General features: G+C 41.6%; 4 protein-coding genes across 12 annotated transcripts; all 4 read left to right on the top strand.

Annotated features, from left to right (window-relative positions):
• Window positions 1–12,259: 12,259 nt before the first annotated feature.
• Window positions 12,260–32,177, top strand: LOC106580007 (uncharacterized). 2 transcript variants are annotated; one of them, XR_014381817.1, is made up of 13 exons: window positions 12,260–12,492; window positions 21,359–21,554; window positions 22,164–22,208; window positions 22,428–22,538; window positions 23,310–23,377; window positions 25,568–25,606; window positions 25,710–25,763; window positions 25,897–25,950; window positions 26,138–26,246; window positions 27,968–28,021; window positions 31,773–31,817; window positions 31,943–31,996; window positions 32,132–32,177. XR_014381817.1 is itself a non-coding variant. In XM_082966248.1 (12 exons), exons 5-9 carry the CDS (start codon window positions 25,544–25,546, stop codon window positions 27,973–27,975), a joined length of 288 nt encoding a protein of 95 aa, XP_082822374.1. In that variant the 5' UTR covers window positions 12,260–12,492; window positions 21,359–21,554; window positions 22,164–22,208; window positions 22,428–22,538; window positions 23,310–25,543; the 3' UTR covers window positions 27,976–28,021; window positions 31,773–31,817; window positions 31,943–31,996; window positions 32,132–32,177. The 2 variants fall into 2 exon arrangements, 1 of the variants encoding a protein (XP_082822374.1); XM_082966248.1 differs by having other exon boundaries at window positions 23,310–25,606.
• A 1,630-nt stretch (window positions 32,178–33,807) lies between these two features.
• On the top strand, window positions 33,808–45,931 carry LOC106580003 (uncharacterized). 6 transcript variants are annotated; one of them, XM_082966244.1, is made up of 28 exons: window positions 33,808–33,862; window positions 35,263–35,307; window positions 35,419–35,472; window positions 35,626–35,889; window positions 36,221–36,274; window positions 38,428–38,472; window positions 38,800–38,844; window positions 39,310–39,363; window positions 39,486–39,539; window positions 39,627–39,680; window positions 41,559–41,612; window positions 41,721–41,774; window positions 41,874–41,918; window positions 42,038–42,082; window positions 42,398–42,505; window positions 42,721–42,773; window positions 42,896–42,949; window positions 43,118–43,171; window positions 43,284–43,391; window positions 43,483–43,536; window positions 43,682–43,789; window positions 43,908–43,961; window positions 44,091–44,392; window positions 44,509–44,562; window positions 44,752–44,805; window positions 44,936–44,989; window positions 45,110–45,127; window positions 45,268–45,318. In XM_082966244.1, exons 4-13 carry the CDS (start codon window positions 35,830–35,832, stop codon window positions 41,910–41,912), a joined length of 513 nt encoding a protein of 170 aa, XP_082822370.1. In that variant the 5' UTR covers window positions 33,808–33,862; window positions 35,263–35,307; window positions 35,419–35,472; window positions 35,626–35,829; the 3' UTR covers window positions 41,913–41,918; window positions 42,038–42,082; window positions 42,398–42,505; window positions 42,721–42,773; window positions 42,896–42,949; window positions 43,118–43,171; window positions 43,284–43,391; window positions 43,483–43,536; window positions 43,682–43,789; window positions 43,908–43,961; window positions 44,091–44,392; window positions 44,509–44,562; window positions 44,752–44,805; window positions 44,936–44,989; window positions 45,110–45,127; window positions 45,268–45,318. The 6 variants fall into 6 exon arrangements, with proteins under 6 accessions (XP_082822370.1, XP_082822371.1, XP_082822368.1 ...); XM_082966245.1 differs by having other exon boundaries at window positions 42,398–42,509; XM_082966242.1 differs by having other exon boundaries at window positions 41,559–41,774.
• A 59-nt stretch (window positions 45,932–45,990) lies between these two features.
• On the top strand, window positions 45,991–51,190 carry LOC123729137 (collagen alpha-1(III) chain-like). Of its 2 annotated transcripts, XM_045703020.2 has the most exons (6): window positions 45,991–46,209; window positions 47,832–47,945; window positions 49,519–49,625; window positions 49,732–49,812; window positions 49,910–50,092; window positions 50,314–51,190. In XM_045703020.2, exons 1-6 carry the CDS (start codon window positions 45,993–45,995, stop codon window positions 50,470–50,472), a joined length of 861 nt encoding a protein of 286 aa, XP_045558976.2. In that variant the 5' UTR covers window positions 45,991–45,992; the 3' UTR covers window positions 50,473–51,190. The 2 variants fall into 2 exon arrangements, with proteins under 2 accessions (XP_045558976.2, XP_045558977.2); XM_045703021.2 differs by lacking the exon at window positions 47,832–47,945.
• LOC106579997 (endoplasmic reticulum mannosyl-oligosaccharide 1,2-alpha-mannosidase) lies at window positions 51,126–61,928 on the top strand. 2 transcript variants are annotated; one of them, XM_045703018.2, is made up of 14 exons: window positions 51,126–51,503; window positions 52,910–53,064; window positions 53,603–53,711; window positions 53,809–53,924; window positions 54,061–54,179; window positions 54,372–54,484; window positions 54,704–54,883; window positions 54,984–55,132; window positions 55,382–55,570; window positions 55,743–55,933; window positions 56,724–56,844; window positions 56,985–57,179; window positions 57,370–57,501; window positions 57,753–61,928. In XM_045703018.2, the coding sequence occupies exons 1-14, from the start codon at window positions 51,410–51,412 to the stop codon at window positions 57,957–57,959; spliced, it is 2,070 nt and encodes a 689-aa protein (XP_045558974.1). In that variant the 5' UTR covers window positions 51,126–51,409; the 3' UTR covers window positions 57,960–61,928. The 2 variants fall into 2 exon arrangements, with proteins under 2 accessions (XP_045558974.1, XP_014015999.1); XM_014160524.3 differs by lacking the exon at window positions 51,126–51,503 and adding an exon at window positions 51,711–52,172.
• Window positions 61,929–70,587: the final 8,659 nt, after the last annotated feature.

The raw sequence follows: 70,587 nt of genomic DNA, 5'->3' as shown, positions 1-70,587 counted from the left end.
CCTCAGTGAGGTCCTGGGAACTTACAGGGAACTAGACAAAGGTCCCCCAGAGAACGTACCCTTGGGACCATCACACAACATTCTCAGGACTATATCAGAACGTTAGTGGGATAACATTGTGCCGAATCCCTTAAGGGAACTAATGAAAATATCGCTGAATGTCCTCAGAACATCCCCTATTTGCTGGGTAGTGTTTAAAGACATTATCTGAGCGAAAGAGACTGAGTCCCAGAACAGTATATGCCACTTTCCAGCACCATTTTGTCTGTGATCCATTACTAGTAACTTCTTGACTGCCGGAGATCCTCACTCCTCAGTGGTGATGAAGTGTCTATTTGTTCATCATAGTTCATTCAAGAATGTTACTGTCCTGTGCTGCTGCCCCAATCATCCCTGAGAAATGAATTAGCACCATTAGGGCATAATTTCTCACCCACTGTGTGCTCTGAGAGAAAAATACTCCTCTCTGTGCCTCTGCTCTGCTAAATGATCACGCTAGCTCTACTGTGGCTACATGTGGAGAAGTGCAGGCTTCAGGTGAGATGTCAATGGAGCAGAACTGAGAATGAGACCGGATGGAAACTCTGTTCAATCTGTCATGTTAGCCAGGGGAGTACTCCGTACTGTAAGAGGTGTAGAGAATGGCTGCTGCCGTGTCCTTCCTACAGAGAAGGTGAACGTGTTGCAGTACAGTACCTGTCCCAGCTGGCCGTCAACACCACTAATATATCCCTATCTGTGGTGTCCGACTCTTCACATTGGCCTGTACGCCACACTGACAATGCCCACACACCAGGCATTTGGACCAAGGTACTATTTTATATAACATACTATCGTCTTATATTGACATAATTGATCATTTTGTTTAAGTTATTTGTATTGTGTTACTTCACATACAGTCATGACCGAAATGACTGGCAACCTTGATAAAGATGAGCAAAAAAGATTGGATAAAATAATACAAATACTGAGCTACAGTTCCTTTCAGAGAGTACACATTTTGTTAGGTTATAGCCTTGCTCTAGAATTGATTCAATTGATTTTTTCCCTCACCAATCTACACACAATACCCCATATTTTTTTTACATTTAGGCTAATTCATAAAAAATTAAAACTGATATCAAATTTACGTAAGTATTCAGACCCTTTACTCACTACTTTGTTGAAGCACCTTTGGGAGTGATTACAGCCTGGAGTCTTCTTGGGTATGACGCTACAAGCTTGGCACACCTGCATTTGGGGAGTTCCCCCAATCTTCTCTGCAGATGCTTTCAAACTCTGTCAGGTTTGATGGGGAGTGTTGCTGAACAGCTATTTTCACCTCTCTCCAGAGATGTTTGATCGGGTTCAAGTCCGGGCTCTGGCTGGGCCACTCAAGAACATTCAGAGACCTGTCCCGAATCCACTCCTGCTCTTGGCTGTGTGCTTAGAGTCATTGTCCTGTTGGAAGGTGAAACCTTGCCCCAGTCAGAGTTCCTGCTCAGTGGAGCAGGTATTTTATCAAGGATCTCTCTGTACTTTGCTCTGTTCATCTTTGGCTTGACCCTGATTAGTCTCCCAGTCCCTGCCGCTGAAAAACATCCCCACAGCATGATGCTGCCACCACCATACTTCACCGTAGGGATGGTGCCAGGTTTCCTCCAGACATGATGCTTGGCTTTCAGGCCAAAGAGTTCAATCTTACCAGAGAATGTTGTTTCTCATGGTCTGAGTGTCTTTAGGTGACTTTTGGCAAACTCCAAGCGTGCTGTCGTGTGCCTTTTACTGAGGAGTGGCTTCCGTCTGGCCACTCTACCATAAAGGCTTGATTGGTGGAGTGCTGCAGAGATGGTTGTCCTTCTGGAAGGTTCTCCCAGGAACCATCGGGATCTTGGTCACCTCCCTGAGCAAGAAACCTCTCCTCCGATTACTCTAGGAAGAGTCTTGATGGTTTCAAACTTCTTCCATTTAAGAGTGATGGAGGCCGCTGTGTTCTTGGGGACCTTCAATGCTGCAGAAATGTTTTGGTACTCTTCCCCAGATCTGTGCCTCAACACAATCTTGTCTCTGAGCTCTACGGACAATTCCTTCAACCTCATGGCTTGGTTTTTGCTCCGACATGCACTGTCAACTGGGGGACCTTATATAGACAGGTGTGTGCCTTTCCAAATCATGCCCAATCAATTGAATTTACCACAGGTGGACTCTAGTGAAGTTGTAGAAACATCTCAAGGATGATCAATGCAAACAGGATGCACCTGAGCTCAATTTCGAGTCTCATAGCAAAGGGTCTGAATACTTATGTAAATAAGGTATTTCTGTTTTTTATTTTTAAGAAATTTGCAGAAACTGTTTTTGCTTTGTCATTGTGATGGTATTGTGTGTAGATTGCTGAGTATTTTTTTTAGATTTTAGATTTTTTTTAGGCTGTAACATAACAAAATGGGGAAAAATACTTTCCGAAGGTACTGTATATTGAATGCAACAAAAAAAGATTTAATATAATTTTATACTAATACAATTTCTCAGAGAAAGATATTTTGTTTAACAATAAACCTTTTTTCTCTCAAAAAGATAGAAGTCAAAATTATTGGCACCCCTGTTTTTAATACTCCGGTACCCTCCCCTTGCAAGGAGGCTTTTTCTAAAATGTTTTATGAGATTGGAGAACACATTGGGAGGGATCTTAGACCATTCCTTCATACAGAATCTTTCCACATCTTTAATATCCTTTGTCTGCGCTTATGGACTGCCCTCTTCAATTAAAACCAAACGTTTTCAAAGGGGTTCAAGTCCGGAGACTGAGCTGGCCATTGCAAAATCTTTATTTTGTGCTCAATTAACCATTTCTATGTGGAATTTAATGTGTGCTTGGGGTTATTGTCTTCCTGGAAGATCCACTTGCGGCCAAAGATGACTTGTTAAACAAGATCTATTTTTTGAGCAATTGCATTAGTGTAAAATAATATCATAAAAATGCAATTAAATAGCATACACTATATCTCAGTATTTATATTATTTCTTTTCCACAATCTTTATCAAGTGAGCCAATAATTTGGACCATTACTGTATATTGTGTTCCCTCCCAGGTTTGCCAATGAGTTCAGTGTGCTGATGGATCTGCGTAGTGTTCAGCAGGAGGAGAGTAGCCTGGTCATCGTGCTCAGTCCGTACAGCCACATCCAGCTGCAGCTCTGTCTCGGCCCACACACTCTCCCCTTCGTCTCCACTCACCACAGACACTATGAGTATGTTTGTTTCAAGTCCTAGCTCATTCCTTTGTAGAGTATATCTTGTAAATGAAGCTGAGATCCTTTGCTCTGAGAGCTAAAAAATCGTAAGTCATGCAATATAAGTCAACTAATAGAAGTTTGTGAGTCCAGTAACCTCCCCTCCCCCTCAGCGGCACCATGTCTCTGCAGGTGTGTCCTCCAGCTGGCTGGCTCTTTATGTGGACTGTGAGCTGGTGGAGAGGGTGAACTGGACTTTCCCTGGACAGGGCATTACCACTGATGGTCTGCTGATGCTGGGAGACATCATTGAGGGCTTTGAGACACCATTTGAAGTAAGGGCTTATTGGATGCTCAAATGTTACTCTCACTTTTATCTACAGTGTTTACTAGTACAGTCACAGTATATCAAATCATCTAAACATTTATGTTCCTCATTATGATTTGAGAGGTGTCTGCCACTCAGTGGCAGTAGAGAGCAGTTAATATCCCATTTGACCAATTTCTAGGCTGTTGTCAGCTTGATTTACGTATTGAAGGATTTCACTTCATTTATTTTATGTTTTTCTGCAGTTGTAATACTACAGTATATGTCTACATTCTGGATTTAGCTTTAATCATGCAATTACTTTATCTTGAGCGATGTAACAAAATGAAACAGACATAGTTATAGGGAATCTTGTCATTCTCTCTGCCTGCTCATTAATCCTCGGAGGCATTACTGATTCTCCTAAAAACCAGCTCCTCTTCACTTTAATTCAATCCAGAGCCGTTGCTCTTGGTGCCAATTCATCACAGGACGGACACAGGCAGGGTCTGGTTGCCATATCATATTGGCTCTAGTCAGTTCCTATATTACTATCACTGTACTGCCCAAGTAAGTATCTGGATGATCTCAGCCTACTGTATTGCAAAGTCTCAAGGTTAGGGTCAGAACAGCTGGGCTGGTTGGAAGACATGGGAATGTCATGGTCAGGGTAGGAATTTCCATGGGTATTTACTATTTATACCTGACTGCCTCTCCAATGGCTCTGTCCTAAAGAAACCTCACATTGAGCATGAGTTAATCCAGTATTTTAGACTCTGACTGTGGTAAGTAATGAGGCTGGGTGGAAGGTTCCTTGGTTTCCATGGCACGGTGATGTAACCTAGGCAGAGAACTCTGTAAATATTGTATACGTATTTATTGTTTCTAAGGGTGCGTTTGTAAATTTGCTCTGGCTGTCTACTCCGATTTCAGAGCACTCTCGTCTGAGTGTGCCAGAGCGCAGAATAATTGATGAATTTACGAACGGCCAGAGCTCACTCTGAGCTCACTCTGGCACTCCAGATTGAATTTACGAACACACCCTAAGTGTTTTTTGTTGCACTTCTTAATTTATTATGGGGGGTTTTGACTGCTCAAGGGTTTGATTACTATATTCTGTGGTCTTGACTCTGAGTTGCATGCTCGTGATAAAAAGTCTGTCTTTTGACTTAGGTAGCTAGCTGACTATTTGGATTCAAATAATGGTGAGGCTTTTTGTTTAATCAGTTTGGAAGTACTCCACCAAGGACTGCACGCTGTGTCCAGAGGTAGCAGAGGAAGTTCAGGGACTGTTCACGGAATGCTCTTAACCACTGCCAAGACGTGGTGGCTGAGGTATTTGTGGCATCACCCAGGTGGGTGGTACATTCCTGGCAATGGTGGACCAGTACCAGAGGAGCAGTTCCAATGGAGTGAGTGACCATTCAGAGAAGCGGGTGTGGTGTGCTGTTGAAGAGCTCCGGACTTTTTCTGGACTGTTCTTGTTTCTCCTTGGCTGTCCAATCGATGCCCCCTCCGCTGAACCTACATTAAACCTCCACTGCCTTTCCCGCCCAAACTGCCTCAGCTTCATCCCAAGCCCACTGACTTTCAATCTCCATCATTTCAACATTTTATTTGTTGTTTTACTTTCTTTGAGACTCTTTGATAAGTTCCAAAAAGCATGAATTATTATTATTATTAGCTCTGTAACCCCAGTATGTCTGGTAGGCTAGGTCTACTATGTTATGTTTGTTAAAACATTTTTTTTTTAAAAAGCCATTTATTTAAGAGGACCACAATGGAAAAACGTTTTTAGACTTTTTGTGTCATCCTCAATGATTTTAAATGCGTTATCCACGTGCGGTTGTATTGTGTTTTAAATGATCAAATAAATCTATCTATAAGGTGGAATGTGAAGGTTTCCTTCCTGTGTGTCTGAGGGATCTCCTCATCTTTCAGCAACAGCGTGTTTCAGGTTTTTATCTGTCTGGCTCCTCAGGGTGCTCTGAGACAGATGGCATTTGTGATGGGTGACCCTGACGCAGCCAGAGACTACTGTAACCTCCACCTCCTTGTGTGTGACGAACCGGCCCCCAAACCTCCATGCTCCCCCAGGACACCCCACACACACCAAGTACTAACTTACTACAGCACTTTGCAGTCCTCTCTGGGATATTTTCTTTTCTGATCATATTTAATGAAAAATGAAGAAAATATGTATTAATTTGATACTGGATTAAAAACTGTTTTACATCTACTGCCTTTTTATTTTCCTCTCAAGATATTTCAGGATGTTGAGTTGTTCTCTGGTGATGACTTGAAAAACAGTACAGGGAGTTTCAGAGTTCAACAGATAAAGCTGATGCTGTCATGGTGAGTATCTATGACAAGGAGACTTTACTGTAAGTTCTGTTGTCATGTGGTTGATGTAAAGCCATGGGAGTCAGATGTAAAGCCACTGATTTGTCTGGGTTTTAATTCTTTAATCTCTTTTGAATGCATTACAGGATAATGGTTCCCTCACATGTGCTTCGTACAGAATTCCAGTGTACGAGTGGTAACAGTTATAGTAACCTACACTTATGGAACTCAATGAAAGGCAAATAAGTGACAGATGGAATGGGTGTTTAGATGTATTGCCTAAACAATCTGGAAAGTGTATCATTGATGGAAGTGAGGTTAGGGAATTCCACAGATTTCCCATTTGTCCCTATAAAGGCCTAGTTTTATTTTCCTAATGGGGAAGGCTGTGATTCATTAGAATCCTGGGAACAGGCCGGGTTCAGAGCCGGCCACTTCAGAGCAGTGTGTGTGCTGAAAACAGCACGGGCTTTGACAAACGCCCCATCAGGGAGGGATATGGGGCTGCCCTTGCCCTGGGTCTCTCACACTGCGTTGCAGATTCCAGATACATCCACAGTACTGTTACCAGCTGGCCTGAAAACTCATTACCTACCTCGCAGGCTCTACTAAAGGCTTAAAAAGGCCAAGTGCATACATCAGTATTAACTGTGTATATTTCTTATTTTGAACAATTGATTAGGTGTCACGCTCGTCGTTAGAAATGGCGGACCAAAACGCAGCAGGTATGTGTATACTCATCTTCTTTATTTACGGGAAAAGAAGGGAAAAAAAACAAACAAATATACAAAAAATAAACAAACGATGAACGACAAAATGACAGTCTTGAAGGCAACACAGCAATCCAAGAACAATCTCCCACAAATACAAGACAAACACACCCAACTAATATAGGACTTCCAATCAAAGGCAACACCACACAGCTGCCTTCAATTGGAAGTCCACCTCAATTAACCAAACATAGACATACAACTAACTAGATAACACATAGAAATACATAAACATAGACCATAACTCAAAACCCGGAAATAATAAATCAAACGCCCTCCTACCTAACACACCACCCTGAACCACATAAAACAAATACCCTCTGCCACGTCCTGACCAAACTACAATAACAATTAACCCTTATACTGGCCAGGACGTGACATTAGGAGTGTTGAAGTTGCCATTTTTTGGCTTTATTGCAGGGTTCCCCAAGTTTTCGGAGCAAAAATAAATAAATCATTAAATAAAAAAACATTTCATTGTTGGACATAAAGGACTGTAAAATCGCCAGGAATTTGTCTCAAAGTGATTTTAAGTTAGGAAATATGTTCCTGCCACCGACCAGCCACTGAAGGAAAAATCGTCCCACTGCTGAATGTAATTGGGGATCTGTGCCTAATTGCAATATGGTTGTCCATGGCTGTAATAGACTTGGTGAAATTCTGTTTAAACAGTCTGTGGCTGTACTATACATAAAAAGATGTACTGCCTTCGTTGATCTGTGTTACGTACATAGGATGTTTGAGAATTGCGTTAAGGGTTTTCACTGTTTTCTTGAACAAGCCATGCTTGCTGAGAGTCCTCAAATGCCCCAGAACATCAGACCTTTAGTACAACAATGATAGTTCCACCAGTCCATACCTGTCTAGCCTGTCTTGCTGTATAGATCATCAGTCGACCACTAAATGAGGGTAAGTACTGATTTGTATCTTGAACTCAAGGTGTTGAGACTTGCAGATGGCCTTATGGGCTCCACTTCACTTGTTGAAAGGTCAAACTGAGTGTGACATAACATTTATCTTGACTGACCGTCCCGATACACTCACTCTCTCCTGTTTAGATGAGAGATATGGGCCACAGAAGGTGCCGAAGAGCCTTTGGATTGTTATACAGAAGAACTTAAACTCCGGATCAGATAAGGTCTACATCTCTTATCCATTTACCCAAAACTGCTGAGTCTTGCAGTGAAAGTGAGGGGACTGCTCATCTGACACATACTAGGTTAACCTACTAATGAACCACAATTGGGTTCTCAAATGTCATTTTTCATGAAATGTCATCTTGGATCACTGATATTAGGATCTGTACTGTTTTTTTATCAGATATTATGCATTTTACCACATTTTCCACAAAATTCTCATTACCGCAACAGTCCAGAAAAGTTACAAACAAGAAATGCCTGAGTTAAACATAACGCTGAAAATAAAAATATAAAAAATGTCATTATTATAAAATGAAATCAGACCTTTTCCCAATTAGAGCTTTTTTGACATTTCGGTAATGAGAATACGTGGTAAAGGGGGTGTTTGAGAATAAGAACCTCATTCTGAAGGCTTATAAGCGAATAAATCAACATAACTTCTACTATTCCTCTAGATGATGCATCATGGGTGAATAAAACTTTTCTTAAAAATTGATTGGAGTTTTTGCAGCAACTTGAAAAAGTGTTACAGTAATGACACACGTGTCCACAGACACTGTGTTTGTACGTAATAAATATTATGGTTTAATGTTAACTTCAGCCAGTGTACCATTGTTATGATTTATGGACAAGCTACAGCAACATTGTGTTTTATTAAAATATGTTTGGTTTTTCTAAAGTAAAATTGTCTGAAATTACCGGACATTATTTTTGGGGGGTTAAATTTGACCAATTTGTTTTTCTCGGCCGAACCCATGCTATTCCGAAATGTCAATAATAAACCATTCTATTTTTTTTCTTTGGGTTAATGATGACGGATTGATTGATTTCAACGTTTTTAATATACGTTTTTTCAAGATGAGTGATGAGAAGAGAATCGTCCAGCCGATTGGGTATCTCACTACACCCCCATATGCCATGTCTTGAAATGTCCAGACAGACGGATTAAAAGTAAGTTTACATTGTAATACTTCTGACAGCCAACTTTCTAGCTCCACCCACGACTTTATTCATTGTACCCTTAAGACTCTGCCGTTGTGCTGTAGAATTTTTGAATTTTGTCTCTTGAATAATAAATTCTATACATTAGTTCATACTGGATTAAGTGTACATTTTTGCTGACTGTAATTTTGTTAGTTATGCTCCAACTTTCCCTCCATGTTGTGCCACCATCAGTTCTTTTTAAGTTTTGGTTCCAACAGTTAATCTTTTTTCTAAGAGATTGGCAGTTGTATATGCTCTTTGCAAGGTTGTGTGTATCTTCCCTATCGTATGAACATCCTTTTCTGACTCAAATAAGATTCCCTCAAGGTTGCCCTGATCTGATGCCCTAAAGATTTAAAATCGAAATTTCTGGATACGTAACTTTTAAGTTGCATGCATTTGAAACTATCTGCATTGGTCAGTTCAAAATTACTTTAATTCATTACTTTAATCCGGGCACATTTCAGTACTGAGAATTTGGGGTGAAAAAATTCTGGTGAAAATGATAGTTGATTTTTGCAGATGCATCATGGTTTTGTAACTCAATTTGCTACAGATATGTTTAAAACTGGTTTCATGGAATCACCCAGAAACAGCAGAGGGAGCTCCCCCCCTATCCACATCGAAGGGACAGTAGTGGAGAAGGTGGAACGTTTTAAGTTCCTCTGTGTACACATCACAGACAAACTGAAATGGTCCACCCACAAAGACAGTGTGGTGAAGAAGGCGCAACACCGCCTCTTCAACCTCAGAAGGCTGAACAAATTTGGCTTGTCACCTAAAACCCTGACAAACTTTTACAGATGCACAATTGAGAGCATCCTGTCGGGTTGTATCACCGCCTGGTACAGCAACTGCACCGCCCTCAACCGCAAGGCTCTCCAGAGGGTGGTGCAGTCTGCACAACACATCACCGGGGGCAAACTACCTGACCTCCAGGACACCTACAGCACCCGATGTCGCAGGAAGGCCAAGAAGATCATCAAGGACATTAACCACCCAAGCCACTGCCTGTTCACCCCGTTACCATCCAGAAGGCGAGGTCAGTACAGGTGCATCAAAGCTGGGACTGAGAGACTGAAAAACAGCTTCTATCTCAAGGCCATCAGACTGCTAAACAGCAATCACTAACTCAGAGAGGCTGCTGCGTACATAGAGACTCACTAGTCACTTGAAACAATGCCACTTTAATAATGTTTACATATCTTACATTACTCATCTCATATGTATATACTTTATCTTATACCATCTATTGCATCTTGCATATGACGCTCGGCCATCGCTCATTCATTGCACCTGTACATAGCCCATCTGTAAATAGCCCATCCAACTACCGCATCCCCATACTGTATTTATTTATTTTGCTCCTTTGCACCCCAGTGTCTCTACTTGCACATTCATCTTTTGCACATCTATCACTCCAGTGTTTAATTGCTATATTGTAATTACCTCGCCACTATGGCCTATTGTATTGCCTTACCTCCCTTATCTTACCTCATTTGCACACACTGTATATATAAATATATATTTTTTTTCTACTGTATTACTGATTGTATGTTTGTTTATTCCATGTGTAACTCTGTGTTGTTGTGTGTGTCGAACTGCTTTGCTTTAACTTGGCCAGGTCGCAGTTGCAAATGAGAACTTGTTCTCAACTAGCCTACCTGGTCAAATAAAGGTGAAATAAAAATACAAAAAAATAAAAAATAAAAATGTATATGTACATATTCTTATTCCATCCCTTTAGATTTGTGTGTATTAGGTAGTTGTTGGGGAATTAGTTGTTGGGGATAACTTGTTAGATATTACTGTACTGTCGGAACTAGAAGCACAAGCATTTTGCAACACTCGCATTAACATCTGCTAACCATGTGTATGTGACCAATACAATTTGATTTGATTCGATTTTTAGGGAATTACTTTACAAAGGGCAATAGGATAAAAAGTGAGCTTGCAGGTCAGGGGTAATTTCCTGCAAGTCAAGGAAAATCTAGGATCAGCCCTAGAACTGTTTGCCAGTTGCCAACTACTTCACTCAAAGCACAACCTCGTGCCAACCTTATGTGGTGTTTCATTACATTCTATCCAAAGCGGCAGGTTCAAAATAACATGTATTAACTGTTCTGCCACTTATTGGCTGCAACCTAGATTTCAATTGGAGTAGGGCAAATTATTATACAGTGTCCCTCATGCGTGCATCCACCTTTGGTAGCTTATAAGTGACATCATTGAAATGGCAAAGGGTAGGAACAAGAAATAAACAGTCATGGCTCATGGTTGCCATGACAAGTAATTTTGGCACTTGCTTGTGGTAGTTTTGCTCTGTGTTTCTGTACCACACAGCTCTCTTTGTTCTTGTCCACATTGGCAGTCCTTGTCTATCATCTGCGACTTTGACCTCAGACCATATTCACTGGGCTATAATTAAGCAATAAGGCCTGAGGGGGTGTGGTATATGGCCAATAAATCATGGCTAAGGGCTGTTCTGATCCCCGATGCAACGTGGAGTGCCTGGATACAGCCCTTAGCTGTGGTATATTGGCCACATACCAAAAACCCTGCAGTGCCTTAATGCTATTATAAATTGGTTACCAATGTAAGTAGAGCAGTAAAAAATTTACATTTTGTCATACCCGTGGTATACGGTCTGATATACCACGGCTGTCAGCCAATCAGCATTCAGGACTTGAACCACCCAGTTTATAATTTAGTTCAACCCACTACAGCCAAATACAAACAGTATATGAGAAGGTGCTGAAAAAAGTGTTGCTTTATTACTAGCCCATTGTCTCCCATCACTATTCACGCCCTTGCTAAAGTCTCCATAATGGAAGCCACATGTCTAATACAGTTCTGTGGTCTGGCCTCAATGTTGGATGTGTAGAGAGTAGCTTATTCCACGGACAGAGGATCTGGAAGCAGTTATCTAGCCTCTGTAGATTATGTGATGGGACTGATGCTAAGTGCTTTTCCTCTTAAGTTTCCAGTCTAATGAAAATGGGGAAAACCTCAAGGGATTTTTCCCACTCTCAAGTAAAGCATATTCTGTAGTGGCTTCCCCTTGGTTGATGCTGTTGCCATGGTTTCTCATTAATCCCCATAATCCCTCCTGTTTTAATGACCTTGTGGTCACTGCTGATTTGATTCTGAATGTTTTAGGTCTCCAGCGTAATCCTTTTATTTAAATCAAATTAGCCTCTGTCAGATCATTAGCCGATCACAGCTACGTTTTCTACTAAGTTTCATATGACATCTCTGTCTCTGTGGCCTCACTGTGCCATTTCAACGGCTCTGAAGTCCCTTTGCTATTAGTAATTGGACTCCAGTTACAGTATGTGTGTGATCCTTTCTATTTTCCCATCAAGTTCTCTCATTCACCCCTTGGTATATTAAATCGTACAAAGGGTTTCATTACAAACATTAGCACATTCATATCACGTAGTACTTGGATGTCCTAAGATCCACCTGTGCCCTGGGCAGCTGTGATAGAGTGATAAAGTGAGTGGGACCTCAGCCCAGCGTGTGTCTGTGTGTTCCTGCTCACAAGGAGAGCGCTGGGAGAGAGCACAGCGTACTCTGCCTGGGAGGACTCCTGTGGACTAGGAGTGGTGTAGAAGGAGTGGTTGCTCTTCTCTTGTACTGTAGCCATGCAGTTTTTTATCTGGATACTGGGCTGCTTAATGCTGGATTCTTTCCTGCTTGGACTATGCGTGGAGGGTCGATGGAGAGCATCTCACATGGTAGGGAACCCAAAGGAAATTGACTGTGGATACTTTAGGGAGAATTCACTAACTATAGTTCATAGTAGTGATGATCAGGTTGTAGATGTGAATGTCAAATACATTTGCTGCTGTGCTGACTACAGTGACACTATTGTACTCAGAACTGCTTAGATATCCCAGATGTGACATTCACTGTTGTGATTGTGTTGATTAAGTGCAGTGTATTTTCATCATGGTTATTAGGACATGTTTTGCTTCCCCTATGTCTCACAGACATTGAGATGCTTTTGCCTTGTCAACATTTTCTTTGCTGTTGTTTAGTTGGCCGTTGGGGTATTGTACTTTAGCCTGAAGATAGAGACTCCACTAAACAGAGACTCCACTAAACAGAGACACACCTAAACAGAGACTCAACTAAACAGAGACTCCACTAAACAGAGACTCCACTAAACAGAGACTCCACTAAACAGAGACACACCTAAACAGAGACTCCACTAAACAGAGACTCCAATAAACAGAGACTCCTCTAAACAGAGACTCCACTAAACAGACTCCACTAAACAGAGACTCCACTAAACAGAGACTCCACTAAACAGAGACTCCACTAAACAGATACTCCACTAAACAGAGACTCCACTAAACAGAGACTCCACTAAACACAGACTCCACTAAACACAGACTCCACTAAACAGAGACTCCACTAAACAGATTCATATGACGCAATTGTTTCTTTGCCAGCACACGTGGGTACGTCATTGTCAAAAAAAAGGTTTTCTTATGGCCTTGTAGAAAATCTGAAATTCTGCCATCTTTTGTGATCTATCCTAAAATAGAATGTGACTCCAACGCAAGATGTGGTATGGAAATTATACTTACAGAACAAAGGAAAATGTCAAATATATTATAACTAATACACATTATTCTAGGGGCCTGTGAAATATTTTGAACCGACTGTTGTACTTCATCTCTGTATTACATCATGACTCATCCCCCTTTTTACTCTTCTACAAATATCCAATTTCCCCCTCTAGTAATACACTTCCTCATAACATCTCTGATTATTATATATAGCTCGGGATGATGGAGTGTACTTGCCCAGCTGCATTTTCAGACACATGGCCGGGGAAGAGCATCCTCATACCTGTGTCTAAGCCTTTGAGAAATGGTCCTCCTCATCATTTATTGTTAGGTCAGCCCATACAGATTTATCCCCTGCCTTTTCTTCAGTAATCTCTCACATGATGCGCAACCACACTAGAGTCTCTGGCTGAAATGGTCTTTGTTGACATGTATCTTCCAGTCTGACCAGTAGAGATAACCTTGTTAGCTAAATGTCTTCCCTCTAATGAAAAGATTTCCTGGCTGCAGAATGCACCGGTCCCTATTCAAACCTCCCTGTTACATGATACAGGCACAATGCACTCGTCTCATCAGTCAAGCACTGTTCAGAATGGATGCAAATATTACAGCTCGTTTATCCCCCTAAAGTCGATGTCCGTGCCCCCGCGGAAATCAAGTTAGCATAATAAACAAAATCCCGACAAAAATCTGTCAGTTTAAGCTAGAGATATATTTTTGTTGTTGCATTGGATGTGTCTCAATCCACCGCATCCCCCGATGTCGCAGTGCTGCGTCTGCGATGAAAGGTGACAGAGCTAGAGCGGTGTTTGGCAGACCATGAGACATCACGAAATTCAGTCTTCTCACAAAATTGTCTGTGGCATCCGAACGGTTTGGCCTAAAAACTATTATGACCCCTCTATGAAAAGATGAGCATTTTGGGTTTAAAGTTGGTACAGCCGATCTGCCAACTTCTGTCTGTAGCGTCCGAACAGTTTGGGCTAATATGACCCCTAATATGACCCCTCTGAGACTCAGGAACATGTACATGTCGTTTTGCTCTAGGACATCCACAGGCCTCACAAGACTCGTCTGAAGGTCCCCCAGTACCAGTTGAACAAATGAATGAACTATACTATCCAGGCTGTATCACAACCGGCCGTGATTGGGAGTCCCATAGGGCGGGGCTCAATTTGCCCAGCGTTGTCCAGGTTTGGCCAGTGTAGGCCGTCATTGTAAATAAGAATTTGTTCTTAACTGACTTGCCTAGTTTTTACTAAATATATACACTGCGTGCACAATTATTAGGCAAGTGAGTATTCTGATCTTATCATTGTTTCTATTCACATTTTCAAACTCCAAACCATATAAACTTGAATGCTTATTGGATTTAATCATTTTCAGGTGATATGTATTTGTGTAATGAGGGAGGGTGTGGCGAAAGTGAATAACACCTTATATCAAGGTGTGCATAATTATTAGGCAGCCTCATTACCTCAGGTAAAATTGGCCAAAAAAGAAATTTAACTGACACTGAAAAGCCAGAAATGTAAAATGCCTTTCAGACGGATGCGACACTCTTTAAATAGCTATACTATTGAGGTGTGACCACCGGACATTCAAACATTTTGTTGCGAATAGTCAACTGGGGCGCAAAAAACGCATGGGGAAGAAAAGGCGCAAATTAACTGCAAAAGACTTGAGAAGAATTAAACGTCAAACTACCAGGAACCCATTATCCTCCAGTGCCACCGTATTCCAGAACTGCAACCTACCTGGAGTGTTCAGAAGTACAAGGTGTCAAGTGCTCAGAGACATGGCCAAGGTCAAGAAGACTGAAACAAGACCACCACTGAATAAGATTCACAAGTTGAAGCGTCAAGATTGGGCAAAGAAATACCTGAAGACAGATTTTTCAAAAGTTTTATGGACAGATTAAATGAAAGTGACTGTTGATGGACCAAATGGATGGGTCCGTGGCTGGATCAGTAATGGACACAGGGCACCACTTTGAGTCAGGTGCCAGCAAGGTGAAGGAGGGGTACTGGTATGGGCTGCTATCATTGAGGAGGAGGTAGTTGGACCTTTTCGGGTTGAAGATGGACTGAAACTCAACTCCCAAACCTACTGCCAGTTTCTGGAAGATTGTTTCGTCAAACAGTGGTACAGGAAGAAGTCCTCAGCATTCTAGAAGGCCATGATCTTTATGCAGGACAATGCTCCATCACATGCATCCAAGTACTCCACTGCTTGGCTAGCCAGCAAGGGCCTCAAAGATGCCTGAGTAATGACCTGGCCCCCTTCCTCACCTGACTTAAATCCTATTGAGAACTTGTGTGCCCTTCTCAAACGTGAGATTTACAGTGATGGAAGACAATACACCTTTTTGAAACAACATTTGGGAGGCTGTGGTTGCTGCTACAGCAAAAATCTATCGTGAACAGATCAAGAAACTGACAGATTCCATGGATGGAAGGCTCATGGCAGTTATTGAAAATAAGGGTGGCTATATTGGTCACTGAATATTTTTGAAAGGCCAAAAATTGTATATAATTGTCATTTTGTGTTACTTATCTGTTACACTTACTCTAAAAATTGAGAATAAACAAGTGAGTTGAGAGAAATTATTTTTGTAATTTAGTTGCCTAATAATTCTGCACACTAATAGTTGCCTAATAATTGTGCACACTTATATATTTCCCTGAGAAAGACAAAACTCACTTTTTCTTTGTTAAACATACAGGTTTGAGGTTCAATAACATTTTGGATTGACTGAGAGCATTGTGTTTGTTCAACAATAAAATTAATCCAGAGGAATACAATTTGCCTAATAATTGTGCACGCAGTGTATATATATGGAGACTGTTTAATGCCCACCCCAAAATAGTTATTATATCTCTCAGATATAGGACAGACACTTCAGAATAAGCTTCCCTTTGATTTGTTTTTGGGGACTATTTGTTGTTCCATGTAGTGAATTTGTTATTCAATGCACTTGTATGGGCTTATAGCAGTAAACCAAAATACAATTTTTCATTAAATATGTCTTTTTGATTTTTGAGGGATACTTCAATGGGTCTTACATTTCAAAAACAAATTGCAAAATGATCCTTGGTATGACCTTCTTAAAATAATTCCATATAGCTTAGTAGAACACCCTCCCTATCCAGGCTTAGACAGGCCTTAGACTGTAATGGGTTATACACATATAGCTGAAGTCGGAAGTTTACATACACTTAGGTTGGAGTCATTAAAACTCGTTTTTCAACCACTCCACAAATGTCTTGTTAACAAACTATAGTTTTGGCAAGTCGGTTAGGACATCTACTTTGTGCATGACACAAGTAATTTTTCCAACAATTGTTTACAGACAGATTATTTCACTTATAATTCACTGTATCACAATTCCAGTGGGTCAGAAGTTTACACACACTAAGTTGGCTGTGCCTTTAAACAGCTTGGAAAATTCCAGAAAATGTTGTCATGCTTTAGAAGCTTCTAATAGGCTAATTGACATCATTTGAGTCAACTGGAGGTGTACCTGTGGCTGTATTTCAAGGCCTACCTTCAAACTCAGTGCCTCTTTGCTTGACATCATGGGAAAATCAAAAGAAATCAGCCAAGACCTCAGAAAAATAATTGTAGACCTCCACAAGTCTGGTTCATCCTTGGGAGCAATTTCCAAACGCCTGAAGGTACCACGTTCATCTGTACAAACAATAGTACGCAAGTATAAACACAATGGGACCACACAGCCATCATACTGCTCAGGAAAGAGACACGTTCTGTCTCCTAGAGATGAATGTACCTTGGTGCGAATAGTGCAAATCAATCCCAGAACAACAGCAAAGGACCTTGTGAAGATGCTGGAGGAAACAGGTACAAAAGTATCTATATCCACAGTAAACGAGTCCTATATCAACATAACCTGAAAGGCCGCTCAGCAAGGAAGAAGCCACTGTTCCAAAACTCCCATAAAAAAGCCAGACTACGGTTTGCAGCTGCATATGGGGACAAAGATTGTACTTTTTGGAAAAATGTCCTCTGGTCTGATGAAACAAAAATAGAACTGTTTGGCCATAATGACCATCATTATGTTTGGAGGAAAAAGGGGGAGGCTTGCAAGCCAAAGAACACCATCCCAACCGTGAAGCACGGGGGTGGCAGCATCATGTTGTGGGGGTGCTTTGCTGCAGGAGGGACTGGTGCACTTCACAAAATAAATGGCATCATGAGGATGGCAAAATGGCTTAAGGGCAACAAAGTCAAGGTATTGGAGTGGCCATCACAAAGCCCTGACCTCAATCCTACTGAACATTTGTGGGCAGAACTGAAAAAGCGTGCAAGGAGGCCTACAAACCTGACTCAGTTACACCAGCTCTGTCATGAGGAATGGGCCAAAATTCACCCAACTTATTGTGGGAAGTTTGTGGAAGGCTACCCAAAACGTTTGACCCAAGTTAAACAATTTAAAGGCAATGCTATCAAATACTAATTGAGTGTATGTAAACTTCTGTCCCACTGGGAATGTGATGAATGAAATAAAAGCTGAACTAAATCATTCTCTCTACTATTATTCTGACGTTTCACATTCTTAAAATAAAGTGGTGATCCTAACTGACCTAAGACAGGACATTTTTACTAGGATTAAATGCCAGAAATTGTGAAAAACTGAGTTTAAATGTATTTGGCTAAATTGTATGTAAACTTCCGACTTCAACTGTATACATGGTTTAGGTTTAGACATTACACAAAGGATATCTCACCAGGGTTTTGTGTTTGTTTGCACTAAAAGCGAATTATCCTTTATATTCTTCTAATGCTTTGTGTGTCTATCAGGCAAGACGTGGTTAGAAATAGATGCATGGTTTATTACTTCATAATCAATTTGAGTTTGTACTGTATGTCCTGTATTATGCCGAGATGAATACGACAGACTCATTATTGATCCACTGCAGAGATCAAAGAGTCTGGAGTACTGTGTTCCTTGGCCACATGCACATCTTCAGTTCACACTTTTGAGCAGAGTTCCAGCTCAAACCCCCAGACCCAGACCCCGGATCAATTGTTCCCACAAACCACTGACTCACTCCCTCATTGCACTAGTCTGTTCTGTTCTGCTGCAGCCACTGGCAGTTGGCCAAGTATGGTGCCTCTCTATTACAGGTGCTAACAGTGTAATTTCCCTTAGTGTTTCCCTTCGACATCAAACCTCCTATAGTAGGTTTGTGCATAACTCCCTTGCTCTCCCTTGTACTATCATTCTGTTACTGCTCTGCCGTTTCCTCTAATCCAGTGCTTCCATTCCGGGGCTCAGCCCGGGGATGAGAGGCAGAGCTATAGGGAGGTTAAGGAGCTTATTTGGACAAATAGTTTCAGGCCCAGGGAGATAAAGTATCCGCTCATCTGAGAGAGGTCGCTGAGATAGAGAGAGCACATTAATACTATCTTATCACAGATAAAGGCCCATTGTCTGCTCTAGTAGAGGCCCGTGTGAGGTAGACTGAAGCTCTGCCACTCACCTGGACACAGCTATCTCTCTAATGTCATCCCAGCTTCTCTTTGAAGTTGATGGTCATCAGGCCCAGACTTGTTAACCCATTTTTAAACTTATGTAAGTGACGCTGAGCATTGTCTATAGTCAAAAACGAATAGTACCGTTTCTATGTTAATAAGCACCTACACTGAGTATACAAACATTAAGAACACCTACTTTTCCATGACATAGACTGACCAGGTCAATCCAGGTGAAAGCTATGAGCCCGTATTGATGTCACTTGTTAAATCCACTTCAGTCAGTGTAGATGAAGGGGAGGAGAAAGGTTAAAGAAGGATTTTTAAGCCTTAAGACAATTGAGACATGAATTGTGTACAGTTGAAGTCGGACGTTTACATACACCTTAGCCAAATACATTTAAACACAGTTTTTCACAATTCCTGACATTTAATCCTAGTAAAAATTCCCTGTCTGAGGTCAGTTAGGATCACCACTTTATTTTAAGAATGTGAAATGTCAGAATAATAGTAGAGAGAATGATTTATTTCAGCTTTTATTTCTTTCGTCACAATCCCAGTGGGTCAGAAGTTTACATACGCTCAATTAGTATTTGGTAGCATTGCCTTTAAATTGTTTAACTTGGGTCAAATGTTTCAAGTTGCCTTTACCAAGCTTCCCACAATAAGTTGGATGAATTTTGGCCCATTCCTCATGACAGAGCTGGTGTAAATGAGTCAGGTTTGTAGGCCTCCTTGCTCACACACACCTTTTCAGTTCTGCCCACAAATGTTCTATAGGATTGAGGTCAGGGATTTGTGATGGCCACTCCAATATCTTGACTTTGTTGTCCTTAAGCCATTTTGCCACAACTTTGGAAGTATGTTTGAGGTCATTGTCCATTTGGAAGACCCATTTGCGACCAAGCTTTAACTTCCTGACTGATGTCTTGAGATGTTGTTTCAATATATCCATATCATTTTCTTACCTCATGATGCCATCTATTTTGTGAAGTGCACCAGTCCCTCCTGCAGCAAAGCACCCCCATAACATGATGCTGCCACCCCCGTGCTTCACGGTTGGGATGGTGTTCTTCGGCTTGCAAGCCTCCCCCTTTTTCCTCCAAACATAACGATGGTCATTATGGCCGAACCGTTCTATTTTTGTTTCATCAGACCAGAGGACATTTCTCCAAAAAGTACGATCTTTGTCCCCATGTGCAGTTGCAAAATGTAGTCTGGCTTTTTTATGGGAGTTTTGGAGCAGTGGCTTCTTCCTTGCTGAGCGGCCCTTCAGGTTATGTCGATTTTAGGTCTCGTTTTACTGTGGATATAGATATTTTTGTACCCGTTTCCCCCAGCATCATGACAAGGTCCTTTGCTGTTGTTCTGGGATTGATTTGCAATTTCGCAGCAAAGTATGTTCATCTCTAGGAGACAGAAGGCATCTCCTTCCTGAGCGGTATGACGGCTGCATGGTCCCATGGTGTTTATACCTGCGTACTATTGTTTGTACAGATGAACGTGGTACCTTCAGGCGTTTGGAAATTGCTCCCAAGGATGAACCAGACTTGTGGAGGTCTACAATTCTTTTTCTGAGGTCTTGGCTGATTTCTTTTGATTTTCCCATGATGTCAAGCAAAGAGACACTGTTTGAAGGCAGGCCTTGAAATACATCTGTAGGTACACCTGCAATGGACTCAAAGGATGTCAATTAGCCTATCAGAAGCTTCTAAAGCCATGGCATTATTTTCTGGAATTTTCCAAGCTGTGTTAAATGCACCGTCAACTTAGTGTATGTAGACTTCTGACCCACTGGAATTGTGATACAGTGAATTTTAAGTGAAATAATCTGTCTGTAAACAATTGTTGGAAAAATTACTTGTGTCATGCACAAAGTAGATGTCCTAACCGACTTGCCAAAACTATAGTTTGTTAACAAGACAGTTGTGGAGTGGTTGAAAAACGAGTTTTAATGACTCCAACCTAAGTGTATGTAAACTTCCGACTTCAACTATATGTGTGCCATTCAGAGAGCAAATGGGCAAGACAAAAACATGTAAGTGCCTTTGAGCTGGGTATGGTAGTGCCAGGCGCACCAGTTTGTGTCAAGAATGTCAACTCTGCTGGTTTTTTCAATGCTCAACAGTTTCCCGTTTGTATCAAGAATGGTCCACCACCCAAAGGACATCCAGCCAACTTGACACAACTGTGGAAAGCGTTGGAGTCAACATGGGCCAGCGTCCCTGTGGAATGCTTTCAACACCTTGTGGAGTCCATGCCCCAACAAATTCAGGCTGTTCTGAGGGGAAACGGCGGGGGTGCAACTAATATTAGGAAGGTGTTCCTAATGTTTGATATACATGTAATTGGGGAAATGTTGATCTATTTAATGCTGTCTCAGTCATTTGTTGTTGTTCATTTGATGGAACTGTTTGATGGAGATGTATCTGTTGTGGGTGAGTGACCATTCTTGGTACTTTGTACCAGGGGGATCTGGTTATGTGGCTGCAACCATTAACCACAGTTATCTCTCTCTCTCTCTTCATAGGATCCCTCCCTCCAAGAAGGCAACTCTCCTATCTCCGAGAGCTCAGCCACCCTACAACAAGGGAATGGGCTTGTGGTAGTTCATGATGCGAATCCCTCTATCCTTACCTTTCACCACACTGGTATAGGCGGCCATGACAGCAAGTACTCCTTTACAGTCACAGCCTTGGATGAGAACATCACCACATAGAATCAAAGTCAGTGATTTCACACAAGCAAAGTTATGTTTACTGAACATCTGATTTTATGGAGACAGGAAGCAGAAGAAACTGACATTTGAGTGGGGATCTTAGAATATGGAACAGTCATCTATTTCTTCCTCATGAGAAGTACTGTATGTCTTCAGGGGTTTATTCAGCTAGGGTTTTCTTGTAAGACACTGATATCTTTGTCTCTATCGGAAAAGGAAAACATCAGTGGTTTGTAACTGCCTCTAATTTTAATTAAAAAATCTCCCACTGCAGCTCATGTAATGCCAAAAAAAACAACTCGTTTTAATCTTTACATTTTTTTATTGCTACAAGTACAGGTTATGGAAATACTGTACAAATGCTGTGGTTGAATCTACCCATAGGACATGGACATAGACTGATTCATGCACTCTACAAAATGACAGGAGAGGAAATAAGCATTTCAAAAAGATGTGGCATTAATATGGTACTGCAGACCAAAATGTACACTTTGCCACTCTGTTGCATCATCCTCTAGTTCTATTGCCAAACCGTGACCTTTTCAGGTTGTTCCAGTATTATTATAACTTCCTGTAAATATCTGTCCCTACGTTTACCACATTGTCGTTCCTGCAGGTATGTGCAGGCAGAAAAGGTCCTCTTGGGTTTAAAGGAGACAAGGTAAGGGAATAGATCTCTGGTGAAATAATTGTTTGGAAAAAAGTTTGAGTAATGATGAATAAGGATGATGAATGATGAGTAAAACCCAAATGACTTATGGATTTTATGGTATGTATGTGAACGTGTTTTTAAAGTCTGCGTTGTGACTTGCAGTTGGTTGAGCATCGTCACTCATTGTCATAGACTGCTCTGTTATCTGTGATTCTCTGGGGTTCTCAGGGTGTCAGAGGGCAGGAGGTCAGGAGAGGTGATACAGGCTTCCCAGGTCCTCCAGGACTCCCCACCCTCTACCTTTGGAGGAACTCCCAGGAGGACAGGACTTCCTTCAGGGTAAGATTCTTTCTGTCTTTCCAGTGTCCACTGTCCACCCATCTCACAGCATCCTGCCTGGGAGTGTTATGAAACTTAATGTAACATGCAGTTTTTGCGCATGTGCTGTCAAAGAATAGCTTGATCTCCCAGTTCACCAGGACATGTTGTTGGATGTGCGTCACAGCAGAGCAGCAGCCCTGGCCCTGACACCGACCCAGCCATGGCAGTGTTCTCACCAGACTCCCCAATCCGGCTATTTCGGACTGGAAATGTCAGCCTGCCTTAATACCACAGTCCTCAACTCCACCCAGGTTGCTGTAATTGAAGGCAGTTGTATATATCTTATCTTATGATGATTAAAGTTGATTGCTGCAATTGTGTAAGTGCGTCGACGTGGCAGATAAGTTACTGGAAGTATATTTTAGGGATCAACAGGAAAAATAATTTGTGACACAAAAAAATTAAGTATCTTATATGGATTTCATACACGCCTGTATCTAATTTTGAAACGGATCCGTTGTATTCACACGGTACTTTCTCGAGTCGTGTTTATTTCCCACATCTTAATGCTGGAATGTTTCCCCAACCTCATCGTGAAAGAAATACATTGCAATATGATTAGATAGGCAAATGTGAATGAGACTAAAGCATGTCCCAGCTCTGTCAGCAACACTGATGTAGCTAGCTACAGTAATGAGGCTTGATGTGTCAGCGGATGGTGCATTGTAACCGCCAGTATGACGCCACTGTTTATCCCCTGTGCTTTGGTTTCCCCCTCTCTCTCTCCAGTGACTACAGGCCCAGAGCTGTGTGAATTTTCCACAGCTTTGCAGGCAGCTGGGAGCACACTGGGGCCGGTGAGAGATTTCGATTTTACTTTGAGCAAACAGTTTATTTGTTTATTTGGATACCCATTAGCTTTTGCAGAAGCAGCAGCTACTCTTCCTGGGGTCCACAAAAAATCACAAAACTTGACAAGTAACTAAGCACTGATACACACATTTAAAATACAACAATATACAAACAATAAAAATACATAAAAATTGTGTGTCAGTATGTCTGTGTGTGTGTCCTCACAGTCCCCTCTGTTCCATGAGATGTTGTTTATTCAGTTTTTTTTAATGTAATTTTGCTGTTTGCTTGAGTTATTGGAGATGGAAGGGAGTTCCATGCGATCATGCCTCTGAATCAGTGGAGGCTGCTGAGGGGAGGATGGCTCATAATAATGGCTGGAACGAAGCCAATGGAATGGCATGTACTTGGTACCATTCCACTTATTCTGCTCCGGCCATTACCACAAGCCTGTCCGCCCCAATTAAGTTGCCACCAAACTCCTGGCTCTGTAAAATACTGTGTGTTGCTGTGAATTTGTTTTGGACTTGGGGACTGTGAAGAGACCCCTGGTGGCATGTCTTGTGGGGTATGTATGGATGTCTGAGCTGAATGTTATTTAATTATGCAGATAATCCTGAATTTTATCACAGTAATAGATCTCATAAAAACTAGAAGAGAAGCAACTAGTCTCTTGTCAACTGTCAACCAGAAAAGACTGGCATCTATGTTGTTGATGTTAGTTCTGAATGTGCAGTGAGGGCAAGGCGTGCTGCTCTATTTTGAGCCAGCTCCCTGAACAACTAGTTGATTTTTGTGTAAATTCTTTATAACAGACATACAGAGGTAGCACTCCCAGTGGCCGGGGACTTTAATGCAGGAAAATGTAAATCCATTTTACCTTATTTATAGCAGCATGTTACATGTGCAACCAGAGGGAAAAACCTCTGGAACATCTTTACTCCACGCAGAGCCGCGTACAAAGCTCTCCCTCGCCCTCCATTTGGCAAATCTGACCATAGCTCTATCCTCCTGATTCCTGCTTACAAGCTAAAACTCAAGCAGGAAGTACCAGTGACTCGCTCAATACGAAGTGGTCAGATGACACAGATGCTAAGCTACAGGACTGTTTTGCTAGCACAGACTAGAATATGTTCCGAGATTCTTCCGATGCCATTAAGGAGTACACCACATCAGTCCCTGGCTTCATCAGTAAATACATCGATGACGTCGTCCCCACAGTGACCGTACGTACATACCGCAACCAGAAGCCATGGATTACAGGTAACATCCGCACATTGCCGCTTTCAAGGAGCGGGACTCTAACCCGGACGCTTATAAGAAATCCCCCTATGCCCTCCGATGAACCATCAAACAGGCAAAGCATCAATACAGGACTAAGATTGAATCCTACTACACCGGCTCCGACGATACTGGAGCACCAAGTCTAGGTTCAAAAGGTTTCTTCACAGCTTCTATCCCCAAGCCATAACGCTCCTGAACAGCTAACCAAATGGCTTCCCTGGCTATTTACATTAAGCCCCCTCAACCTACATGTACATATTACCTCAATTACCTCGACTAACCTGTGCCCCCGCACATTGACTCTCTACCGGTACTCCCTGTACTGTATATAGCCTCGTTACTGTTATTTTATTGTTGCTCTTCAATTATTTGTTATTTTTAGGTTTTCTTCTATTTTTTTAATTTGTATATTTATTGTTTACTTCAGTTTATTTAGAAAATACTTTCTTAACACTTATTTTTTCTTAAAACCGCATTGTTATTTAAGGGCTTGTAAGTAAGCATTTCACTGTAAGGTCTACTACATCTGTTGTATTTGACCACGTGACAAATAACATTTCATTAGATTTGGTTAAAGATATATAAAATAGGGACGGCAATACAGTCTACCACCATTCTCAACACTTGTGTGTTTCCCTCTCAGCAGTATTGGTGAAGTTGCTGACTTGTATTCCATATACTGTAACAGTGTAGTAGTTGAGCCTGTATGAGCCCAAATCTACTGTACCTAGGACCTCTTATTACATCTAAACAGCATTAGTGTCTTATTAATGTTTCATACAGCAGCATGTGCATTACAGTGTTGTTTTAACAATCTGTTGTTAGTGTTATTGTCTTAATGCCGATATCATTCACATGATGTAATCTCTCTGTCCCATATCATTCCAATGACCTCTGCTTGTTTTTTCCAGCGATCATCCTTCTATCATTTGCTGCGGGCAGGCAGGCCTGTAAGTATCACAGCTCAGCTATGTGCAATGTACTACAGTGAGTCAGAGATGCTGTGTGTGTCTGAGTGTGTTACTGATTGACCTCTTCCTGTTAAATCCTCAGACAGAACAGGGTCCTACTGGACTGATAGGGGAAACGGGCAAACCTGGCCTACCAGTGAGTGGTATATCCATTTACAGTACACTAATAACTAATGAACTATGGTCATATGCCCTTGCATGGACCTATTCATGCAAAGCCTTTGATGTACTGTAAGTGTAAATTACTGATAGATGCTGTGTTTGTGCAGGGAATTCCTGGAGATCCTGGCCACAGAGGAATGGCAGGACACAGGGGAGACATGGTAATATTAACAATGCAATTAGCAACTTGTTATACAGATGTTCTTCTAGTTGAAGATCTAGTTCTAATTGTAGTTGTGTTTTCAAGACTCAGTATTCTCTACTGTCTGAAATCTGCTAGACTTTGTGGCCTTGTTCTAAAAGAAGTTAAATACATGAATCAAGCCTGGTGTTATTTCTATGTGCCAGGGTTACCCTGGGCCGAAGGGCGTTCAAGGCCGAAGCAGGAACCTGGGGGACAAATGGCGGGCGTGGCCTGGATGGACGGCCAGGGCCACCGGGATTCCCTGGCCTTCAGGTAACACAAAAAACATTCAGATGGCATGTACAGTGCCATGTACACTTTTTGCACACATTTTGTTACGTTAAAGCCTTATTCTAAAAAATAATAAATGTCACTGTTTTCTCAGCAATCTCCTCACAATACCTCATAATGACAAAGCGAAAACAGCTTTTTAGATTTCTTTGCAAATATATTAAGAGTAAAAACAGATACCTTATTTACATAAGTATTCAGACCCTTTGCTATGAGACTCAAACTTGAGCTCAGGTGCATGCTGTTTCCATTGATCATCCTTGAGATGTTTCTACAACTTCATGAGTCCACCTGTGTAAAATTGAATTGATTGGACATGATTTGGAAAGGCACACACCTGTCTATATAAGGTCCCACAGTTGACAGTGCATGTCAGAACAAAAACCAAGCCATGAGGTCGAAGGAATTGTCCGTAGAGCTCTGAGACAGGATTGTGTCAAAGCACAGATCTGGGGAAGGGTAGCAAAATATTTCTGCAGCATTGAAGATCCCCAAGAACACAATGCCCTCCATCATTCTTAACAGGATGAAGTTTGGAAGCACCAAGACTCTTCCTAGAGCTGGCCGCCCGGCCAAACAGAGCAATCGGGGGAAAAGGGCCTTGGTCAGGGCTCTATATTTCCTCTGTGGAGATGGGAGAACCCTCCAGAAGGACAACCATCTCTGCAGCACTCCACCAATCAGGCCTTTATGGTAGAGTGGCCAGACGGAAGCCACTCCTCAGAAAAAGGCACATGACAGCCCGCTTGGAGTTTGTCAAATGGCACCTAAAGACTCTCAGAACATGAGAAACAACATGCTCTTGTCTGATAAAACCAAGATTTAACTCTTTGGCCTGAATGCCAAGCGTCACGTCTGGAGGAAACCTGGCATCATCCCTACGGTGAAGCATGGTGGTGGCAGCATCATCCTATGGAAATGTTTTTTAGTGGCAGGAACTGGGAGACTAGTCAGGATCGAGGCAACGATGAACAGAGTAAAGTATAGAGAGATCCTTGATGAAAACCTACCCCAGAGCGCTCAGGACTTCAGACCGGGGTGAAGGTTCACCTTCCAACAGGACAACGACCCTAAGCACACAGCCAATACAATGCAGGAGTGGCTTCGGGACAAGTCTGAATTTCTTTGAGTGGCCCAGCCAGAGCCCGGACTTGAACCCGATCTAACATCTATGGAGAGACCTGAAATTAGCTGTGCAGCAACACTCCCCATCCAACCTGACAGAGCTTGAGAGGATCTGCATAGAGGAATAGGAGAAACTCCCTAAATACAGGTGTGCCACGCTTGTAGCGTCAATCCCAAGAAGATTCAAGGCTATATTCGCTGCCAAAGGTGCTTCAACAAAGTATTGAGCAAAGAGTCTGAATACTTAGGCAAATGTTATATTTAATACATTTTTTATGCAAACATTTCTAAAAACGTATTTTTGCTTTGTCATTATGGGATATTGTGTGTAGATTGATGAGGGGGAAAAAACAATACATTTTTTAAAATAAGGCTGTAATGTAACAAAATGTGGAAAAGGTCAAGGGGTCTGAATACTTTCCGAATGCACTGTATGTTACAAATTTACCACCAATAAAACATTTGAACTGAGTAAAATCAAAGGCATTACTGTGTTGACAACTCATACGACAAGATTTGATTCGATTGAAAGAAGAGAAAAAAGTATTTTGCTGTAATGGTGGTGGTTTCTATTTCAGGGTCCTAGAGGCTATAAGGGAGAGAATTCTCCTCCAGGGGGGATAGGAGATGAGGTGAGAACACCAGTTGAATGTACACTACATGTCTGGAAGTTCTACTTAGTAGCAAAAGGTCAAAGGAGTACAGGGAAGTGGCTGTCAAACAAGAACACTTATCCAAAAATGTGCCTACTGTCAGATCTCATATGTCATAGAGTATACCCAGTCAGTGGAAACAACCAGTATGACTTTAGTGTCAGGAGTTTTTCCTGACCAGATGACCTGGAAAACCATCAGGCCCTAGTAATAAGCCGTCATCTAGAGTCTATAACATTTTGTTAGCTACTGTATTCTATTCCCCTATGATGATAATGACCAATTCCACGCAAACGCTGCCTGCTTTCCAAACAGCAGGTTAGGGTTTATCGTCATGAGTCTTGTTCTGTAATTGTTCATCTCCCCCTACCTCTCCGTGCCTGCCCTGCCGACCCCTCATCCCACAGTTTGGGAACCGCTAGTTTATAGTAACATCACTGGCATCTCCTGTGTCTCTCCTCACTGAACTACAGGGTTTTACTAGTGAAACAGGTCCATGGGGAGACAGAGGAAAGACTGGAGAGAAGGTCCCTTTTAAAATATCCAGTATCCAAGTTTGTTAAACTCAAAGTGGAAGTAGGCTTACGTTGTGCTGCACATGCACATACAAGTGTTATTGCACTGCCCTCTAGTGGATGGATGCTTTGCTCACCATCAGAGTGTATAGCCTGTTAGGAGCATGCTTGTATTTTGTGCTTTAACTTTCAAAGGCATACTTAGAATAATTGTCTAAATCATACTGATTATATTGATTCACTTTTCATGATCATCTGTAGCCTATGTGTAGTACTGTAGTTTTCCCTAAGTGTAGACATACAGTTGTGGCCAAAAGTTTTGAGAATGACACAAATATTCATTTTCACAAAGTTTGCTGCTTCAGTGTCTTTAGATATTTTTGTCAGATGTTACTATGCAATACTGAAATATAATTACAAGCATTTCATAACTGTCAAAGGCTTTTATTGACAATTACATGAAGTTGATGCAAAGAGTCAATGTTTGCAGTGTTGACCCTTCTTTTTCAAGACCTCTGCAATCCGCCCTGGCATGCTGTCAATTAACTTCTGGGCCACATCCTGACTGATGGCAGTTCATTCTTGCATAATCAATGCTTAGAGTTTGGCAGAATTTGTGGGTTTTTGTTTGTTCAGCTGCCTCTTGAGGATTGACCACAAGTTCTCAATGGGATTAAGGTCTGGGGAGTTTCCTGTCCATGGACCAAAAATATAAATGTTTTGTTCCCCGTGCTCCTTAGTTATCACTTTTGCCTTATGGCAAGGTGCTCCATCATGCTGGAAAAGGCATTGTTTATCACCAAACTGTTCCTGGATGGTTGGGAAGTTGCTCTCGGAGGATGTGTTGGTACCATTCTTTATTCATGGCTCTGTTCTTAGGCAAAATTGTGAGTGAGCCCACTCCCTTGGCTGAGAAGCAACCCCACACATGAATGGTCTCAGGATGCTTTACTGTTGGCATGACACAGGACTGATGGTAGCGCTCACCTTGTCTTCTCCTGACAAGCTTTTTCCGGATGCCCCAAACAATCGGAAAGGGGATATATCAGAGAAAATGACTTGACCCCAGTCCTCAGCAGTCCAATCCCTGTACCTTTTGCAGAATATCAGTCTGTCCTTGATGTTTTTCCTGGAGAGAAGTGGCCTCTTTGCTGCCCTTCTTGACACCAGGCCATCCTCCAAAAGTCTTCGCCTCACTACCTGCCTGCTGCCATTCCTGAGCAAGCTCTTTACTGGTGGTGTCCCGATCCCGCAGCTGAATCAACTTTAGGAGACGGTCCTGGTGCTTGCTGGACTTTCTTGGGCGCCCTGAAGCCTGCTTCACAGCAATTGAACCTCTCTCCTTGAAGTTGTTGATGATCCGATAAATGGTTGATTTAGGTGCAATCTTACTGGCAGCAATATTCTTGCCTGTGAAGCCATTTTTGTGCAAAGCAATGATGACGGCACATGTTTCCTTGCAGGTAACCATGATTGACAGAGGAAGAACAATGATTCCAAGCACCACCCTCCTTTTGAAGCTTCCAGTCTGTTATTCGAACTCAATCAGCATGACAGTGATCTCCAGCCTTGTCCTCGTCAACACTCACACCTGTGTTAACTAGAGAATCACTGACATGATGTCAGCTGGTCCTTTTGTGGCAGGGCTGAAATGCAGTGGAAATGTTTTTGGGGGATTCAGTTCATTTGCATGGCAAAGAGGGACTTTGCAATTAATTGCAATTCATCTGATCACTCTTCATAACATTCTGGAGTATATGCAAATTGCCATCATACAAACTGAGGCAGCAGACTTTGTGAAAATTAATATTTGTGTCATTCTCAAAACTTTTGGCCACGACTGTACAGTACCAGTCAAAAGTTTGGACACACCTACTCAATAAAGGGTTTTTCTTTATTTTTACTATTTTCTACGTTGTAGAATAATAGTGAAGACATTAAAATGATGAAATAACACATATGGAATCATGTAGTAACCAACAAAAGCATTAAACAAATCAAAATATATTTTAGATTTTAGATTCTTCAAAGTTGGCATTCTCTCAACCAGCTTCACCTGGAATGCTTTTACAACAGTCTTGAAGGAGTTCCCACATATGCTGAGCACTTGTTGGCTGCTTTTCCTTCACTCTATGGTCCAACTCATCCCAAACCATCTCAATTGGGTTGAGGACGGGTGATTGTCGAGGCCAGGTCATCTAATGCAGCACTCCATCACTCTCCTTCTTGGTCAAAATGCCCTTACACAGCCTGGAGGTGTGTTTTGAGTCATTGTCCTGTTGAAAAATAAATAAATGTCCCACTAAGTAAAAACCAGATGAGATGGCGTATTGCTTCAGAATTCTGTGGTAGCCATGCTGGTTAAGTGTGCCTTGAATTCTAAATAGATCACTGACATTGTCACCAGCAAAACACCCCCACACCATCATACCTCCTCCTCCATGCTTCACGGTGGGAACATCACATGCGGAGATCATCTGTTCACCTACTCTGCATCTCTAAAAGACACGGCGGTTGGAACCAAAAATCTAAAATTTGGACTCGTCAGACCAAAGGAAAGATTTACGCTGGTCTAATGTCCGTTGCTCATGTTTCTTGGCCCAAGCAAGTCTTTTCTTCTTATTGGTGTCCTTTAGTAGTGGTTTCCTTTGCAGCAATTCGACCACAAAGGCCTGATTCACGCAGTCTCCTCTGAACAGCTGATGTTGAGACGTGTCTGTTACTTGAACTCTGTGAAGCATTTATTTGGGCTGCAATCTTATGTGCAGTTAACTCTAATAAATGTATCCTCTGCAGCAGAGGTAACTCTGGGTCTTCCTTTCCTGTAGCAGTCCTCATGAGAGCCAGTTTCATCATAGCGCTTGATGGTTTTTGTGACTGCATTTGAAGAAAAGTTCTTGAAATATTCCGTATTGACTGACCTTCATGTCTTACAGACCTTCAAGTCTGTCATTTCTCTTTGCTTATTTGAGATGTTCTTGCCATAGTATGGACTTGGTCTTTTACCAAATAGGGCAATCTTCTGTATACCACCCCTACCTTATCACAATACAACTGATTGGTTCAAATGCATTAAGAAGGAAATAATTTCAACTAATTAACTTTTAACAAGGCACACCTTTTAATTGAAATGCATTCCAGGTAACTACCTCATGAAGCTGGTTGGGAGAATGCCAAGAGTGTATTTCAAGAGTATTTCTTGCTATGTTTTCCAGGGTACTAAAGGGGAGCAGGGGGAACTGGGTTCTGTTGGCCTAATTGTGAGTAGGACACTTCCATCCTCTGGCTCTCAAGTGCTGACAAGTGCTGCTGTATTGACTGTGCTGTTGGCAATAAAGATGGTGTGGATAATTAAGCTTTTGGATGATAACTGTTTTAATTTCAGGGGCCGGTTGGTAAAAGAGGAACCCAAGGGTTTTCAGTGTCACCTAGGCCCCAGGTAAGACTTTGCATAACAATCCATAATCCTTACAGGACATAGCTGTGTTACAATCTATGCAGACACACTCTTTGATGGTGTAGTCTTCTAGATCGTCCTCTCCATGACTCTCTTCTCATTAACAATGTATTTCAGGGCGATTCTGGGTATGATGGTGCTCAAGGTCCACTCGGGCCAATGGTGAGTGTAGGGGTGCCATGCAAGCACTGACTGTTCACTATCTCATCTACCTACCTTACCTCCGCAGTCAGCACACACTTGATTTGGCAAATATGTGCAGACGTACTACTTCCAGAGGAAGACAATGGATGATGGTTGTTGTTTTTTAATTGTTTGCATATTCACACATGTACTGTATGTGCCCGAACAGGGGGCCCCAGGTGTGACTGGCATGATAGGAGCACAGGGGTCAAACGGCTCAAGGGTCAGTATTTTGTTATTACCAATGCACAGTGGACAGTGCATTATATTGAATTTTATTAGACAAGAGCTGAATAACATCCTGTATAAGGGTTTGACTGTTTCTCTGCTGTGTTCCTCACAGAGAGAAGCAGGGCCAGCTGGACCACTTGGCTGTAAAGGGGGCCCCGGTATGTGTCTGTTTTATTTTTGTCATTGATTCTTCCTTTTTTCTTTTAGACATTTCATTAAAGTGAATTAACCATGCCAACCGGTCATTCTTCACGTATTGTTCTTCTCATAGGGTCCCATAGGATTGTCAGGAAAGAGAGGCTCTCCTGGTCTTCGAGGAATCCAAGTAGGACAGGCCAGCTAACTTGCACAGCAAATACACAGGCTCTGTGTCTTTCATTTTCACTTAGTCATTATGAGTTTCGATTTACTGAGTCAAGTAAATAGGTGAAATTATGTTATTATAGATAGTCATTTTCAGTTGATACAATAATAGCACTGGTGGAAATCTCAATGTTCTCGCCAGCTCCATCAGACATTGGAGGTTTCTTGTTGTGTTTTCCTGGTATTTTCTTAGTAATTGTCCAGTTAAGTCTGGGGCTGCCTGTTTAGTATTTGGCATGGTCTAGTCCCAATGACTGTTCCTGCACACCCACCGCTGGCTCCTGGCAAGCAGAGTAAGACAGGGGTGTAGAGGTGAAAATCCATTTTAAATATCCATCTCCTGGCTAGTCTCAGTCTAGCGAAACATTAGCCATATCCAGTTGGCCTCATGAAAAAACAGAACCATGTGATTCAGGTCCTGGGACAGGCTTTATAATCATATATTTTTTTTTGTCATATTTTATTTAACCTTTATTTAACTAGGCAAGTCAGTTAAGAACAAATTCTTATTTACAATGACGGCCTACCAAAAATCCTCCTGCGGGGACGGGATTAATAATAAAAATATAGGAGAAAATTGTTCAGTATTGCAATCATGCGATCATGTTGTATGATTTAGATGTACTGTATTATCTATTTATAACAGGCTCTGACATACACAATGTGTATGCATACAATTGCATACATCATAAGTCAACTTTTTTGTTTGTTGCTGAAACAGTATTGAATGTTGTCATGTATTTTGTTCTCAGGGACATCCGGTGATGGATGGTCTTCCGGGTCAAAAAGGTGACAGGGTATGTTCAGCTACGTTAGTTTAATTCAATGAATCTCTTGTCAAAAGTCACATAGGCCCAGCCATAAATCAACCGCTACCTCTATTCCCTTACACACTTGTTGATGGCACCTGGTAGGGAGTTGGTTTAGTCTGTCTCAAATTTGTCATATTGTGTGTGGTAAATTAAATTGATTAATTTCAAATTCTATTTGATTATATATATTTCTATTTCTCTAAAGGGTGAAGTGGGGCCCACAGGCATGAAGGGATTGCCAGGTCTTGAAGGGCCCATGGTGAGTCCTTTGTGGATGAGCTACATGTTACTCTAGATTTTCATTTGGAGACATGTGGCTGAAAAAAAATTGGATAAAAGACACACAATAGACATTCTGCATGGCATAATCAACTTGCCAATGTCGACTATCATAGATGTATAAGATAGGATTCCCCAGTGTCTCCTTGGAAATTGTAGTAGCAGTGGGAAGTGGGTGGGATGGGTGGGGGGCACACGCCTCGGGGGTCCATGAGCATGCCCCCCCGGGAGATGTTTTTTGTTTTTTGTATTCTTCCAGACTTGTTATTTATTTTCTTTTTTGGGGGGTTGGGGGCCCCCTAATGCTCGTATGAGCTATAAAACATATTTTATATTTTTCTCTCTGCCTCATGGCAAAATGTGTAAAATAGCAGGAAATTTGCTTTAAAACAGCAACATTTTCTCTCAGCCTCATGGCAAATTGTCTAGAATAGCATGAGATTAGCTATGAAACTGGACTATGAAACATTATATATTTTGGGGGGGGCCTTGCACAGACCCTGTGAGGGGTCCTCGCGAAACTGCGCAAAGCCACTGGTTGATACTTGACTAGGGGAGGGTTGAGTGTTGAAGAGGAGAGGTGAGACTAGTGCAGGGTTGAGACTTGACTAGGTGAGGGTGAGGTCTGAGGAGGAGAAATGGCGAAGTTCCTAATATGTCTTCCGTAAAGTGACTGACACTGTCTTGAGGACGGTGCGCTGTGTTTTGTGTGCAGACAGGTTTGGCTGCCACAGTGGCACAAAGAGCTACATTAACTTTAGAATGGTGTTGTGCCTGGATAGATGATCGATTTACTAAGGAAAAGCGAATGCACATAACAAACTTTTTTGAAAACAGATTCTAAGAGTTGTTTTGAAACTGGGTCATCAGAATAAAAAGGTTTATTCGCCAGCTTCGTTGTTTGACTTATGGCCACACGCCAGCAATAAAGAGTTCTTGACGGAGTTCTTGAAAATCACAAATCTCCATGTTGCTTGCATCTGAAGGCCTCCTCTGGCTTTCATAAAGAAACATGTGAGTTGACTTCTCACCCATTTTGCAACTCTGCCAGCTGGTGTTTCACTCACTCCGGGTGTTAGTTCAAGCTCCATAACAACAGAAATGTAAAACCTCTTTTGGAAATGCCAATCTATTTTACAGGGGTTTCCCTACTGGAATGTGGTCATGCCTATATTTACTCTAAACATATTATATAGTAAAAGGGTCATAATTATATCTCAGTAAAAATGATGGGCCTGCCATCAGATGTAGCTAGATACACCGGGATACATTGTTATGAATCTAAAGCACCTGTGTGACCTTATGAGGGAAACAAATCCACATTTCACTATCTCTCTCTACCACCTCTCCTCTCTCTGTCTATATCTGTCTGTCTTTTAGGGGACTGCTGGAATTCCAGGTCTGAAGGGGGCTCCAGGTGGCACAGTAAGATGTATAGATTTATCATCTTGTTTATTAAACAGAAGTGGCATCATTAGAGAGGAGTGATGTTTTATTTTATGATTCCTATCTGATCAGATCTGACTTTTCCTGTAGGGCTTCAGAGGACTAGATGGAGACAAAGGAGATGCTGGACCCAAAAGAGACAAGGTAAGGACTTGATTATGGGTTTGGGAAGCAGTAGTAAATTAATCGGGACGATCACAAAGGTCATATTCATGAAGCTCTTGTAACATGTTTTTCTGAAAACAAGAATTTGCATATCATATGGTGTTTTGATACCGTTAGTGTTTCTTTCCTCAGAGTTCTGTTGCTGCGTCAGGGATCCAAGGCCATCAGGGTGAGAGGGGTCAGAGTGGCCTCTCAGGGCTTCCTGGTCTCAGAGGTCAAGCTGGTGCCCAAGGCATCCAGGTAAACATCAGGATCACACCTGCAATTCACAGCCTTTATTAACATAATAACACTCTGCCTATCCTCCTCCTGTACCTCATTTGCTGTTACATACTGATGCACGGAGAAGACGGAGAGGTCGGCCTCCAGGGAGTGGTTGGAAAGGAAGGGTCAAAGGTCAGGAGAGTTTATTGCAATCTAGTGGAGTGATTAGACTTAGAATGGCTTTTCCTGGAGGGAACTTCCTTTCCCGAGAGCTCTAACTAGTGCTGTTAGAGCTCTCCTCTGTTCTAGTCTAAATGCACCTGCATTAAATTAGCCAATATTGTATGATCAGCTTCCCAAAGATTGTATTTAGTCTCATAGAGTTTGAATACAGTACAATACTGACTGAGATTTTGATGCAAAACCAAGCTATATCATGCCATGTTCATATACATTTGCATCACGTCATATCTTACAGACTGAAAGTCTTGATTTTGAATGTCTCTCTTTGTTTGCTCCTAAGGACCACAGGGAAGCTCCAGGCCGCAATGGGAAGTCGGGACCTAAAGGACCCAGGGTAACTGTCTCCTGTGTCATCTAATACAGGGCTTTTCAAACTTTTCTTGTCAAAGCCAAATCGGCGACCCAGGGACCCCCATCATATGTTAGAAAAAATGTTAAATCACGTGTTCTCTTATAATAAGGTGAATGATAATGGTAAGTAGAAGTAATCAACATTTTAAAATTAATAGTTTTGACAGTTTCATTATTTTGACCTCCCCACAGTCCGTTGACATAGTCTATTCGCTAGAAAGATATCTTGGTGGTGAGAAGATTTTGCCGTTTTTAAGCTAATTTCCAGCAGTCTACACCGTTTGGTATGGAGCTGAGAGACAATTTAGCCGTTTTAAAGCTAATTTCTTGCAATTGTATGCATTTTACTATGGCTAATGCTGTGTTCCTCTGTTCAGACTTTATATAAAAACCAATGGCCATGTGCCTTGAATGCCTGGTTTTAGGAGAAAAAAATTAAACTAATAAAATATATAGTTCACTATCTTTTCTGCATGCTTTCTAGCCCTTTACACTCCTACCCATATATGGGTTGAAAATTGCAGATTTGGGCACTGAGAAGCACCTAAATTAGAACGCAGTAGCTGTACAGAAGTATGCTATAAATGATGTCAGACGTCACTCTCTGTGCATCACATTGCTGTATGGGTTTTGACTGACAGCTGTTCTGAACTTGAGCACCTCACGCAACAAGTAGTTGCCTCCATCCCTCCCTTCTAACAGGGCAACTTTTGCACGTTTTTTGTTGTCCGAGTTAGGAAAATGCTGTAAATTAAAAGGACTAGATATATTTAGAAAGATGCGACGTTGAGAATTATTATAAATACCACTTTGATGTTATACAAGCAAGCCAAAACCCTGTTAGTCCAAATGTGCATTTCACATTTCCATATCATAAAACTTATGTAGTACAGTGTCAACGTTTATGATCACTATGTTTGATGTACAGTTACAAGATGACATGGCTTCATACCCTGAGTTGTTCAGAACAGAAAGTGTTTCTGTGTTTCTCTATTGTGTAGAAAATGAGCTGTGGACATTGCATCTGAATGCACTCATGACTCCATTCTATGATCACCAAAATTACTATCTGTTTCTCTGAACTGCCCTGTGAAAGTCTTACACTGTAAGATCATATTTTATAACTTTGCTAGTCATTTTGGCAATAGAACAACCTTTCAAATGATGCCCACCTGTCAAAGAATATGATTTATAATGAAACGTTTTTGGATTGCGTAAACAACAACAGTAATTGTGTGATGGCAGGGCTGTGTTCCAAACAAAACAACTACAAGTGTGTTCGCTCTAGTTCCTCAACGCCACAGCTAGGAGAGCTCTAAAAACACCTAGTTGAAGACTCTTCTTTGAGTCATCAAAGTACATTGAAATGACTTACACACTTTGGAGAGGTGTGGCCCCTTGGAGACACCAGTTAGTCCTCTCACTCAAACCCTTGTAATATGTTTGTCTTATGTTGCACCTACCCCACATTTTCAAGGAAGAATCTTAGCATGTTACTGAATGTATCCAGTGTATTTTCCGATTATGTTGTCAACAAATGTGGCGAAAAGTAAATGTAAAATCTAAAACACAGTGTAACGTTTGAATTCAGTCTTGTCAGGTGAACAGTTGTGTCCTCACCTTTGGTCTAATAATTTCCCCATAAACTCCAAACTGTTCACTTTCAATTACTACCATGCTTATTCTTTTCATATTTACTCTCTAAGAAACACTGAAGTTGACACTGAAACAGTTTTTCCATCCCGAAAATTGCCACTTCGGTTGGTAGAGTCAGATGAACAGGAGAACAGCTACCATGCTAACTGTTCTTGTAAACTTAGTCATTGCGCTAACACTAGTTAGCATTGGCTTGTGAAACTACCTCTAACTTCCTTAATTCTGGACACAGAGACATAAAAAGTGTATCCATGATGGTATTCTGTTACAGCTAGTGATATTCAGAAAATAAAAATGTTTTACATAAAAACATCCCCCCAAATATATATATTTTAAGAACAATTTATAATAATTCGCAGACCCCCGTTTGAAAACCCCTGATCTAATAGAACATCTTTGTAGATAAAAGACTATGCCCTCTTCTGAAGGAGGTTGTTGGGGGATTCATCACATTTTCCCTCTGATGTCTTCTCTTTCCAGGGCCGTAGTGAACAGCCTGGTCTTTTTGGTATACCTGGAATCCCGGTAAGGGAAGAGTACTCAATCTCATATGAATATTACCTGACAGACATTGGGACTGAGGGAGCAGAAGGAAAGCCTGGTACACAGGTTCCCATTTTATACATTTGAATATTTTAATTTCACTTATTATGATTTTCAACTGACTCCTTAATTGTCTAGTGGACATTTCCAATATAGTTCATTGAACAGGTACAAGCTCAGCTAGTTCAACCAACCATTATTGATAAATAGCCTAAAAACTCAAATAAATGTGAGTAAAAGTTACATTCTGTGTATACAAATGAATGTATGACATGATAAAAGAGAATATGTGTAATGTGTGATTGACAGGGTGCTCCTGGCTCTGCTGGCATTCCTGCATCTAAAGGAGACAGAGTGAGTCATATTCCTGTAACCAATCAGCTCTAAACAAGAAGAGGTCAACAGTAAAAAGGATAAAAACACAAAAGGCTCAATCATCACTAAACTCTCATAAACCTGAGCAATAAAGAGAGGAAGTGTGAGTTGTTGATTGGTTAGAAAAGATATCAGATGATCCTAGACACAGATGTAATCACCCGCCTGTGGGCCTGTGGTGGCCAGTGCTGTTACAGCTCTCTTTATAGGAGCACGTAAATGTCAGACAAGGGGGTTCGTAGGCTGAGTCAGTCAGTGTCCTTGTAAGACACATTCAGCATTGCACAACCAAGGATGAGCTGGGGTCATCAACACTGCTTTGTAAAGTATTGATACGTGATGCTACTAGGGCACATTGCATTAGGGTGTTGATATGTTGCTACAGGGATGTATATTCAACAGTCAATGTGTCTTTAACCTTCCTTGTCTCTGTCATAAATCCAGGGATTCTCAGGCCTGGGCGGAGAGCCAGGACAAGCAGGTCCCCCAGGCACTCCAGTATGTCCAACAAAAAATATCACTCACCTACAGGATCATTGTTGAATCTGCACATTCTGTCACCACCCTCAACTCCTACTCATCCTTACCTTCTGTTTGTATCTATTTTGTGATTTTAACAGGGTCCTGCAGGAAAGCCTGGACAAGACGGCAGTTCTGGGCCACCTGGTGATAAGGTTAGTACTGTAGGCCAAAAGCCTCTGACACAAAAATAAATATTACCAACATTTCTCAACGTAAATGAGTCTCTCTCTGTTCTTTAGGGCTTCACAGGGAAAGTTGGCATGGAGGGTCCCCAAGGGCCAGTGGGCATGTATGTAAGTGTTACAGTGGGGCAAAAAAGTATTTAGTCAGCCACCAATTGTGCAAGTTCTCCCACTTAAAAAGATGAGAGGCCTGTAATTTTCATCATAGGTACACTTCAACTATGACAGACAAAATGAGAAAAAAAAATCCCGAAAATCACATTGTAGGATTTTTAATGAATTTATTTGCAAATTATGGTGGAAAATAAGTATTTGGTCAATAACAAAAGTTTATCTCAATACTTTGTTATATACCCTTTGTTGGCAATGACACAGGTCAAACGTTTTCTGTAAGTCTTCACAAGGTTTTCACACACTGTTGCTGGTATTTTGGCCCATTCCTCCATGCAGATCTCCTCTAGAGCAGTGATGTTTTGGGGCTGTCGTTGGGCAACACGGACTTTCAACTCCCTCCAAAGATTTTCTATGGGGTTGAGATCTGGAGACTGGCTAGGCCACTCCAGGACCTTGAAATGCTTCTTACGAAGCCACTCCTTCGTTGCCCGGGTGGTGTGTTTGGGATCATTGTCATGCTGAATGACCCAGCCACGTTTCATCCTCAATGCCCTTGCTGATGGAAGGAGGTTTTCACTCAAAATCTCATGATACATGGCCCCATTCATTCTTTCCTTTACACGGATCAGTCGTCCTGGTCCCTTTGCAGAAAAATAGCCCCAAAGCATGATATTTCCACCCCCATGCTTCACAGTAGGTATGGTGTTCTTTGGATGCAACTCAGCATTCTTTGTCCTCCAAACACGACGAGTTGAGTTTTTACCAAAAAGTTTTATTTTGGTTTCATCTGACCATATGACATTCTCCCAATCCTCTTCTGGATCATCCAAATGCTCTCTAGCAAACTTCAGACGGGCCTGGACATGTACTGGCTCAAGCAGGGGGACACATCTGGCACTGCAGGATTTGAGTCCCTGGCGGCGTAGTGTGTTACTGATGGTAGGCTTTGTTACTTTGGTCCCAGCTCTCTGCAGGTCATTCACTAGGTCCCCCCGTGTGGTTCTGGGATTTTTGCTCACCGTTCTTGTGATCATTTTGACCCCACGGGGTGAGATCTTGCATGGAGCCCCAGATCAAGGGAGATTATCAGTGGTCTTGTATGTCTTCCATTTCCTAATAATTGCTCCCACAGTTGATTTCTTCAAACCAAGCTGCTTACCTATTGCAGATTCAGTCTTCCCAGCCTGGTGCAGGTCTACAATTTTGTTTCTGGTGTCCTTTGACAGCTCTTTGGTCTTGGCCATAGTGGAGTTTGGAGTGTGACTGTTTGAGGTTGTGGACAGGTGTATTTTATACTGATAACAAGTTCAAACAGGTGCCATTAATACAGGTAACGAGTGGAGGACAGAGGAGCCTCTTAAAGAAGAAGTTACAGGTCTGTGAGAGCCAGAAATCTTGCTTTTTTGTAGGTGACCAAATACTTATTTTCCACCATCATTTGCAAATAAATTCATTAAAAATCCTACAATGTGATTTTCTGGATTTTTTTTCTTCTAATTTTGTCTGTCATAGTTGATGTGTACCTGTGATGAAATTACAGGCCTCTCTCATCTTTTTAAGTGGGAGAACTTGCACAATTGGTGGCTGACTAAATACTTTTTTGGCCCACTGTACCTGTCCACCCCCAAAAGGTGTTCTAGTGGGATTACCAGCCTACGTTTCATTTATCTTAATGTGTTTAGAAAAGTATTTTTATAATACCGCTGTGAGATCATGCTCTGTAAGTGTTACTGTAATCTTTTATTTTTCAAAACAATGTGTAAAAGATGTTTGAATCAATTAATATAATCTCAGTGTAGTGGTACCTACCTACTACTGCCAACAACCAACTTTGGGTGGACCGATTGTAATTGTGGAAACCCATTCCTTGTACAGGGCTACTCAGGAGCAGTGGGTTTAACTGGGAGACCTGGTCATTTTGGAGAGAGGGTAAGAACCCCTACAGTTCTACAGAATGTTAGCATTGGTATGTTAGTAATAATGGCTGTTCGTTTGCATGAATGCCACCTGTCTGTCTGTCTGTCTGTCTACCCCAAGCGAGAACCTGGTGTGAGAGGCCCCGCTGGTATCCCTGGGAAGAGTGGACCACCGGTAAGTACACTGTACTGACATTCACATTGTGGAGAGAATAGTCTAAACTGATACTGGTGTAAATTGATACATAGGGGATGATTTTGAGCTGTCTTACAGGGATTGAAGGCACCTCATAGGGAGAGAGGGCCAAATTGACCTCGGGTGAGGAAACGTTAGTCCTTCAAAGCTCTTCACTCATTTGATGTTTCAGACATACTGGCTGAGTTGTTCTTCTGTGTACACAACCTGTGATTGTGATTTCTCTAGTTTGTCTTCCTTAGGGCCGTCAAGGAGAGACTGGACACAATGGCATACAGGGATCACCCGTGAGTAGCACTTTTAAATCATATCATTGTCTTCGGCAGGTAGCCTGGCTGTTAGAGCATTGGGCCAGTAACTGAAAAGTCACTGGTTGGAAATACCTGAGCTGATAAGGTGAAAAATCTTCTGATTTGCCCTTGAGCAAGGCACTTAACCCTAATTTGCTCCAGGGGCGCCATACTATTATGGCTGACCCTGTAAAACAACACATTTCACTGCACAGATCCAGTGTACGTGCTCATGGATGGCACCTTGACAACTGACGATTTGGTAATTTGAAGTGTTTACTACAGAAGTTGATTGGGTGTAACTGGTTTTAGGGTCCTCTAGGCCTCCCAGGGCTAGAGGGCAGGACAGGAAAGCCAGGCCCTTCAGGAAGCCAGGGGCTTGTGGGGGCACAGGGGTCAGCTGGGCCCATCGGATTACCAGTGAGTGGGTACTTTTCAACATTCTCCTTGTTTCATCCCAATGAAAAATGTATAATTGACAGGCCTTTCTGTATAGCATTCTTGTACCAAGTTGAAACATTTTTTTTTTTCAATGTTGATTATATATTTTTTAATGAACATCACAGACATGAAACGGTATTATCAATGTACAGTCACTTTTGCGTCTGGTAATGTATTTTATTTACTGTATCCAGGGCACTCCTGGGATGGATGGTGTGATGGGGCAGGTTGGAGAAAAGGAGAACAGGTGAGTGCAATGTCAGCCCTAGCTCATGTCTTTTTTTTGTTTTTCAACGATAGATTGGAAGGAATAGAGCATGAATCATGACAGTCACTATTGCATTGAGTGATACACTGTTGTCTGTTTAGGGAGCAGCAGGGCCTGTTGGGGACAGTGGGATATCTGGACTGGACAGACAGCAGGTGGGCAGCAGTGGATCTGGGTGTCTGTTCTTAGATGTACCATCCACCTTCAATATGACTGGTATTGTATGATATGCCACTTTCCAAGGTGGTAAGTGTGGCATATCTTGCAATTGTACTATTATGGCTGACATTGATGACCATGTTTTATATTATCCTGCCCCCCAGGGTCCCCCAGGAACAGTTGGTGAGGAGGGGCTGTCTGGGGAAAAGGGGGAACAGGTCAATAACTGGGTTTCATCCCTTTTACACTAGTTCAGTTAAAATGTGTTAATAAAATCTCTTCCTACTCTGTCCCCACCTCTCTGACTCAATCTCTGTTGCTGTGAGGCAGGGTGCTCCAGGTCTCTTTGGAAAGCCAGGGCCCAAGGGACTCCAGGGAGAGCCAGGGCCACAGGGCTCCCAGGGGCTGCAGGGGGAGCCTGGGCCAAGGGGCAAAGAGGTCAGCTGTCTACCAAGCTCATCTACACGCACAGGCTGCCATGATCAGGTTGGAATGTGGTTTCATGGTGTTCTGTGATTGTCTGTTGCAGGGAGAGATGGGAGGTTTCGGCAACAGAGGAGACCCTAGTCCTAAATGACTTAAGGTAATGGAATGAACAGAATCTACATGTATGCTTAATGTGCGGTCCCATATGTACTGCCTGGTAAGATTTTCTGAAGCCTTCAAAATCATTTAATCGCTCTTCAAATCCCATAGAATATCTTTAAGTTGTTGTTTTTTCTCTACAGGGGGCAATAGGACCTTGTGGATTCCCTGGGTTGGAGGGGCCCTCAGGAGCTCTTGGGGACAATGGGAAAAGAGGAGTGAAAGGAGGGAAGGGCCATGTAGGACTACGAGTGAGTGACTAATAAAGTGTATTTTATCCTAATAATTACTGATTTACTGATATATTGTAGATGATCTATGTGATATGTAGATTTGGAACTACAGCAGTGTTTGGTTTCTGTTTGTCAGGGCCAGGTGGGGTTGATGGGTGAAGCTGGACCGTTGGGTTTGTCTGGATTGGAAGTAGGTTTGAAGTAGACTGGGTTGCTTTAAAGACAAAACCCATATTGGTTTGGAAAACTGTTATTACTCAGTACTCGCAATGTCTGTAATGGCTTTGTAGAATACTCTGTCAACCTGTTCTTGTTACAGGGTGTTCCAGGTCCTTTTGGATTGGCTGGCGCTTATGGACCACAAGGGCAGAAGGTATGATGTAGTAATGATGGAAGACAAGGGCCTTACGTAAGTTATTTTTAGTAACCATATAATTTGATTCGTTTTGGAAATGCTGTGCTCTCTTTTCAATGCCAGGTGGTTAGCTGTACGACTCAATCACTGTGTCCCCAAAACTCAGGAAATAACTACCCTTGTTTCTATATATGTCTTTCTCTGTTTCTCTAAGAACACCTGGCATAGAAGGAGATAAGGGTGAAATGGGTGAACCAGGAGTAGAGGTAAATATGAAGCAGCAACAGGGTGACCATATGATTCAAGAAGTACAGCACTTTGAACCATATGTTCCTAGAAGCTCATTCTATGTGAGACTAATGTCTTTCCCCTGAACTTGCAGGGAGAGAAAGGGGAGATGGGACGGACAGGCCCTCCTGGAGCTCAGGGGCTGAAGGTACTCTCATTTATCCCAAGAAGCGTATTACAAATGACTCAGATGTACTGTGCATGAATTGATCTATTTAGAGTCACTACAGATACATTTTGCCTCCATCATTCCCATGTTCATATCCCTATACATTTCCTGTATTCAATGATGGACACAGCTCCATGATGTATTGAGTCAGTTGAGTGTCTGTTTCAGGGGACACAAGGCCCTTTGGGAGAGCCAGGGAGCGATGGCCTAAAAGGAGAACAGGTGAGATGTACTATCTGTCTGTCTATTTGGTCTTACTCTGAAAGCTTGACTCAGTGTTTTCTGTTAAGTATGCAACATTAATCATTGCTATTGAGTTGTATTGACTGTGATTTGTCTTCTGTCTTTGTAGGGAGACATTGGTCCTCATGGGGGGTGGGTGACCCCACGTCTAACTAGACTTCCTGTAAGTTGTCCTTTTTCAGTGATATGCTATTCCTATTTGCTTTACTTTTCTTAAAATAAAGTAGGATTTTTATACAGAGAATAATTAAATTCTAACGTGATTCCTTTTCTCTTTCTATAGGGTTTCTTTGGAGAAACGGTATATTACTCTAAATACAAATATCCGCATGTGTTACGTTTTCTTTATGCATACCTTTATGTGTTCTGTACGTGTATTATGTGGAGATTGGTGGATTGACTAAGGGCACTGACTAAATGGGCTATTTACCTAAATATCAGGGTCTAAAAGGATTTGCCGGAAAATCAGGTCATGTTGGAGTGAGAGGCCTGCCTGTGAGTATGACCTTCCTCACGTCACACCACAGTACCAGCTGCATTACATCTCTTTAATGAAATAAAAATGATTCCTGACCCAATCTACATTTTAGTAATTTAGTAGACATGCGTATCCGGAGCGACTAACAGTTAGTGCATTCATCTTAAGATAGCTAGGTGGGATAACCACATATCACAGTCATAGTAAGGTTCAGAGAGGGGCAGGGACTCTGCAGGGACTCTGCTGTCCTAGCATCAGGGTAAGCTGGTTCCACCATTGGGGTGCCAGGATAGAGAAGAACATTGACTGGGCTAACCGGGAGCTGACCTCTTGTGGCAGAATGGAGTGCTCGGGTTGGGATGTAGGGTTTGAGCATAGCCTGAAGGTAGGAAGCATCCCGGGGCAGTGAGTTTAACTTATATATTGTGCTTGTTTTTCCTTTTTTATATCAGGGCCTTCCTGGACCTCCTGGCCCCCCTGGAACCTCTCTGAACCTTACTCTGGCACAGCTCAAGGCAAGTTGTTGGTAATCTGTCAAAGCAAATCCAAATACTTCATTTCAGTTTGGAACTCAAATGCATTTTTGCCCTATTCAGCCATGACTATTTATCTTACAACAACTCCTTGTCGTCGTCCCCCCCCCGTCCCCCCCCCGTCCCCCCCCCCCCCCCCGCCTGACCAGGACCTCATGTACCTCCTGATCCAGACTCTGCTGGACTCATTGCACCAGGACCTCCTGATCCAGACTCTGCTGGACTCATTGCACCAGGACCTCCTGATACAGACTCTGCTGGACTCATTGCACCAGGACCTGGGCTTGTTCATAGATCTGCCAGATGGCACCAAAGAACACCCGGCTACCACCTGCTTGGAGCTGTGGCTGTCCCAGCCCAACTTCACTAATGGTATGGGCTTCTTCCACAGGAAGCAATGTTCCCTCTCAGCTGCATGCTGTGCGGGGGCTCGCAGTACCCCGAGACTGCCGCGCAGCTCCCCCAGGACTTCTGCGAGAAGAAATATCAGCCCAGGGAGAGAGGCAGGAGATTGAACTTCACTCAACTTTCTAGAGTTTTTCCCCTTAGCTAACACTATCAACGTTTCCCTTTACTGTGGGAATTGTGATCAAATCAATGCAATATTAGCCACTTTCAATGCAACATACCGAGAAAGAAAACTAACCATACAAGAGATTTTGTTGTAGGCACAACACAGTGGAGTAGAATTCTATCGCGCACGAATCAGCCCGTACTCTACACAGACTCGTGCAGCATTAACAGTCAGAGCTGCAGTAGGCCTATACACAAATTGACCATTGCCATATATGGATATGTGCCATTTACTTTGAACTGGACTGTGTTTACAGCTCTGGTCGTGAGTAGATGAGCTTGTTTTGAGATCAAAGCAAGAGTTGCATGTAACCACATGTCCACATTTTTTTCATATCCTTTGCTAGTTAGTAAAGTATTAGTCCCAGTTATAGATCATTTGTAGTCAGTAATAGGGGAGTGATTGCTTCCTACAAGAGCACAAAACAGGTACATTTAAAAGCAAGTCAGGTAAAGATATTTTCGTTTGTCTTAAAGGGGCAGTGTTGTATTTTGAGACAGGCTTGAATAAGCAAAAGTAGCCAATAGACAGAGGGTAGCATAATTTGTCTGATTCTCTGTAGTAATGGTATGGGAATAATAATGCATTTTATTTTGTAAAGTGGTTTCTTACATCAAACAACACAACAACAAGTTCAGTCACTTCCGTGTCTGAAGGATAAGTGGATAAACAGGTTAATGTCAAGCCCTGCATGTTTTTTCAAAAGTCTCATGGAATGTAGGCCTACTGTACATTGAACACCACACATTGGTTGCTACTGTAGCCTGAATGATAGAACGGCTACAGTTGAAGTCGGAAGTTTACATACACCTTAGCCAAATACATTTAAACACAGTTTTTCACAATTCCTGACATTTAATCCTAGTAAAAAAATACCTGTCTTAGGTGGGTTAGGATCACCACTTTATTTTAAGAATGTGAAATGTCATAACAATATTAGAGAAAATGATTTATTTCAGCTTTTATTTCTTTCATCACATTGCCAGTGGGTCAGAAGTTTACATACACTCAAGTAGTATTTGGTAGCATTGCCTTTAAATTGTTTAACTTGGGTCAAACATTTCAGGTAGCCTTCCACAAGCTCCCCACAATAAGTTGGGGGAATTTTGTCCCATTCCTCCTGACAGAGCTGGTGTAACTGAGTCAGGTTTGTAGGCCTCCTTACTCACACACGCTTTTTCAGTTCTGCCCACAAATGTTCTGTAAGATTGAGGTCAGGGCTTTGTGATGGCCACTCCAATACCTTGACTTTGTTGTCCTTAAGCCATGTTGCCACAACTTTGGAAGTATGCTTGGGGTCATTGTCCATTTGGAAGACCCATTTGCGACCAAGCTTTAACTTCCTGACTGATGTCTTGAGATGTTGCTTCAATATATCCACATAATTATCTTTCCTCATGATGCCATCTATTTTGTGAAGTGCACCAGTCCCTCCTGCAGCCAAGCACCCCACAACATGATGCTGCCACCCCCTGTAACGGTCTTCGTCGTCCTCGGATGAAGGGGAAGAGAAATCAGACCAAAATGCAGCGTGGTAAGTGTTCGTCATTTTAATGTACAGCTGAACACTAAACCAACAAGCAAAACAAAAGAACAACCGAACAGTTCCGTCAGGTGCAAAACACTAAACAGAAAATATCTACCCACAAAACCCAAAGGAAAAACAGGCTGCCTAAGTATGACTCCCAATCAGCGACAACGATGTACAAGCTGTCCCTGATTGAGAGTCATACCAGGCCAAAACAAAGAAATACAAAAACATTGGGATGGTGTTCTTCGGCTTGCAAGCCTCCCCCTTTTCCCTCCTAACATATCGATGGTCATTATGGCCAAACAGTTCTATTTTTGTTTCATCAGACCAGAGGGCATTCCTCCAAAAAGTACAATCTTTGTCCCCATGTGCAGCTGCAAACCATAGTCTGGCTTTTTAATGGCGGTTTTGGAGCAGTGGATACTTCCTTGCAGAGCGGCCTTTCAGGTTATGTCGATATAGGACTCGTTTTTCTGTGGATATAGATACTTTTGTACCAGTTTCCTCCAGCATCTTCACAAGGTCCTTTGCTGTTGTTCTGGGATTGATTTGCACTTCTCACCAAAGTACGTTCATCTCTAGGAGACAGAACACGTCTCCTTCCTAAGCAGTATGACGGCTGCATGGTCCCATGGTGTTTATACTTGCGTACTATTGTTTGTACAGATGAACGTGGTACCTTCAGGCGTTTGTAAATTGCTCCCAAGGATGAACCAGACTTGTGGAGGGCTACAATTTTTTGGGGGCTGATTTATTTAGATTTTCCCATGATGTCAAGCAAAGAGGCACTGTGTTTGAAGGTAGGCCTTGAAATACATCCACAGATACACCTCCAATTGACTCAAATGATGTCAATTAGCCTATCAGGAGCTTCCAAAGCCATTACATAATTTTCTGGAATTTTCCAAGCTATTTAAAGGCACAGTCAACTTTGTTTGTTAACCTCTGACCCACTGGAATTGTGATACAGTGATTTATAAGTGAAATAATCTGTCTGTCAACAATTGTTGGAAAAATTACTTGTGTCATGCACAAAGTTGATGTCCTAACTGACTTGCCAAAACTATAGTTTGTTAACAATACATTTGTGGAGTAGTTTAAAAACGAGTTTTAATGACTCCAACATAAGTGTATGTAAACTTCTGACTTCAACTGTATGTCCATGTTAAAATGTTATGGAATGCATTTTATCCATAGTTTTTAATGGTAGGCCTACATTATGATCAAATAGCCACAGTAGCCAACTTGGCCACTGTTCAAACTGTAACTTAAAGCGGCTACAGCCTCAGTGTTCACAGTGAATGCGCCCTGGAAGTTGATTTTCACAACGTTCAAGTTTGCGTGTGCTCAGCAGACCTGAAATTTGCTTGGTGACAAAAAATGAGAGGAAACATTGACAGGAACTACATTGATTTCATTATTTTCATCACAATGTGACACCTTCTCCATTATATACTAACAGCATTTTAAATGTACAATATGTTTATTACATTTGTGTAGGAGCAGTTGTACTCTACTGCAGCAGAGAGATTGAACCCGGCTCAGTTTTTGACATAAACGTTGTTCCATGTTCCAGGGATGTATTACATTGATCCTAACCAGGGCAGCCCAGCTGATGCCATTCTGGTCTACTGTGACTTCACTGCAGCACCAAAGACTTGTCTGTCTCCACTCCATCCTCAGGTACTTCCACACACACCTCTGGCTCTGGGACCCTCTGAACTATAGATCTTATATCATGTGGTAATAACATTATGCTATGTGTGTTTGAAATTCATTCAAACTTCAGGTGCCAATGACGGCATGGCTGAAGGATTCTGGGACAAATAGCTCATTTCATTGGTTGAGTTCAATGGAAAAGGGCTTTCAAGTGAGGCTCAAATCCAACCTTTATTCTGTCTTGCTCTCATGTCCTTAGTTTGATTTTATGCTTTGAAACCACATCTTCCTTCCATTCCCTCTCCCAGTTTGAGTATCCAGGACCGGATGTAGTGCAGATGAGGTTCCTTAGGTTAAACAGCAGGCTCACCAGTCAGAACATTATCTACTCCTGCCAGCCTGGGAACAAACAGAGACCAGGGGAAAGAGAGGTGAAGTTCCTGGCAGACACACAAAGACAAAGTTACCTGGGGACATTACGAGATTGTGTGGTATGTTTTCAGACTATAATGACTACCATGTACTCTATTAGATGATGATGATGATGATGATGGTGATGATCAATCAATCAAATTGTATTGGTCACAAACACATTTAGCAGATGTTATTGCGGGTGTAGCAAAATGATGAAGAGGAGGCGGAGGGGGCTGTTGAGGGATGGTGAAGAGAGTCACTTCAGTGCTTGTAATGTACTTTGTTTCCTTCTTGGCAGTCCTCTGAGGAGCTGGATTCCGGAGAACGTCGTGATTCAGGGTTCCAGTTTGAGAGCGAGGACCTCAATCTACTTCCCCTGAGAGATCTGGCAGTGTTTGGAAGCAGTGACCTCACACAGGAGTTTGGATTCACTGTCGGGCCTGTGTGCTTCAGCTAAAGGAAGAGAGACACTCTCTCTAAGGACTGGCAAGAGCAGAGACAACAATGAGACAACCACCAGACAACCTCCAGCTAGCGGGGAAATGACTCAGAGAAACTGGAAAGAGACAGAGAAAGGCATCAGCACCTCTCCACTTCTCATGACAGAATTGTTTATTGACAAAGTAGAAGTACGAACCAACAGGACAAAGTGTGCTTTCTCTCTCCAAAGGTTAACCAGTTAACAAACATGAACTGGTTGGTCTGTGGCCAGGGATATTCTTGGGAGAAAGTATCTTTGTATTTTGTGTACACTGATTTCATTTGTGATATTGAAACATGCTTATTTATGTAATTGGTTTAAATGACGGCAGTTTCCTTAAATGTTTAAGTTGCTATAATTCAGTTTTTTACAAACATTCCCATACTTAATTCAGGTATGTTCTTGACCAAGAGCACTGTGGTTTACACAACCTTCACTGCTGCAACTTAACAATATGTTCCAAATCTGTGCTCACTCTACCCTTACATCCCAAGTTAGAAACTAAGAAACATATTGATCCCTTGGTCAAAAAGTAGGAAGACTAATATAATGATTATTAGGAGCTATGACATTTTATTTGGTGATAACATTTTGTGCATTCTTGCAGCACCTGAGAGATGCAGTAGCCTAACTACCATTTGTGATGTCTGTTGATACAGAGGAACAATGCGGTACTATAAAACATGTTCTCAAAGTTGATGTATATTTTCTGTAGCTTCTTTGTGTCTCCTGTGTTTTTACCTCACTGCACCTTATTATGATGTCCCAGCTAGAGGCTTATCTTTGTCCCTCCTCAATTTACCACATGATTTTACACCCTGACCTGGCTTTATTCTACCATGAACCCCAACCTGAGAAGCTTTCACAAAGGAAAAATGACTCCCCAGTTCTGTGAAAAACAGTTCTGATTCTAATGGAAATACTCCAGGAGGGACTTTATGTGGTGGCTGCTCTTGATAATGTGCTTACAATTGATACTGGATTGCATGCAGTAGGCTTTGAACATGGTATGGAACTTCAATGACAGAGACAAATGTATCTTTAAAGTTTTGCTCAGTTTCATCTTTGCTTAAAGATGTGTGTTTGTAAATTGTGTGACTTACTTAATTTATTTGCTGGCCATTTTTCTTCAATTGTTTTAAGTATCCATGCATTGAGATATATATATATATATCATTCATATTCTCTCATGTTTTGTAATATACACACGAGATACCAGTAATTGTTTGGGGTTCAACTGAAATATATGAATAAATTAAAGTATTGTACTAATTTATTCATAATTCATTGGTAGTGCCCCTCCACAAAAAGCACCCAAACAAGTGGAAAATATAAGCCATTTTATTTTAATTAAAACGTAAAGCAATTAAAAAGCGATGTGATTTGACTACATTAGATTAATGAAAATGAACTACCGATGAAGCTATGATGTTTCATGGAAATAATCGGGCGAAGTGTTGACATGAGAGAAAGGCGTTGTGATTTGACTACATTAGATTAATGAAAATGAACTACAGATGAAGCGATGATGTTTCATGGAAATAATCGGGCGAAGTGTTGACATGAGAGATCGTCCTCAGACATTGTTGCTTCTGCTCTGTCGCTCAGATGTCTTTTTCCTGACACTGAGCATAGACATTTCTGCTGCTGTTGAGTAGAGGATCATTCTCTTCAAGGTATGCAATCATTTTAAACAAACACTTGCGTTTATCCTGTAAGACATGCTCCTCGTTTATAGTAAATTGACTGTACTCGTGTAACCGCTTGTTTTTAGGCTGTAGGCCTTGTAATGCCTCGGTCTCTAGTCGCTCTGTGAATCGGCCAAGCCTCGCTCAAGATCCAGGACATTGGAATTGGGAGTTCCGAAGAACACAAGAGACGATACATTGTAGTTTAAAATGTAAAGGAAATGTATTTCTAAATTCAACGTCTGTAGTTTTAGCCTACGTTTTATTGGCAGCAGCAGATGATTATGTAGGTTGGCGCGGATGTTTTACATCGTTATTAACAGCTGTTGCGCCAGGACTCATGCGTAGCCTCCAGGCTTCCTCGTCAGATGGCATACACTATTAAGCAACTAAAGTCATGTATTTCCTTTCGAAACAAATTTTTACCTGTTTAGGAAAAAAAATGTAAGAAATCGTTTCAATAGTGAGGACAAGTGGCTGACAGGCTGCAATAAGTGACAGCAGCAAAATGTAAACGAAACTAGTGCTTTGTTTTCAGATTGTTTTATTTCTCTATTAAAACGGTGATCCATGTATGTATGTATGTATGTATGTATGTATGTATGTATCCATCCTCAATATTAAAAGTAGCTTAATCTGTTTTGATCGAATAAAGTACATCTCTCTACAGTTGAGTTTGTATCAGAGAAGGTAATATTGCTTCTGCTGTAATTTCTAATTGGCAGCCCACTTTCCCCACTGTGCCTATGACTTCACCGAGGGGTGGGCTGGAGACATGCACCCACCATCAAGGAAGGACTTTGTGTCTTTAACCCTCACTGGACAAGGAAGTGGCAACTATAATAACAGTAAGCAGTGGAGAAGACAGTCCTGCTGGAGGGTGAGTGGTGGCTGAAGGAAGTCAACCAACTTATCTCACACACTGATCCGATGACTTATGTACTATTTACAGCTTATTTATATGCTGTAAGACATATCGCACTGAATGTTTTATACCTCAAATGTAGCATGCCAATTTAATGGTTTACTGACTTGAATGAGAAAATGTCTCAAGACATAATTGTGATCAGAACCATAATATCATGTGATAGATACTCAGAAAGGATATGACTGTAGCTGAGACCTGTCACTGTTAGTCAGTAGAGGTATGACACCATGGTTGTTGTTTATCCGAAGAATACGACACTGCAGTGCTTCTGTATAGTAGCAGTATGTTTCTATAGTGGCGCAGTTGATCAGACGTGTGACACTGTGTGTGACGTTCAGTGATTCTTCTGTATTTCTTGTTGATCGTGGGCTTGTCTCTCCTGGCGGACAAGCCATCGCAGTCAATCATAACTGAGTTTTTGTCTAATTCACTCTGTGCTTACGGCTTTGTCATTTTCTCTCTCACCCAAATTGCACCGATATATACACAGAAATGGAAACGGTTATCCAGATTGCAGCGCAACCTAATCCTCTTCACCGTGGCTCTCATGTTACTTTGTGGGATTGCTACTTACCCCAGTGTCACAGAACATTTCCGAGGTAAGGTCAGCAGAAAAATGGAATTGTTATAATGTATGGTGGTGACTGTTCCTGAGGCACCAGAGACTGAGCATTCTCCCCTCTGCTTCCTCCCCAGGCCTTACTGTTGTCGCGAAGGAGGAAGGGGACCATGCTCTGAAACCTGTCGTCCATGAGGTCCAACCTGCGTTGGACAAGCTGAACCGACCGTTAGTACCAGAGTCACCTTCAGAGGTTGGTACATTCCACTCCTCTGCTTTACTACTAAAGCCAACCTTTGACTCTGACAAAATATGTGAATTGACACATCCAGTAAGCTGGGTTTCTGAAGTAAAGCTCTTCCCTCCCTTTACCATGTCTCTTCCTTCAGAAGCAGAAGAGGGCAGCCCACAAGCGGGGGCCACCCGGCCTGCAGAACCGACTGCAAAAGAAAGGGAACGTGTCAGATACCCAGGTGGAGAAAGAGGAGGGAGAGAAGCCACTTGTTAAGTAAGACTGGTCTCTAATCAGTGGATAGAACTGATGGACTGATTGATAACAACATACTGATGCACCTTTATTGCATGGGTTAGAGAAGTGGATTGCGATGCGTAATCTGAATAAAATATACAACTCGATTCCAAGCAAATGTAAACATGTTTTCTGGTCTTCTCATCTTGACTGACCCCTATGTGTATTTAGCTGGCATGTGGCCATGATTGACCAAGCCACTGAAAGAGGAACTGCCAAGGAAGCAGCGAACAAGGTGGATGTCCCAGAGGTTGAGCAAGAGGGCCATTCACACAAGGAGCCAGGTCTTTGCCATGTTTCCGCCTCTACTGTCTCTCTCTGTCTTTCTCTGCTCAAACCTTCCATAGCCCCCTTCATGACCATGAACAACAGCTGAGTTCATTAACCACACGTTGAGTTTGATGTGTGCATGGCCTGAAAGAGACTTAAATAGAAGTAATGAATTCATAATTCTGGAATGGACTTGGATGGTAGCCTGTTATCTTGGCGTGCGTGTGTTTCAGAAGTCGATAGGCTTGAGGCAGTACGTGATGCTTTCAGACATGCGTGGAAGGGCTACAAAGAGTTTGCCTGGGGGAAAGATGAGCTGAGGCCTATGTCTAAGTCCTATGGAGAGTGGTTTGGCCTAGGCTTGACCCTAATTGATGCACTGGACACAATGTGGATCCTCAACCTCAAAAAAGGTACCTACAGTACATTCATGATCCAGCTTTTCTATATACCTTCTGTATCAGAGTTTTCATGGACTTAGACCACTAAAGTTGCTTGCCCTCTTTTGGACAGAGTTTGAGGAGGCTAAGACCTGGGTGTCCACAGAGCTGTCCTTTAATAAAAACGTGGACGTGAACCTGTTTGAGAGCACCATCCGTATCCTGGGCGGCTTGCTGAGCACTTACCATCTGACTGGAGACACTCTGTTCCTGGACAAGGCTGTGAGTCACGTACAGGGAGACTTATAGAGAGCTGGCCCTTACTGTTTTTGCTGCTGGGCCTCTGGCACTTCCTCCTCCAGTCCCTCTGCCTCTCAAAGACCCTTTCATGGACTGCTGCTAATGCTGCTACTGGTCATATGAATTAATTCCTGAAATTAAGAAAATAATCTGTGGGAGAAGGGGTTCTGGTTAAGAAAACCAGTATTGATGGGCCATTCTGTTTTTTTATTTTTTATTATGACCTTGCAGAAAGATTTAGGAACGAGGTTAATGCCTGCCTTCAACACCCCGTCCAAGATCCCCTACTCAGATGTGAACATTGGGAAGGGTACGGCCCACCCCCCTCGATGGACGTCGGACAGCACTGTTGCGGAGGTCACCAGCATCCAGCTGGAATTTAGGGAGCTGAGTCGCCTCACTCAGGACACACGCTACCAGGTAAACCCAGCCACAGCACAGTATCAGGATCTGTTGGTAATATTCATACCTATGCTCAAAAGCAATGTTCCAATGGCAGGACTCGATTTGACGTCAGGCTTGATTTATACAGCACACTATCAATCATCTCTGACGACATTTAACTGACTTTCTCCATCCCCTTCTTATATAGGCTGCAGTGGATGAGGTCATGCAGAAAGTCCACAAGCTGGAGGGGAAGCAGGATGGCCTCGTCCCCATGTTCATCAACACCAACAGCGGCCAGTTCACCCATTTGGGGATGTTCACGCTGGGTGCACGGGCAGACAGCTACTACGAATACCTCCTCAAACAGTGGATCCAGGGAGGCAAGAAGGAGACGGCGTGAGTCAAACTCTTTTTTTTCTAAACACTTTCCGGTCTACTTTTCTCAAGGCTGTATATGAGGTTTAGGCTGACGCTAATTCTCTGAGTCAGGTCTAACCACTCAGGTCCTACTGATCTTGTCTAGGCTCCCTGCTAAGTACTGGGGCCAGGCAGCAGAGTTGTCCCTGCTCTAGCTTGCTGTCATGTTTTGACAGTCCCATAGCTTGATCTCCTCAGAGCTGTCCCTCCCCTGATGTAACTGAGATGACTTAAACAGCCCAATTCTCTCTGTTACCTGCAGTGCTGGACAAGCTGTGTGGATGCGGAGGAACAGCTGTATGTCGTATCAGGCTGTGCATAAGACTAAAATATTCATGACTCTGTCTGGTGATATTTGCTGAACTTCATGCACAACTAGGTCTTCAGAGCTGCTTTATAAACTATGTATCCTCAGTTGGAACAGCTCTCTCAGACCCAGCACAGCTTGAGGACAGATTTAGTTATTGTACTATGTTTTTAAAGTAGTTCTTAGTTTTTTCTTGGCTCAGTGCTGTATCAGTTGGTGTTGTGGATTCTAACTGATACGAACAAAGTAACAACAGAAACAACAGAAACCATTAAGCTGACTATGCTTCTCAGTATTTGTGTAGTTATAGACCATATTCCTTTCAGTCAAAGCAGTGTTGTGTTATACAGAGCAGTACAAATAAATGGATGTGCTTGGCTGTAAAGCTGTGGCTGTATTGGCTGTTCCTCGGGTTGTGCTCCAGAGTGCTTGGCTGTAAAGCTGTGGCTGTGTGTTCCTCAGGTTGCTGGAGGATTACCTGCAGGCCCTGGAGGGAGTGAAGAAGAACCTGCTGAAGAAGTCCTCTCCGAACAGGCTGACCTTCGTAGGGGAGCTTGCCCATGGCAGGTTTAGCCCCAAAATGGTTAGGATACTGACTATGCACACCAGATGAGTGTGTGTTGAAAAAGCTGATGTTTTCTCTAGAATGTGTAACATGGACGTGGTAGTTCTCCACTGCCCCCCCCCCCCTCCACTGACCAACCCCCCCCCCCCCTATGTCAGGACCACCTGGTGTGTTTCCTCCCTGGGACCCTGGCTCTAGGGGCCCACCACGGCCTGCCAGCGGACCACATGGAGCTGGCCAAGCAGCTGATGGAGACCTGCTACCAGATGTATGCCCAGATGGAGACTGGCCTGAGCCCTGAGATTGTCCACTTTAACATGCACGAGGGCAGCATTGGCGATGTAGACGTGAAGGTAGGGGTGTGCTCTGAACAACACTCACAGCAGAGATATGGTTGTGATCAATACCCAACTGAAGTGCTATTTGGTCCCTAACTATTTATTTCACTGTTGTGAAGTGTATGTTTTTTGTTGTTGATGCAATATGATTGTTTCTCGTGTGTGTGTGTGTGTGTGTGTGTGTGTGTGTGTGTCATTTCTTCAGCTTGCAGACAGACACAACCTCCTGCGCCCTGAGACGGTGGAGAGCTTGTTCTATCTGTACAGGTTCACTAAGGACAGGAAGTACAGGGACTGGGGCTGGGAGATCCTCCAGAACTTCAACAAGTATACCAAGGTGAGCGAGCACAGTCACTAACCAGCCTAGACTACTGTAAATACTGTAAGTAAATGAACCCGCCTGGTCCCAGATCTGTTTGGCATGACAATAGGAGTCATCTGGAACCAGGCTACTGAGAAATGCATTATTAAAGTGAGTGATGAATCCATATGTGTTAATTGAGTTAGTATTCCTCAGACGTTCCGCGTCCTTCTTATAATAACGTGTGATAACAACATGTGATAACATAATAACATGTGTCTCACCAGGTTTCTACTGGTGGCTACACGTCCATCAACAACGTCCGGGACCCAGAGTATCCCAGCCCCCGGGACAAGATGGAGAGTTTCTTCCTGGGGGAGACTCTCAAATACTTCTACCTGCTGTTCTCAGATGATCCGGAGCTGCTCAGTCTGGACAAGTATGTGTTCAACACAGAGGCTCACCCCCTGCCCATCTGGCCCACCGCACAGTGAGAGATACACAGGGCAAGTCAACATGAAGCACACATACAGTAATACATCACAGCTCAGGGCTTGGCTAACACCAATATATCTTGTTATTCCTTATTGTATATCTCAGTGACTCAAATTTGGGTTGGTTTACCCTCTCCTAAATTGAAAACTCTGGAAAAATTGCTATTTTTAAAAGCCGGAATTCATTGTTTGTTTAAAGGCGGGGGGTAGCAGCAGTGTTGGGGTGAGATTGAAGCATAGTAGCTTTGATATATATTTTATCTTTGTCTGTTCTCGCCACGTTGCTGCTGAGGGGGCCTGTCTATCCTCAGATCATGACAGTTGTTTACTCTGAAGGAAGAGTGGAAAACATGAGGCAGCCAAGCTATGTCCTTGGCCTCATCATGGTTATTTTGTACACCAACACTAGAGAAAGATATGAGCGTGACTGGACTCCAAGCTGTGCCTAAATTGGAGGCAGCAGCAGCCTGAGAGAAAGTGCTAGTTTGACAGAATACAGCACTGAGTGACAAGTGACACCCCCTATCATGGACTTCCCACATGAATAAATGCTATAGTATACTATGGTATAGATCACTGTAGTGTATACTGTAGTATTTACAGTTAACTATATTATAAATACTGCAGTAAAGGAAAACAGTAGTATACTGTAGTATTTATTATAGTGTTTTTGTTTTATTATCTTTGACACTGGAGAATCACTAATGAAGCACATTTTCCATAACCTGTAGGTAGGAAGGTAGGACTGGGGTCTGAATGGAGAGTTCAGAGCTTCTGCTCTTTTTAAATAAACTGTAGGGAACACAATCTATGATCTATACTTATACTTGGCATGTAGGTTTCTTAGTTATGGGTGGTGCAAATTGGGATATGGGGGAGGGGAATGGGCAGGGTATATGCTAATTAAATACTGTAGTATTTACTATAGTTATAAAACTGTAGTGTTTTTGTGGACATTACTGTAGTATTTACTAGAACATTCTATAGTAAGTACTACACATAATTGAGGGATACTACAGTGTATAGTATACTACAGTTTACTAAGGAATTCTATAGTACGTACTGTAGTATTCATAAAAATAAAATAAAAAAGATGTATGTGGGTTTACAGTAAATGACCAAGTATTGTGATAAAACATTATGCGTCCCTGGATCCTCTCACTCTCCGGTCTCTTGATCGCATTCTTAAGAAATGGTTTTATACAGATTTTGAAAAGAGAATCAGTCATATCAGGCATAGAATAGTCTGATTTTAATTGCATACTGTGAACCTTTTTGTGTATGGGGACTGCAAGCACTTATTGTTTAATTTCCTTGTGTTTTGAATTTGACTGACTCAGCTGCTATTATATTTAATGAATGTTACATTTTTCTTATTTGTCATGCTTTCCTTTGTTGTGGGGTCAAACTAGTGTAAGTTGGAGTGGACATTTGGGTAGTTTTAGTTATACAAATGTTTGTGAGATTTAAGCTGAATTTTAATTCATTTGTAGTGTATTGTGGTATACTACAGTGCCTTCAGAAAGTATTCATACCGCTTGACTTATTCCACAATTTGTTGTTGCAGTCTGAATTCAAAATTGATTCAATAAATGTATTCTCTCACCAATCTACATACAATACCTCATAATGACAAAGTGAAAACCATGTTTTTAGCAAATGTATAAAGAAATGTAATACATAAGTATTCACACCCCTGTCAATACATGTTAGAATCACCTTTGGCAGTGATTACAGCTGTGAGTCTTTCTGGTTAGGTCTCTAAGAGCTTTGCACACCTGGGTTGTACAATATTTGCACATTATTCTTTTCAAAATTCTTCAAGCTCTGTCAAGTTGGTTGTTGAACATTGCTAGACATCCATTTTCAAGTCTTGCCATAGACTTTCAAACTGATTTAAGTCAAAACTGTAACCTGGCCACTCAGGAACATTCAATGTAATCTTGCTAAGCAACTCCAGTGTGTATTTAGCTACACTCGCAATAACATCTGCTAAACACATGTATGTGACCAATAAAATTGGATTTGATTTATTTGGCCTTGTTTTAGGTTATTGTCCTGCTTAAAGGTGAATTTGTCTCCCAGTGTCTGTTGGAAAGCACACTGAACCAGGTTTTCCACTAGGATTTTGCCTGTGTTAGCTCAATTCCGTTTCTTTTTATCATTAACTCCCTAGTTCTTGCCGATGACAAGCATACCCATAACATGATGCATCCACCACCATGCTTGAAAATATGAAGTGTATCTTTGTATTGACTGGGTTTTTTGGTACACCATTTATAGTGTAATCACTTCACCATGCTCAAAGGGATATTCAATGTCTGCTTTTTTTAGTTTTACCCATCTATCAATAGGTGCCCTTCTTTGCGCAGCATTGGAAAACCTGTAGTCTTTGTGGTTGAATCTGTTTGAAATTCACTTTTCGACTGAGGGACATTACAGATAATTGCATGTGTGGGGTACAGAGATGAGGTAATCATGTTAAACAATTATTGCACACAAAGTGAGTCCATGCAACTTATGTGACTTGTTAAGCACATTTTTACTCCTGAACTTATTCAGGCTTGCCATAACAAAGGGGTTGAATACTTGACTCGACATTTTAAACTCAGGCTGTAAAACAACAAAATGTGGAAAAAGTCGGAGTGTGAATACTTTCTGAAGGCGCTGTATATCTGGATAGGCTGTAACTCCCATACTTCACTATCATTCCTGTAAATATCTATTGGGAATGTAATATGTACATTTTCACTCTTTTGATTCTATTTGTAGTGGTATTTTATTTAAATGTTTTTGAGACCCAATTCAACATCCTAGGTGTATAGTGTGAGATTTTAGTTTTCTTCCCAATTTGAATGTTCAGCGCTCTCCTCCTTCATTGTTTTCACTTGTGCCTTCAACGTTGCTCTGGATAACCTTATGAAACTATTTTGACATCCATAAATTACTGTTTTGTTATGGAAATGTGTATAGTGGGTAGTTTTGCACAGATTTTTGTTTTACATATTCATGGTGTGGAATAAGGAATGTCATTTTCCAACAGTCTTTCAACCATTTGCTGGATGTACTTCCGTAACCTTCAAACTGTGCATGCACTTATAGTACATATCATGAATAAGGGCTCTCTGCTTGCTATCCCTCTTTCACATTTCTGATCAGTTAGTATACTGCTGGTTGGATTTCAGATTCCTTTTTTAGAACTTTGTTTCTCAAAATGGATTCTAAACTTTTATAAACCAAAGATCTCCTGATTATTACAATAACTGGAATCTGGAATGAATCTACACGTCATTCTGTGAGGAATGACGAAATAAGCCATTTCCCTAAGCCATGTTTTATAACAATGTAAACTAAGGACTATTGGAGTTTTTGATACAGCATCTGAAGTCAGCTGCTGCCTGCTGACAGCTGTTAGCTAACCAAGGTCAACAGCGTGTTAATACTGTCTTGGTTATTCACGTCTGGTGTTGTTCTGATTCCCTCAAGCTGTGGAGGACCATTTTATTTCAAACTGCTAACGCCATATACCCAACTGTGGCACCCACCTGGGACCTCAAGGCAAAATAAGAAATATAAGTTATTGTATTTTTCTTGCATATTGTAAACATTTGCAGTCAATTTTACACATTGGTCAGAATCTCTCCATTTCAATTCAACTATGCGCCTATGACATTTGCAACACTGTATTTTGGAACAGCCTGTGTGATGAAACTGCAACACCAGTGACTCAGATGGAAGTAGTACACCCATGTGTTGATTTAAATCTCTTTCAACTTGGGCATGAACATGCTAAACCAAGGGCTGGGAGCTAATGGGATCAGTGTGTCTGGGTCTGTGAACTGTTTTAAACTCTTGACCTTTCAAAATGTGTTCTGAATCATGTCACTGAATCATGTTTTATTAAACCACGGACCAGCTTTAATTTTGTATAAATGTCAACATTAAAACACTTTATTGAACATTTTACAACTCTGTCACTCGATCATTACAATCCATGTCGAAGGCATTTCATCAGTATCTCTCCCTCTCCATTTTCGCCCACTGGGCGATGGTATCTGACTCCATCATATAGGCCTTTATAACAGATGCCCGATCAGCATCATTGGTCTCTCTGGGAAGTAAGATCGCATGGGATAATATTAGCATTGAATTGAAACCATGCCTGTGGTGGCACCGTATAAGATACTAAATAATATTCTAGAGTAAATAATTGTATACTGTTTGAATTTACAGTAGTTGATTGTGTAGTGGAAGAAAGTCAAGTGTGGTTTTTGAATGACATAAGTCCTTTCACCTCAAATCCAAATGGTGAGCCCCCTCTGAGATGCAATCAGTGATGAGCTTGAGGAACCCTTCGAGATAAAATCCCGTTAACGGGATTGGTTGGACAACAACCAGTGAGAGCACGGCGCGAAATTCAAAAAAAAAAATCTCAAAATTACAATTCAAGTATTATACAGCATTTTAAAGATACTCTACTCGTTAATCCAATCACATTGTCTGATTTCAAAAAGGCTTTACGGTGAAAGCAAAACAGATTATTTTAGGATAGCACCTTAGCAACAAAAAAAAGCTATTTTCCAAGCATGGATAGCCGTCACAAAACCAGATATACAGCTAAAATGAAGCACTAACCTTTGACAATCTTCATCAGATGACACTCCTAGGACATCATTTTAGACAATACATCATTTTTTGTTCGATTAAGTTCATATTTATATCCAAAAACCCAATTTCTACATTGGTGCGTGACGTTCAGAAAATGTTTTCTCCCCATAACCTCCGGTGAATAGGCATATTTAATTTACAGAAGAACTCATAAACGTTGACAAAATGTATAACAATTATTTAAAGAATTAGAGATAATCTACTCCTTTATGCAACCACTTTGTCAGATTTCAAAATAACTTTACGGAAAAAGCACATTGTTCAATATTCTGAGTACAGAACTTAGCCTTCAATGCTAAGTTATACAGTTAGCCTGTCGACAAATCTCTAAAAATATGTTGGAAATATTTTCTTACCTTTGCTGATCTTCGGCGGAATGCACTCGGAAGGGGTCCCACTTCCACCAGAAATGTTCATTTGTTCTGCAAAGTCCATCATTTATGTCCAAATACGTCCAATTTTTTGACCCATCCAGAACACTTTACGATGCCATGTGGCGTGGACGCAAATCCATAGACGAAATGTTCAAAAGTTCACCGTTTGTAGAAACATGTCAAACAATGTTTACAATCAATCCTTTAGGGTATTTTTTAACGTAAAATTGCGATAATTTTACAACCGGGCAATAGGTATTCATCCCAGAAGAAAAATAACAAACAACAAAGTCACGTGCATGCGCGTCACGAGACACCTGTCCTCAGACTGGCCAGTGATTGACTGAGCCACAATTTTCTGCCCGGTAACAGGTGACGGATGAAACCAGTTCCTGAAGATTGTTGAAAGCCAATGGAAGCCTTAGGAGGTGCAACGTAAATCCTATGTCACTGTAGTTTTTCAAGGGATTCAAAAGATAAACTACATTTCTAATTTCTCCCACTTCCTGATTCAATTTTTCTAAGGTTTTTGCCTGCCATATGAGTTCTGTTATACTCACAGACACCATTCAAACAGTTTTAGAAACTTCAGAGTGTTTTCTATCCAAATCAACTAATAATATGCATATTCTATTTTCTGGGCCAGAGTAGTAACCTGTTTAAATTGGGTACGTTTTTCATCCGGCCGTGAAAATACTGCCCCCTAGCACCAAGAGGACTTTCTCACCTACAGAACAAAAATCATACACATTTGATTAATATCTTACCCTTCCATTTGCCCATGGGTCCAGATCTCCATTGGAGAAAATGTTGCTGGCTGTGGAGAGGGCTGATCAAGGCAACAAAGAACAGAAACATAAAGAACAAAACATCACTAAGGAAACCATACTATGGAAAAATCAGGGTGGCATTACAGCCAAGTGTTCTAGAAGCAAGCCATGTGTACTGCATGAGAATTTCAAATGATGTTGAAATGAGCAAGGCTACAGGGTCATTCCATCAAACAGTTGCCATCTCAAGAATTTAAAAAAGACTACAGTAAGTGCCTATTAAGTGCCAAATAAAGCAACAGGGTTGATGACTTAATCTTAATATAGGGTACTTTTGCCATTAAAATGCTCAGTCTGATCGTGTGGGCGTGCTGATACAAATTGAAATAGATTTACATACACAGCCCTGATTAGCGGATAGGATCGTCTGAACTCTATATAGCCTACGCTGCTTACCAATTTAAAGTAGGAGTTTACATATGCAAATAAAAGATAACTGGTCATTGGTCAGAATAATCAGATTGTGATGTCATGCTGTGGGCCAAAAAATCCATCCCACCTGAACAGGCTGAAATTCCAGGTGGGCTTTTTTTTCTTCAAAAAGGGTGTTATCATTTTCACAATTTCAGAGTGTTAATTCAACCTCATAGTGTGGAAATATATATTTTTTTCAAGAACTAACATCCCATTTTTGACTGCACTGCCCCTTTAAAACAAGGGACAGGGTTTTTGGACCTTTAAATTGATTACTAATCTCATCAAATAAATAATGATCTTCAGAAATGACCTTGTCAAAGCAACAAAATAACCAGAGCTTTAAAATGATGGTGAAAACTTGGAGAATTGTTGGGGTTTTGTGGGTTAAAATCTTCCTAGAAGTCACAGAGGATGCTTAGAGAGAGGTCAAAATGCAGAATATATATATATATATATATATATATATATATATATATATATATACATACATACATACATACATACATACATACAGTACCAGTCAAAAGTTTGGACACACCTACTCATTCCCGGGTTTTTCTTTATTTTTACTATTTTCTACATTGTAGAATAATAGTGAACACATCACAACTATGAAATAACACATATGGAATCTAAAAAGTGTTAAACAAATCAAAATATATTTAATATTTGAGATTCTTCAAAGTAGCCACCTTTTGCCTTGGAATTTTGCACACTCTTGGAATTCTCTCAACCAGCTTCACCTGGAATGCTTTTCCAACAGTCTTGAAGGAGTTCCCACATATGCTGAATGCTTGTTGGCTCCTTTTCCTTCACTCTGCGGTCAAACTCATCCAAAACCATCTCAATTGGGTGATTGTGGTTGGGTGATTGTGGAGGCCAGGGGCCTCATTTATTTAAAACATTTTAGATTTATACTTGAGCTTAGTTGTGAGATCATTTCCGACGATGTGCTTACGTTCGATTTATAAAAAGATATTGACCATAAAAACCTTGCTTACGCAGGTTCTAAAAAGCCCATTTGTAACTTACGCACCTGTGATCATATAAATCTCAAATTAACTTAAAATTGACGGCACCTGAACGTGCCTTACTGTCAGCGATTTCCTCTTATAGAATCCTAGCACAAATGAGGATTTAATCAGGAATAGCCATGGATCAAAAGAGAAAAGCTAACTTTTTGGAAGACGAGATCACGTCGATGGTAGGAGATTGAAGACAGGCAACATGTATTATTCGGTGAACTAAATAGTGGGTTGACAAAGAAAGCCAAACAGGTAGCTTGGGAGTGTTTCGCCGCTGCAGTGAACGAGGTGGGACAGCAAGACAGAACTGTGGCTGATGTGAATAAGAAATGGTCTGACAAACTGCAAGGGAAAAAAAGAATAGCCATACATAACCAGCAGGAAAATCACTTACGTCAGGTCGAGACTGGGCATAGAGATAAGATCGTTTCCACTTCAAAGTAAGGTTTTATAAATAACTACCTATACGTGGTTTTCTGCGTAAGTCATACTTAAGATCAAAATTGATCGTAAGTCCGTTTTATAAATGAGGCCCTAGGTCATCTGATGCAGCACTCCATTACTCTCCTTAGTCAAATAGTCCTCACACAGCCTGGAGGTGTGTTGGGTCAATATCCTGATGAAAAACAAATGATAGTCCCACTAAGGGCAAACCAGATGGGATGGCGTAATGCTGCAGAAAGCTGTGGTAGCCATGCTGGTTAAGTGTGCCTTGAATTCTAAATAAATCACAGACAGTGTCATCAGCAAAGCACCATCACACCACCTCCTCCATGCTTCACGGAGGGAACCACACATGCGGAGATCATCCGTTCACCTACTCTGCATCTCACAAAGACACAGCGGTTGGAACCAAAAATCGGACATTTGGACTCATCAAATCAAATCAAATCAAATGTATTTATATAGCCCTTCGTACATCAGCTGATATCTCAAAGTGCTGTACAGAAACCCAGCCTAAAACCCCAAACAGCAAGCAATGCATGTGAAAGAAGCACGGTGGAAAGATTTCCACCAGTCTAATGTCCATTGCTCATGTTTCTTGGCCCAAGCAAGTCACTTCTTCTGATTTGTGTTCTTTAGTAGTGATTTCTTTGCAGCAATTCGACAATGAAGGCCTGAATCCGCAGTCCCCTCTGAACAGTTGATGTTGAGATTTGTCTGTTACTTGTGAACTCTGTGAAGAATTTATTTGGGCTGCAATCTGAGGTGCAGTTAACTCTAATGAACTTATCCTCTGCAGCAGAGGTAACTCTGGGTCTTCCTTTCCTGTGGCGGTCCTCATGAGAGCCGGTTTCATCATAGCGCTTGATTATTTTTGCGACTGCACTTTTTAGAAACTTTCAAAGTTCTTGAAATGTTCCGTATTGACTGACCTTCATGTCTTAAAGTACTGATGGACTGTCGTTTCTCTTTACTTATTTGAGCTGTTCTTGCCATAATATGGACTTGGTCTATGGACCATAATATGGCCTCAGAAGTACGAGATGAGGAGGGGGGCTGGGGTAGGTTGACCTCAGGTCTCCCCACTGGAAGCCCGAGGTAGGGAGAGCGGGGGAATCAATCAAATAGTGCACCTCTAACTTTGTACAGTACCAATGCAATTAGTAAAATCAGTCACACTACAAAATGCTACCAAATATACCACAATTCATTCATAATACTGTGAATACAGATGAAGTCGGAAATGTACATACACCGTAGCCAAATACATTTAAACTCAGTTTTACACAATTCCTGACATTTAATCCTAGTAAAGAATTACCTGTCTTAGATCAGTTAGGATCACCACTATATTTTAAGAAGGGTGAAATGTCAGAATAATAGTAGAGAGAATGATTTATTTCAGCTTTTATTTCTTTCATCACATTCCCAGTGGGTCAGAAGTTTACATACACTCAATTAGTATTTGGTAGCATTGCCTTTCTGCCCACACGAGTTCTGCCCACACATTTTCTATAGGATTGAGGTCAGGTCTTTGTGATGGCCACTCCAATACCTTGACTTTGTTGTCATTAAGCCATTTTGCCACAACTTTGGAAGTATGCTTGGGGTCTGTTCTGCCTGCGGCTATGGAACCCTGACCTGTTCACCGGACGTGCTACCTGTTCCAGACCTGCTGTTTTCAACTCTCTAGAGACAGCAGGAGCGGTAGAGATACTCTCAATGATCGGCTATGAAAAGACAACTGACATTTACTCTTGTTGCACCCTCGACAACTACTGTGATTATTATTATTTGACCATACTGGTCATTTATGAACATTTGAACATCTTGGCCATGTTCTGTTATAATCTCCACCCGGCACAGCCAGAAGAGGACTGGCCACCCCTCATAGCCTGGTTCCTCTCTAGGTTTCTTCCTAGGTTTTGGCCTTTCTAGGGAGTTTTTCCTAGCCACCGCGCTTCTACACCTGCATTGCTTGCTGTTTGGGGTTTTAGGCTGGGTTTCTGTACAGCACTTTGAGATATCAGCTGATGTAAGAAGGGCTATATAAATACATTTGATTTGATTGTCCATTTGGAAGACCCATTTGCGAACAAGCTTTAACTTCCTGACTGATGTCTTGAGATTTTGCTTCAATATATCCACATCATTTTCTTTCCTCATGATGCCATCTATTTTGTGAAGTAGACCAGTCCCTCCTGCAGCAAAGCACCCCCACAACATGATGCTGCCACCCTCGTGCTTCACGATTGGAATGGTGTTCTCAGCTTGCAAGCCTCCCCCTTTTTACTCCAAACATATCGATGGCCATTATGGCCAAACAGTTCTATTTTTGTTTCATCAGACCAGAGGACATTTCTCCAAAAAATACGATCTTTGTCCCCAGGTGCAGGTGCAAACCGTAGTCTGGCTTTTTTATGGCGGTTTTGGAGCAGTGGTTTCTTCCTTGCTGAGCGGCCTTTCAGGTTATGTAGATATAGGACTCATTTTTCTGTTGATATAGGTACTTTTTTACCCGTTTCCTCCAGCATCTTCACAAGGTCCTTTGCTGTTGTTCTGGGATTGATTTGCACTTTTCTCACCAAAGTACGTTAATCTCAAGAAGACAGAACACGTCTCCTTCCTGAGCGGTATGATCGCTGCGTGGTCCAATGGTGTTTATACTTGCGTACTATTGTTTGTACAGATGAACGTGGTACCTTCAGGTGTTTGGAAATTGCTTCCATGGATGAACCAAGGATGAACCAGACTTGATTTCTTTTGATTTTCCCATGATGTCAAGCAAAGAGGCACTGAGTTTGAAGGTAGGCCTTGAAATTCATCCACAGGTACACCTCCAATTGACTCAAATTATGTCAATTAGCTTATCAGAAGCTTCTAAAGCCATGACATCATTTTCTGGAATTTTCCAAGCTGTTTAAAGGCACAGTCAACTTAGTGTATGTAAACTTCTGACCCATTGCAATTGTGATACAGTGAATTATAAGTGAAAAAATCTGTCTGTAAACAATTGTTGGAAAAATTACTTGTCATGCACAAAGTAGATGTCCTAACTGACTTGCCAAAACTATAGTTTGTTAACAAGAAATGTATGGAGTGGTTGAAAAATGAGTTTTAATGACTCCATTCTAAGTGTCACAGACATATTGTTGCATTTTTTTCTGGTTTGTGCAAAATCGTTATAAATAATATAAAACCAGTCTGCACACTTTTTTTTATTTCACCTTTATTTAACCAGGTAGGCTAGTTGAGAAGAAGTTCTCATTTACAACTGCGACCTGGCCAAGATAAAGCAAAGCAGTTCGACACATACAACAACACAGTTACACATGGAATAACAAACATACAGTCGAACATACAGTAGAAAAAGTCTATATACAGTGTGTGCAAATGAGGTAAGATAAGGGAGGTAAGGCAATAAATAGGCCATGGTGGCGAAGTAATTACCATATACCAATTAACCTCTATGGGGCAGGCGGGACGAATTCGTCCCACCTACGTAACAGCCAGTTGAATCCTGTGGCGCGATTTTCAAATACCTTAAAAATCCTATTACTTCAATTTCTCAAACATATGACTATTTTACAGCTATTTAAAGACAAGACTCTCGTTAATCTAACCACACTGTCCGATTTCAAAAAGGCTTTACAACGAAAGCAAAACATTAGATTATGTCAGCAGAGTACCAAGCCAGAAATAATCAGACACCCATTTTTCAAGCTAGCATATAGTGTCACAAAAACCCAGAAGACAGCTAAATGCAGCACTAACCTTTGATGATCTTCATCAGATGACACACCTAGGACATTATGTTATACAATACATGCATGTTTTGTTCAATCAAGTTCATATTTATATCAAAAAACAGCTTTTTACATTAGCATGTGACGTTCAGAACTAGCATACCCCCGCAAACTTCCGGCGAATTTACTAACAATTTACTAAATTACTCACGATAAACGTTCACAAAAAGCATAACAATTATTTTAAGAATTATAGATACATTACTCCTCTATGCACTCGATATGTCTGATTTTAAAATAGCTTTTCGGTGAAAGCACATTTTGCAATATTCTAAGTACATAGCCCGGCATCACGGGCTAGCTATTTAGACACCCTGCAGGTTTAGCACTCACCAATATCAGATTTACTATAAGAAAAATGGTCTTACCTTTCCTGTTCTTTGTCAGAATGCACTCCCAGGACTTCTACTTCAATAACAAATGTAGGTTTGGTCCAAAATAATCCATAGTTATGTTCCAACAGCAACGTTTTGTTCGTGCGTCCCAGACACTATCCCAATGGTAAATAACGGTCGCACGCACGGCGCATTTCGTGACAAAAGATTTCTAAATATTTCATTACCGTACTTCGAAGCATGTCAACCGCTGTTTAAAATCAATTTTTATGCCATTTTTCTCGTAAAAAAGCAATAATATTCCGACTGGGAATCTGCAATTAGATAAACAGCCGAAGGAAAATATATCACTGGGTCGAATCGGGCACGCGCCTAATTCCATTGTCCTCTGATGGGCCACTTGGCAAAGGCGATTATGTGTTTCAGCCTGAGGCTGCCTCGTCATCGTTCAGGTTTTTCCCGGGCTCTGAGAGCCTATTGGAGCCGTGGGAAATGTCACGTTACAGCTAAGATCCTGACTCTTCAATAAACAGAAGCAAGAACAACAACACCTTGTCAGACAGGCCACTTCCTGCATGAAACCTTCTCAGGTTTTTGCCTGCGAAATGAGTTCTGTTATACTCACAGACACCATTCAAACAGTTTTAGAAACTGTAGGGTGTTTTCTATCCATATGTAATAAGTATATGCATATTCTAGTTACTGGGTAGGAGTGGTAACCAGATTAAA

This window comes from Salmo salar, chromosome 20, assembly GCF_965601325.2.
Source record: "Salmo salar chromosome 20, fSalSal1, whole genome shotgun sequence".
Taxonomy (NCBI): Eukaryota; Metazoa; Chordata; class Actinopteri; order Salmoniformes; family Salmonidae; genus Salmo; species Salmo salar.
This window is presented reverse-complemented; position numbering and strand designations above follow the sequence as displayed.

Excerpts from the sequence above, each read along its gene's own strand:
- LOC106580007 (XM_082966248.1), top strand. The coding sequence starts at position 25,544 with ATGACCTCTGCTTGTTTTTTCCAGCGATCATCCTTCTATCATTTGCTG. Across the intron at positions 25,607-25,709 it reads TGCTGCGGGCAGGCAGGCCT|ACAGAACAGGGTCCTACTGG; the intron begins GTAAGTATCACA and ends TTAAATCCTCAG. Across the intron at positions 25,951-26,137 it reads CAGGACACAGGGGAGACATG|GGTTACCCTGGGCCGAAGGG; the intron begins GTAATATTAACA and ends TCTATGTGCCAG.
- LOC123729137 (XM_045703020.2), top strand. The coding sequence starts at position 45,993 with ATGTACCTCCTGATCCAGACTCTGCTGGACTCATTGCACCAGGACCTC. Across the intron at positions 46,210-47,831 it reads CCAGCCCAACTTCACTAATG|TGCACCAGTCCCTCCTGCAG; the intron begins GTATGGGCTTCT and ends TATTTTGTGAAG. Across the intron at positions 50,093-50,313 it reads GGACATTACGAGATTGTGTG|TCCTCTGAGGAGCTGGATTC; the intron begins GTATGTTTTCAG and ends CCTTCTTGGCAG.
- LOC106580003 (XM_082966242.1), top strand. The coding sequence starts at position 35,830 with ATGCACGGAGAAGACGGAGAGGTCGGCCTCCAGGGAGTGGTTGGAAAG. Across the intron at positions 35,890-36,220 it reads TTGGAAAGGAAGGGTCAAAG|GACCACAGGGAAGCTCCAGG; the intron begins GTCAGGAGAGTT and ends TTTGCTCCTAAG. Across the intron at positions 39,364-39,485 it reads CAGGTCCCCCAGGCACTCCA|GGTCCTGCAGGAAAGCCTGG; the intron begins GTATGTCCAACA and ends TGATTTTAACAG.
- LOC106579997 (XM_045703018.2), top strand. The coding sequence starts at position 51,410 with ATGGAAATACTCCAGGAGGGACTTTATGTGGTGGCTGCTCTTGATAAT. Across the intron at positions 53,925-54,060 it reads TACCAGAGTCACCTTCAGAG|AAGCAGAAGAGGGCAGCCCA; the intron begins GTTGGTACATTC and ends CTCTTCCTTCAG. Across the intron at positions 54,884-54,983 it reads GATCCTCAACCTCAAAAAAG|AGTTTGAGGAGGCTAAGACC; the intron begins GTACCTACAGTA and ends TCTTTTGGACAG.